At 39.2% G+C, this 72089-nt stretch overlaps 1 protein-coding gene across 1 annotated transcript; it reads left to right on the forward strand.

Moving 5' to 3' along the window:
* Window positions 1-9992: 9992 nt before the first annotated feature.
* Window positions 9993-43402, forward strand: ALKAL1 (ALK and LTK ligand 1; the record flags this gene model as incomplete). Its single annotated transcript, XM_082320507.1, has 4 exons — window positions 9993-10329; window positions 37243-37296; window positions 40893-40973; window positions 43338-43402. 4 exons carry the CDS (start codon window positions 9993-9995, stop codon window positions 43400-43402), a joined length of 537 nt encoding a protein of 178 aa, XP_082176633.1.
* Between the last annotated feature and the right edge of the window lie 28687 nt (window positions 43403-72089).

Here is a 72089-nt window from a genome sequence, read left to right on the forward strand (position 1 = left end):
TCATCTGTGAATCAGATGCCCTGGCCACTTGCCAGCACCCGCATTTTCCTGTCTGTCAGAGCAGGGTCAGCAGCTTCTCTTAGTCTGGGCAGGGGCCATACGCATTGTGACAGACAACCCTTCTTCCAAGCAGCTGAGCGAGCATCTTCAGGGCTGTCTTAACAATCTCTAATGCAGCATCATGGTGTGCCTTGTAGTAATCCTGCCAGTGACTGGGAAAGGTTGATATGTCTTCATTTTTTTCTTTTTTCCTGCTCCATTTGGCCCTTTCTATGCCACCAGAGTTCTCTTTTTGTTACAGAATTCCCAGTTTTAGCAGAGAGATGATGCTGATATAAAGTAGGTTACCTGAATTGAGGAGCCTCTTCAGCGGGGCACAGAAAGGGATCCAGTGGAAGCTATTAGATAGATAGGCACAGCTTAGCTCCCATAGGGTCACAGTGTCAGGATTTGTAGCAAAAGATGTAATAATTCAGAATAAGGAATGCACAACCTCAGCACAACTTCTAGTTTTAATATTGGTTTCAACTAAACTGAAAATAATCTCCAACAACAATACAGCATGGAATTAACACAGCTTGATTTTCTGTCAGTCAATCTTTATTCCCTTAAAAATGTCCAAGTCAATTTGAAAAAAGAACCCCACAGAAAAAAAGAAAAAGTACCACCAACAACAATAAAAACAACCATTATTAAAACTGAAACATAAACAAATATAAAAATTGTTACTTACCTCGTTTATTAAATTGTCACAGTTCAGGTTCCAAGAAACAAATGTTTAGCAGAAATTTTGTGTGTGTTTAGTATGGTTTCTTCTTCTTTTCCCTGGTAACAAAAACATTAGTATATGGCTTTCTGTTTGTTAAAAAATACAAAGGATGAGCAAAAAACTGCATGAGTTAACATGTTTGGTATTTCAGCTGTAGTGTCATGTGTCATTGTAATTGAAAAGAGAAAGAACAGCATGGGGGATGGATGGCTGAAAAGAGGAAGGCAGGATAAACCAATGTGTACCAAGGAGAAACTGAGGCAGTTGAAGGAATAGGTAAGGTGAATATTTCAGATTTCGGAGTGTCATGGTCGAAAGGGAATAAGAAAAGGGGACAAAAAGAGACACAATTGCAAAGAGTTTGGAAGACCTAGTTCTTTTTTTTTGTATGATTTTGGAGCTGGGTTCTGTAACGATCCAATCCTGCAATACGGGAGAAGGGAAAACAAAATGAAATGCTTATTCTTTTCATACTTATCAGAAAAAAAACATTTACACAATGTGTAATTTATTAGTGCCACTCATGATCATGAAAAGCTTCAGTTGGGACCAAGGGTATAGCAAGGTCTTTAAGAGGATTTCAAACCTGATGTTAACAAATTAAACAGTTTATTTCTTTTGTTTATAAGGCATTGATATAATTCATTATAAGGTGATTTTGTCTGTCACAGGATTGATATCTTAAAAAATAGGCAAAATCTACTATCACACATTCCTTCAAATTGTTATTTAATTTTGGAGAATTGATAAGAAAGCTGGGAGGAAAAAAGATAAAGCCATTGATCCCACTGCCTCTATTAACAGAACCATGCCGCACCTAGAACTAGTCTGTTAGAAATAACCAACAGCTGTATCCAAGTGAATTTGGAAGCTATAGGATCACTGCTCACCTATTCCATTTCCATTGCTTTAACCCTATGTTTTCACTAGTCACCTGATGAAAATAGAGACCATTTGTTAGGCATCCCTTCGATGCCTTGTTTGCTTCAGGAGGGGGAGAAGAGGAAAGGATTTTTTCCCTTCCTTTGAGTCACTGGAGACTTTCACAGCTGGAGACAGTATGTCAAAAAGAACCATTAGTAATCCATAAAATTCTCAGCTGCTTGGCTAGTGTATCATAATCACAGGCTCAGATATAAATCAGTCACCAAAGCAGGAGTCATCATGAAAGTTTTCCTCTAGGTCAGGTAGACAGAAGCATTCTGACATTCATAGCAAGGGGATGACCTGCTTCCTTGGGTCGTTTTATTTAAAAAATTCCCTACTCCTGCAAGGCCTTAAGGCTTTGGCATTGCTATTGATTTTTTCCTTGATGTTCCTTCAGACATTATAGATTTGTCTTTTGGCCTGTTGCAGGCATTTAAAATTTGCTCTAGACTATTTAAAAATACTGCGTCATCCAAAGCCTGTAAGGGCATATGGAGTGCATGTTTTATACTCTGTTTGAAGGAGGTCTCTATTGCACTCTTAGTGGTAATTTCAGGTTCATAGACTGAATAACCACGATAGTCTTTTCCAAATATGTTCTTAAATTAAAGAGTTCCCTAACATCAAATTTCTGTTTTCTGAGTAGAATTTTTTAGGCTAAACTCAAGGTTCTCTCTGATAAGCTTGGGTCTTTTTCTTTAACATATTTTTCCAAACTTAAAAGCATATTCCTTATTTGTCTCCAGTTATTGTTATTCTTCCTGAGGTGTGAATTGGTGATTCAACTACAAGATTTGAGCAGCAGTCTCATCAGTGAGAAATAGTATTAGTTGGGATTCTTCTTTCTGGACATCAACAGCATTGTTTTGACCAATTACGACCTTTTTTTCCCACAGTTTTTCAGGTAGGAATCCACACTTAGATGGCTTCACTCTCTGTATCTGGCTGCATTCTGATTGATTGTGCCCTCTTGGTCCCAGCATCCATATTGGCCTGCAACAGAGACCAGTTTTCTTTATCACTTGTCAGTCTAAAAATTGATTCCTGCTGAAAATCTCTTCCCAAATCAACACTGATGTGCATGCTATTCAACTAAATGAGGATACCTCACTAACACTTTTATTATGAAGCTCCTCAGTGAACCAGTTGTTAATCCACTGAATTCAGGCCATGTTAACTTTCGAAGTTCTTGACTAAACTGTCATGTGGTGCAAAGACAAATGGTTCTTAGAAATCTCTTGCATTGACACCATCAGTGTGCAGCAGGTTTGGAAACTTTGCCAGCCTACTGAGAAATCAGACAAGAAATCACTGGTTATCCAGAAGAAACCACTGTGGAAATCTATCCTTGATGTATATACATCATCCGGAAATGTCTTTGCTGTAGGGAATGACATCTAATGTCTGAACTTGTGTGCTGGAAGTGGCATGAACCTGAGCTGGCTGACTTTCTCATTTGGAGTGGTCCCTACAGTTCATTTTTTTCTAAAACTTTTCAAGCCTCCTCTTTCATCACTAACAGGACATTTCCATCAAAATTTTCTTTCTTTTAAAAATCATTACCTCTGCAGAAGGGGTGAGTGAGCTCTAGACTCAGGCTGCTCTAAAGCAGCACCCCTGCAGTGACTCTCCATCTGCAGTGAAGGCTGCCATTGAACCTTTCCCTCCAAAAATCCCTAGGTCCAGGTTCCCCTGATTGAAGGCTCTCACTGTGAGAGGAAATTAAACATTTTTTTCTGAATCAGATGCTCCAGGATTTCAATATAAGGTCTTCTGCTTGATATTGCCCTAGCTGCCAAGCCCTGAAAATGCCACTCAGTTTTTGGTTTTGTTGAAAGGAAATGGATCTGTCTGCTTAGATGATGGTCCTCATGCTGGCCAGACAGAGCTCTTCAAGGAACCCATGTCATACGCACAGTTATTCTGGTCACCAGTCAGCTTTTTGGTGGTGTCAGGTCCTGTCTGCTGTCATGAAGGGCACATGGTGAAGATGTCTTCTGTGTCAGGCAAGAGACTTATTTTTGACCCACTGCATCTGTAAATTAATTCTTTTAACAGCTATAATGACAGGTGTAATAAGCTGTCATTACCTTAGAAACAGGACTTTGTCTTTCGCGATACATCCGACACAGCTGAGAATCCAGGACTGGGTTCAAAAGAGAAAGACTCAAACCAGTGGGAATATGGGGTACTATCGTGGTTTAAACCCAGCTAGCAATCCCAGGTGAAACCAGGACAGGTACCTATTTTTCATTTGATGATGGGGTAAGATAACAGCAGGTGCCTGCTGCAGGACTCTTGGGGGGGTCTGCTACTTCCTTCTTAAATGCAATTCTGGTCAAAATCAGAAGCTGACAATAAACCAAGCAACTATTGGAGATTTTTTAAGAAACTTTCAGTCTTCACAGTCATGGTAATACAAATAATTGCTTTCAAACCATCCATGGCACAAAGTTTGTGAAAGACTGCAAGTAGTTCAAAAGGGTCCTTTGGTCAGACTGGTTATTGCTTGGCCCTCGAGACCTGTTCTCCTCAGTACACCACTCTTGGATCCTGCAAAATCTGTCGAGGTCTTAAAGTCTTTCCATTTTTCTTTTTTGGAAACTTTGCAGAAGATCTTGTCCAGGGAACAATTTAAAAGGCAAGCAATGTTCATTTCTTGCTCTTAAGTTCCCAATACCAATTGGTCTAAGAGACAAACTATGTAGATTAGATTGTTGTGAAATAACATCTATAGACCCAGGCTCTACTCTTGAAATCAGTAGTTTCTCCTGTATGCCTCCTTCAGCTGAATAGCCCCAGCTGCAGACAGTCATTCAGGTGGTGCAGGAACAAAACCTCCACTACTGAAACTGTTTCAGGAAAAATAGAAGGAGGAAGAAGGACTTATTGCACACTTCTACCAGACTCTCCTTCCCCCAACTTTCTCCTCTATCCCCTCTTTGCTTCCTGCTGAACAATGTGTAGGTTAGTTTTCGGGTTTTTGCTTGAAATATCTCAGTCAGAAGCTGCTTCATGCTTCCAGCTGAGCCTTCCAGAGCACGGTGAGCCAAAGGTCCTCCAAAAATGGCTCCTTATGTCTTAACTGCAGGTGCAAAATGCCCCCCCAAACCCAAATGGTTGTGATTTCAGGGTAGAATTTCTTAATGATAAAGCCAGTAAAGATCATTATTGCTCTGTAGTAAAAAATATTTACATATATTTGTAATAATAAAACTTATCTTCTGTTTTTTAATTGGAAAGACAATGATCTTTATTTCATGGAATAAATATTTGAAGCTGCTACCTAAAATTCAGTTAAGAACATCCCACAATTCTCTGCTGTGCTATTTCTACAAAAAAAATGCAGAAAAAAATAGCATCAAGTTATGAGATGGACTAAGTTTTAAGTTATGATATATAAGCACACTGATTCTCATATCATTTTTAGTAATACTGGTTTACTTCTTTAACTGTATGGCCTTTCACTGTCATTAGCATGTTCTGTACCTTAAAAGCTGCTTGCAAAAAAATCTCTAGAATCATAGAAATAAAGGACTGCAAAAGATATTCAAGAGATCATCTGATCAAGTCCTCGGCACTGAGGCAGGATCCAGTATATTTATATCAGCCTCAACAGGCATATATATATATGGCTGTTTAAAAAGTCTGATTTTAAGGAAATAGTGTGATCTGAAAACCAGCTGGAATCCTCTGTTACTTATCAGAAATTACAGCAGCCATCTATAAATTACTGCCTTGGCTAATACATTAATATTTTTGAGGTAATTTTTCACTTCCTCAGCTCTCCTTTAGTAACAAACCTGCATTAAATCCCAGCTCAACAAAGTCAACAGGAAAATTCCCATGGACTTCAACAGAACCAGGTTTTCTCTCTGTTTTTCTTCTTGATTTAGCTGAGTGGCCACAGAAATCTTTGGCTGACAGATTTATTTAAAAACAGTGAGACACTTAAATTTTAAATCTGCTTTAGCCTGTCTTATTTGACTGTGTGCTTTGGGAATACATTTAGATAATTTTTATATTTCAGTGTAAATCCCGACGTAAAATGTCACTACTAAACCAACATTTACCAATTGTTCATTTAACGGATTTGGGTTGAAGTGTTGAGCTTGACGGGAAAAATTAAAGTTAGGTTTCTTACTGAGCCCTGATGACATAGGTAGAGTTGGCTCTGCCTTGGGCAATGGAAAGCACTAGATCATCTCTCCAAGTCCCTGTCAGCCCTATGATACTTTGATTTAACTAGTTTGCTTTTAACTTCAATCAGACATAGACCTGTGGCTAAGACAGATCAGAAAATAAAAAGAACATGCCACAGGAAACAAATGTGATGTACTTGTTTAAATCCATTGCCTACAACAAGCAAATAACCAGACTTATTTAGGCTCACTACGAACAGGTTTTCAGTTCCTAAATAAGATACTGAGTGCAGACTTAAGATGTTCTCTTTGATGTAAATCTCATGCTGAGGTTCTTTCTCCATATAATGATGAGGAGGCACATTAGAGCTGCAAACAAAAGGGCCAATGTAACTGTGGCCTGAGAATGGGTTTTCAACCTGCCAGAATTGCCTGGGATTAGTAAAGCAGTCATCTTCCTCTGGTTGTACTCTGGCTGCCATTCTTTCAAGTGCTCTCTGAAGAATTCAAATATCAAAACAATTTAAAAAGAGACAAGGCTTTGTGCAATAATAGAAAACAAATTTTTTGTTTTGTTTTGTTTTGTTTTGTTTTTAAATAAGTCTTTAAGATTCTTGGGCATAGAAAGAATCTGAAAAAGCTACTTAAAACTTGTGATTTAGATGTGCTGTGACTCTAATTGGTCTTTTTCATTTTAAGGCTTGCTCCAACTCCTGCAGCAGTGAATGGGAATCATTGCAGTAACTTCAGAGCCTTATAGATCTGCCTCTCAAGCTGCTCTGCAGGGACACCCGCTTTCTTGTTTCCTTGACTTCTTGTTTATTCTTTCGAAAATACACAAAGGATAACATTAAAAAAAAAAGTAAAAAAAAAAAAAAGTACTGATAACAAATGAAGCAAGCAACTTGTCAGTTTGGTTTAATTTAAAACAGTAATTAAAAAGCAGTTTATTGCCCTTTGGATGGGTATAAAGTCAATTGAAGGAGAGAAGGATGCAGCTCTTCCAAAGGAGAGAAACAAGTGACATCAGAGGTAAAGGAGAAGGGTAAAACTGTGTGGCTCATAATGGTAAAGGGCCTAGTTGGGTTCTGATACAAAGCTTTAAAACTCTAAATCCTCAACATGTAAGTTAAAGAACAAAATTTAATGGCCTTAGTATTTGTAATGGTATTTGTATCTTAGAAACTCACTGAATGTGAGTGACATATTTGATAATCGTTGCTCAAGGAGTCACAAACTTTCCCAAACTAGCAGCTCCAGGATGTTGCTCATCAAGATTTCATAGACAGCTTTAGCAGTTTGCAGAACTCTTAGATCTTTCTTGGGGATGTGGGGGAGAGAAGAGGGGCTATTCGCTTGCCTTTTGCAATATTGCTTTTAATTCTTATGAGTATACTGCTGTTGGCCTTGAACAGACACCCAAAAAAGACTTTGTTTTTTTTTATGAGCAGAAAAATTATTTCGTCTTAACAGTGCCACATAGATTTCCTTCTCGTGTGACCTGGTCCCAGGGCTAGAAGAAGATGTAAATCTAATCTATGACTAGTTATGAAGGTGGGCAGAGGAGCTTGAGTCAAGGCAATACTTTGGTCATTTCTAGAGGAGAATTCAGTCCCATTCTGTTGTGGCAATATGTGTCTCTGTGGGCAAAATAAAAGCAAACAAGCAAAAAGCAAATGGAGAGAAGCTTTGGGATTTGTTTTGGACCTGGTAAACTAATATGCTGCTTTATTTCTCAGCTTATCACTGCTCTCCCTTTTCCTCTTCACTCAACCTAACTGTCAGCTTGACCAAAGAAAACTCCTTATATGGCCCCAATAAAGAGGTAAAAGCAGGAAATCATGTAGTGAGAAAGAGATTGACAGTTCCCTTCTGTTACCCTGGGAACCCACAGGTCAGACCAGTTTATCTCCTGCAGTACACTGACCTCTCAAAAAATTGTGTGACAAAACCTTTGCAGCCCTTCATTAGTTAAATTTGGTTTGATCCCTGATCTCTATGGCATCAGCCCCCCAAAGGTGAGTGAGGATGGCACAAGAGTAGGAGGATGTGGGGAAGAAGGTGGCTTCTCATCGCCAGCGATGACGCAGCCCCTGTGAGATACAGCCCTGAGTGTGCTCTGCCTGAGATAACCAGAGAAGGGTATGAATGGCAGAGTTTTGGGAAAGAGACAGATTTTGTAGCAAAATGTCGTATGTCAGACAGATGCAGAATAGTTTAAATCTCTTTCAAATCTAAATTCCCCATTTTCACATATTTAAGGATATCTCAAATCCTTTTTCTTTTTGTCCTACTCTTATTAAGTAAATATCTCAGTGGTACCTTCTGACAAAGAGTTATACTTGCAAATTCTGTCATAATGTGAACTACTGTCTGGTATAATTTTAAAAATTTGCATTGCTTTTCAATCTACACCCAGACCACCGGTATGCACTACTCTCTAAAAGTTGAGATCTCATTCACTAATTATTTGCTTACATATTTACGGCTCTAGGAGGCAAGTTTTTTAACCTGTGGGATTAATGGTGTCATTAGGTCAGGACATTTTTTGCTAGCTTTTAATTAAGTCTCATTGTCAAAAATTAAAAAAACTATTTTGGAGAAACAAACTTTTACAAAGTCTCTAGTTTGTGAATTCACGCGCTAAAGACAGTCTACCATTTTCCTTGCCATCAACACAGAACCAAATTTATACACACTTCAGACTTCGCTCACGACTTCTTTGTTCAGCAAGAAAAAGGGAAAAAAATAGTTCTCTTGCTGTATTCCTAAGGGAATCCCGCTAAGTTAAAGCACATTTTAATCTCTTGAGCCGGCAGCTTTATTAGTAAGCGTTTCCCAATCTTCAGGGAAATCTGATTTCGCAAATAGATCAGAGCCACTTCAAATGCAGCTTTCAGTTGCCATCCACCGGGGGACAAACGGGGAGGAGGAAGTTTGTCAGAAAAGACCTTCTCTGAGCCCAAGAGTGATTACCAGAGGTGTCTCCATCGACTGCCACCCACCTAAAGTCGATACTACTCAAATGAGTACGCCGGTGCGGACTATATAAGAGAAGCGCATGGCCCTGGAGGGCGCATCCCCCCTCTCCGGGCGCAGCACCGACCGCCCCGCTCCGCGCCCGGCGGAGCCTCCGCGGGGACCCGGGCTCTCCGGCGGCGGCAGAGGACGGCTCTGCCCAGCCCGCTCGCAAGCAGCCAGATTTGCCTCCGCTTGAAGGTAAGCAGCCGCCCGCCGGCTCTCCGGAGGGGACCTTTGGCATGGAGCGAGGGAGTGTCCCTGCCCCTGCAGCGAAGCCCGAGTCCTTCCCCGGTTACTCCCCGGGTTTGCCGTGCGCCCCGGCGGCGACGGCGGAGGGAGGGAGAGCCCGGAGCCGTCGGGCAGAGCCGGCTCCTTTGCGGCTCCGATTAACTCTTTCGCCCAAGAGGATTTGCAAGGGAGGCCAAGTACAAAACAGTTTGTAAATAACAGAGTTTTGCTCCCTCCCCCTTAATCCTAACAGTTTGCTATAATTAGAATAGCTTACTTAGGGGCATTAAGCACTGCTCTCGAAGCATCAGCCTGTTGTAATTGTTTTTGCCTGTTACACCCTGATTTGCAGCAGCTCCCGGTGTAACTCGCCCCTAACTGAACTCCGTCCAGTTGCCCGTCCGTACGCTCTGGCCCGAAAAGCGCCGGGCAGCACTGCCCGGGCGGGCTGGCCCGCGGGGCTCCCCCGCCGTCCCGCTCCGCCGCCGGAGGAAGGAGGCAGCCGCAGGTGCGGGAAGGCCGGGGGCGAGGGGAGCCGAGCAAATCCCCCGCAAAGCCCTGGACCGCAAATATGTGCGGCGGGGTTAATACCCTTCCCCTAATCCGCATCTATAAATGCGCCCTCCGGGGAGCCGGGCGAGCGCGGCGGGGCTGCTCGGGGGCTGGTGGGGAGGCGCGGCGGGGCGAGCCGGTGGCGGCCCGTCGGGTCCCCGCGCTGCGCCGCCTCCGCCGCCGCTCCGCGGGGCTGCGCCCGGCCCGGGCGTGCGGGAGCGGCGTGCGGGCGCGCACCGCCTCCGCGGCCGCGGGGGTGCCCCCGGGCGCGGCATGGGGGGCGGGCGGGCGGGGTGCGGGCCGGGGCTGGCGCTGACCGCCTTCGCTCTCTGCCTCCTCCCAGCGCCGCAGAGATGCGAGGGGCGAAGAAACGCCAGGCGCTGCCCGCCATCGTGCTCCTGCTGCTGGCCTCGGCCCCGCCGCCGCCGGGCGCCGAGGGCAGGGACGTGCCCGCCGCCGGAGCCGAGCGGGGGGCGCTCCTCGACCTCCTCCTCCAAGCCCTGGGCGACGGCGGCCGCCCGCTGCCGCCCCGCCCGCCGCGGCGGGACCGGGTGATCTCCTGGCGGTACAGCGGCGGCGGAGACCCGCCGCCCGACCCCCGCGCCATCGCCGCCGACGACCCCCGGGCGCCCCCGGCCGTCGCCGCCGCCCCGCCGCCGCCCCGGCTCTTCGCCGCTGCCCGCCACGGAGGTAAGAGCCACCGCGCTACCCCGCGCAGAGAGCCTGGGGATGCAGCCCCCTCCAGGTCCCGTCCCTGCCGCCTCCTCCAGCGGCCGAGCCCGACGGCGTCTCCGCCGGGGCAGCCCGCTCCCCGCGGGAGGGGGCGAGCGGGTTTGCTCTCCCCATCTCTGAGGCGGCAGCCCCCGGGGAGGTTTCTGCCTTTGCTGTGGTCGAGCCCCGCTGAGGGCAGCGCAGCCCAGCACCGCTCCCGTGCGGGACCCGACCTCGCAGGGGATGTGGAGGGTGGGGATGCAGCGTGGTGCCCCAGCCCTGCTCCCCGGCGGGAGTTCAGCTGTGGGGATATCCGGGACACAAGGGACGAGAGGGTCACTCGGGCTTCAGCACCTTCTGCTCGGAGGTCAGTTGTGGCCACAGTTGGTCTACAGCCCCTCTGAGCAAGCCTCCCAACTTCCCTGTGTTACAGTGCAGCCAGCTCTGAGGAAGCCCCGTTTCTCCCCAAACTTAGGACTGCTCCTCTGATTTGCAGAAAGAGGACAAATGTCTGATCTGAGAGACAGATGCCTGGACTTACTCCTTTAAACTTCCTCTTCCACTTGACTAGTTCCCGCGTGATGGATTTTTCTAGGCTTGTTGGGGCAGGTGCGGGAGATCCGGGCTGTGCTGGGCATGGGGGCTTGGTTCACCTTCTGGAGGATGCTGAGGCTGGGGCAGGGAGCTGTTTCTCCAGTGCTGGCACAGGTCAAGCCTGGCCGTGACAAGCAGGGGCAGTTCAGGGCCAAGCACAGCTGCGTGGTGATGTTCACAGACTTTGCTTGGCCAGGAGACCGGGCAGCAGGTCACCTCTGCTGCAGTTATTTTGATGCAGAGCCATGCAAAACATTTCCTACTGGAGCGGAGCTGTGTGAGGGGTTTGTGTAGGTTAGTTAGGATGGTGCAGTTCAACAAGAAGGAGATTATAGTGACTGTCTCTTGGCTGTAGCCCACTAACATTTTTCTCCTGTTGCCTGCCAGAGACCCTACTGGAGAGAAACCAAGATGCGGGAAAATAGGGAAGTTTGGTTTCTTAGGGATTTGTGTCCCTGGAGAGCGCCCTTGTGGCTGATGGCTGGTAATAGGTGAAGTCGAGATGTAGCCCTCCCCAGGTCACACTGGTAGAATTGCTTTTCTCTGTCCAGTGGCCTATTTTAAAGGAAATTAAACCCCATTTTGGAAAAACTTGAAGTTAGGTGACAAGTTCAGAAGCTAGTAGGTGAGTAACTGATTGGTAGGGCAGGTGCTTGCACAGTGAGATCGCTGCACAGTCTAAGGAAATTGGACTAAAAAAAGACAAATCAAGCAAGAAGTAATTAATGTTCAGTCCTTGGAAGCTTCTGCTGAGTGTGATCTGCCCCAAGTACTGAGCAGTCCATCAGTAAGGGGTTGTAGTGTCCCAGTGAACTTCCAGATACTCTTGCTTTTTCAGAGCACTAAGCCTCTGGTAGTAAAGGGAAAGCCAGCCCAAACCAGATTGGCACAGATTTGTTTGCTGACTGGAAAAGATGCTGCTGGTTATCAACATGACTGGTCATGAGTGATTACTTACTGTGACTTGAATTCTTTATGTGCTGTGAGCAAACCCTCAGTGTACACTTTTCCAGGAAAAAAGTGTAAAAAGATCTTCTCAACGCAGAATGCATGAAGCCTTACATGTGTCTTCTGTTCAAGAGAATGAAAGAGTGAAAAGTGTAAACCTGGGAGCAATAGTCACTAGTATCAGGTGGCTTGAGGAAAAAGTATGTTGTGGACAACATTCTCTCTCATTTGAGATGTTTGCTCCTAACTAAATAATCATATTGATCTATAAAATAGAAAGCATAAATATTTCATAATATTTATACAACTTTGAAGGGGAATTTTCTTTAATTCATCAGTATTATGCATAATAAGGCTTTGTTTTCTATTAATTGTTAGTTTTAGTAACTATATTGGATACAAGAGGAGTGGAACTGCTAAATGTCCATAGAGAAGTTCTCCAGTGTTCCCTGGTGTAGGTGCAGTGTCCTATGGGCAGCCACAAAGGCAGCTTTCTCGCCAGCCTAGAAAGGGCAGATCTACAGTTTAAATAATAATCAAGTTTTCATATTAATTCCATTTTTTTTATAAGAAACAGCAAGGATACAAATCAGTACCTCTTGTGATGGTGTGTGTTTGTTTTTTGAGGTAGAGAACTGTGACAAAGCTTTTGTTACAAATCATCAACCCTTTTTGTGTAACTCCTGTCACTGACACATGAACAGCAGCTATTTACTCCAGCTGGTAGTACCTGAGTGTCAGCTGAAGGGAATGGCTCATCTTCCCATCAGTCAGGAAAGGTGTTGTGTTCGGCTGAGTACTCAGCCAAGCGTTCAAAACTGGAGTTATATATTTGGATTGTCTGTTATTGCCGAAAATCAAACCCAAGTGTCTGATTTAAAAGAAAATTGAGCAGCCCAATTGCTTCGTTTGAAACAGAAAGCATCCAGAACAGTGCCGTATACAGAACAGATCGTGCAAGAAGCATCATCTCTGTGTGTTTTCTGTTTTTTCTTTTCTTTTCTGAGGATGCTACTCCGTATTATCAATGAACTGAATAGCAGGACGGCTGAAATGTGCTCCCCCTTCTTCTCTCTTTCCCTCACTGTCAAGACTGGTTCTAGCTTTAGTCTAACCACACAATGAGCTAATTCAACTCACTAAGCAGCACCTCCACACACACCATTCTTTTATTTTATTTCATTCTGGGGGCTTGGTTAGCTGTTTGCATAGTAAAGAGAGCTGACCTGGAGTGCCACCAGGTGAATTTTAGGAGCAGCACAAGGAAAGTGGTTGGAGCACATGACCAGGGGCGAGGGCTGAGAGGGGATGGGACCTCCTCCTTACTGCCGTGGGGACCTCATTTAGCTCAGGCCATAATGGAAAAAGCACAGCATCATAAGGTGTCTTCAATGAAGCTGGAAAAAGAAAGGTGAGACACTAACTGGCAGACATTCTATATGTACTGCTCATTCATAGATACATAAATAAGATGTAAAAGCAAGAGTGGTTGATCTGTGATGCCCCATCTGGATGTGGCTTGCAGGCAATTCAAGGGCAGGTTCTGGACTAGAGCTACGTCATGGGAATAAGAGCTGTGCTCTACTTCATGTGGGTTTGTTGTGGGGCAAAGGGACATGGCAGCACTGAAATAGAGTGGACACTCAAACCTGCTCTGCCGTGTTGGGGCAGTGAGCTGCTCTGACCTGCCTGGAAATGACTCTAGGTCTTTTTCCCCCCTTAATAATCAGGGATATATTTGGTGTTGTGTGCTTCTTGGCCATATGAAGACTTGTATCCTGTATCTTGTAGGACCCAGAAGGACACTTCCATATACAATAAAGATACGAGTTTCACCATCACTTCAACTGTCTTAACTTCTTATCTCTTTTATCCCTGCATGTTCAAAAGTCTTATCTCACACAGATCTGTCCCTGTTTTTATTGGTGACCTGATTAATGAGAGTGAGCACTTACTCTGAAGAGTATATTCAGAAGAAATAATGTATTCCAACTAACCAAAAAGCAGTCTTCATCTTTTGCTAGGATTTCTGATAGGATGCCACTAAAAATACAAGTTGTTCCTTTGAATTATTATACCTAGTGGGATTAAATTTTCTGTCACAACATCCTTTACTTGCCTGATTTCTATGAAGTTTCTATGCTTGAGTTTGTTTGTTTGTTTTTTTTTTTTTCACTAAGAAGTGTCTCATAAAGTTTTTAAGCTTAGTTATGAAAGCTCCTCAATGGGCAATCTTTTTCATAACTAACCCCTGTTTCTGATGTGTAACTGTGGTCAATTTCTTTTTTGAAGAACCCAAATATGTATTTTCACAGGGAGGATTCAGCATCAGATTATTTTTGAATGTCACCTTGGGGGAACTAGAATAGTTTGTCATTCTTCTCAGATATTCTTTGTTACCTTTATCGAAATACTTTCAGCAGAACCAAAATAACTTCCATGTAATTAGATTTAAAGAAGTCTTGGGAAATAAAAAAGTCTACATTAACTGTTCTTTTCTTACATATTCTCCACAACAGTGGAGAAATGAGCTATCTATCTGAACTTACCAGGGGTAGGGGGCTGAAATTTGTCTTTGTACTCGGAGACCAGCAAGACATTTTAAAACATTTTGATTAGTTATTTTTCAAGCATGAAGGAATGAAGATAAATATTGCTCTCAATTTGCCAGTATGTTCAAATTAGCCTCCTGAGCATATCTACTTCAGATTTAGAATAACATCAGAGAATAGAATTTGGCCCTCAAACTATTTAAACTTTGAGGTTAAACTTAAGAGTTCAGTTTTATGCCAAAATTTCTTGTACATCAGCAGAAGAAAACTGTAAGTTGTCCCATGACGTGGTGCTAATTTAACCATTATTCATAATGAGTTAGATTTGAAAGATATGTTTGAGGTTTATTTTTGTTTACGGTTGAATCAAAAACATGTAACCTTATGTAAGGCATAAGAAAAGTTTTGTTCTTTTTGCTCGCTTAAAAAATCTCCTCTAAGTGTAGTGATAGTTACAGCTGGAAGTCCCTAATTCTGCAAGACCTGCTGTGCCTAAAACTAAACTACTTCAGTGAATGTAATTACAGGTCTGGAATAAAAAAGGAGACCATTGAGGAATATAAACCTTGTCTCTAGAAAATTAAAATGTATGGTATGGTGTAACACAGAGTTCTTTGTAATACTTATGTGTTGTCCAATTATTATTCCTATTAATGAAATAGCTTTTTTTTTTTTTTTTTTTTTTTTTTTTTAGTATGTTGTGTTAACAGGAATTGCTGGGCATTCAGGAGGCTTAAAAGAAGATGAAAGTTAATAAAAATTGCATTCTCCAAAATTACATGTGCACCAAAACAGACATTACCTCAGAAATTAGCAAAATAGTGGATGAAATTGATTTAAAAGAAGAAGAACTGTTACATTCAAAAATCAAAATAAGTTTTCTTGGCTTATAGTAATTATTCCTGATTCCACATCTGAAATTTTTAAATAAATTATTTTTACAGTGAAGTTGGTAGGCAGGCCTTTCTGGAACAGAACCAGGCAAATATATTCTGCTTTCAGAGGCTTAATATAATCCATATTCCAAATAGTTAAGGGACTTATTTTTCTTTATTTTTATTGAGACAGACGTGATAGGCAAATAAATTATAACTCTGCATATTCGAGATCTAGTAGTTAAAAGAAAATATATTCTCATAAATTAACAAACTGAATGAATTGTCAGATATTATTCCTCTTGGCAGAACATCTGTGTGGCAGTCTTCATGTGAGAGTGTAACTAGCTTGGGTCCTGGAAGCAGTATAGATGCCATAGGACAATATGCGGCCTAGGCCAATGCTTATTGAGGCAGGATCACAGGGGCTGCGAGGATCTCACCACACCATGATGCAGAAATACGGACAGTCCCAATGAGTTCAGTGGAAATAACCATTATCTCTGCTTGATCCAAGACTAGGTGTCAGCTCTACCCCAAAAATTAGTAGTAGGCAGGATACGGTTTTGTTACATAGTATTTCATTTGAGTGAGGAGAAAGAATTACTTTTCATTAAATATATTGATAGTATTTTGATCTCAAAGCCATCCTCGAATTTTTCTTGATAAATTCTCCTAAACAAGTTGATATTGGCCACTTTTTAATGACCCGTTACTTACTGTTTCCTCTAATAAATATACAGTTCCACACACTGATAGGTTCAGTTCTGATGAGTGCATGTTTGTAACTGTATTTGTATTCATAAGCATATTTTGCTTTTTCCACCATTTTTGCTGTTTTTAATGGAATGAGCCTTGACTTTACTGCCTTTCATTCAGGTCAACTGTTATTTATCACCAGAATTTCATTTCAGAAAGTGTTATCTTTGTATTAGTTCCCCAAACTGTAAGATGTCTGTGATCTCAGTGCCTCTAGTTTGCATGTCAGCTTTCTTAGTTTCTAATTCAAGTAAGTTCCAAATGCTGGAAAGAATGCATATTCCTTCAACCTTCAGTTCCATCCAAGTGCTCAGCTCTATCATTGTGTGCAGTTCCTTTATGGATACGATGCCTTTATGACCTGTAACCCTGCTGCTACATTTCTTTCCTTGACTGCTTGGGTTTTTAGGTGTATCGTGCCTTGGAATAGCAATATTGTGTGTTTGGCAAACATGACTGTCAGGCAATAGAGCTAGGCCACAGAAGGCATCTGAAATCCAGGATAAGCCAGAAATCTTCCTTATCATGGTGGAGAATGTCAAGTCCATGGACCAACCCTGAGAGCTGATGAGTGAGTGAGCAAAGACAAAACACAGTTGTTACGTACATGGCGGTTTGAAATGTAAAGTCCATCAGAGTAGTCCTCCAAATGAAATGATGACACTGGCTCTCCAAGGGGCTCTGCTCTTTCTTACTTCATTAATAACAGCGCAGACCAAGGGTGCTCGATACCTTACAGTATCGACCCAATGTTGGATGCTCTCCTGGCACGTGAAGGGAGAAACCTTGTGGAACTGCCGTACGTGGGGCAGCAAACATTTTGGATGGCAGTATGCTGTGCCAGGAGCAAGACAGGATGTCAGCATATGGAAAAGCTTTTTTTTTTTTGTGTTGAGCTATTGTGTACAAAAAGTCAGTGACTTTTTCTTTACTCAATATGAGGAGATCTTCTGGTTTTTGTTTTAGTTCTATTTCATATTTTTATAAAAATTGTATTTAGCATGACAAGAGACACAATTACTAATGTGTACAGTTCTAGCCCCAGAAGAATGAATGTCAGAATTTTCACTGAATTACACCAGGATTGGGCCTGAAGTATACCAAGACTCCTCCCATATGCAGGGAAGTGAATAACAAATAAAACAGAAGTTTCACTTCGAGGTAGATCCAAGTGCATAACTGTCTAACTCAGGAACTATAGCATGCATTTTTAATTAGTCTAGCTTGGCCTTGAGCCTGTGAAAACTGAAGAGTTGATATATTTTGTATTTTTTTTCTTTACTGTAGACGTGATTTGATTTTTCAATCAAGAAAGAATGGCAGGTCTCTTGTGTTTTACTGGTTTGTTATTTCAGGTGTTAATCTGCTAGGGAAACCCTCTGAGAGGTGGGAGAATAGTAGTGCAAAGGTGTAAGGCTTTGCAGTACATTTATTGTTTGGTAGATAGGCTTTGGCTTTGAAAATACAGTGCTTCATGTCTGGAGATAATTTTGATTTTTAAATAGGTATGTATACAGGGAGAAAGATTTAAAAAGATGAGAAGTGTAAGTATACATACATACATACATATATATACACACTCATCTTTTAATTAATGGGTTTTGGGGGTAATTTGAGAGAGAACGATGCAGTGTTTTGGACCTACATGTGACTGGAAAATCACAAAGGTGGCTTATAAATGTAGACTGTATTTTCCAAAGTGCTTAAAACAATGTAAAAATCATTGCATAGTAACAGTCACTGTGCAAAGCTATAAGCAAATCCTCATAATCAATGAGAGACCCGAGGAAGATGCACCATCTAGGAAAATAGCCACTGGAAGGCTGCAGAGAGAAAGGGGAGGCTGGCTCCATGTCTAAAGTATATGTCTGCTTTGGGATTGTTTTATTCTTAAAGAGGATCTCTCCAAGCGACCTGAAAGTAGATTGTAGAAGGGGAGAAATATCCCCCTTATTAATACTTACCTGTTTCCTAGACAATTAATTTTTTATCTAGTAACAGTAACTTTCCACTAAAGTAAAAAAAAAAATACTTAAAGGTGAGCAAATCTTATTTTGTGAGACTTGTTTTAAAACATACCAAATTAGTGCACTTTAATACCCGTAGTAAATGTCTTTTTCAGTAAAAGCATTCAGCTGATGTTGTAGTGAAAAATAATATTTTTTGACAATTTATTGCTTACATTTGGTTTTGATGATGAGGGAGAATATTAAAGCAGACTGTTAGAAAAGAATATAATGGTTTGTGAATGTATGTGCACATGAGCAGTGTTACACAGAAAGAGATATATTTTTTTAGTTGGAAAGTGTTCTCTGGGACATTTGTTTGCTTGTTTTGACACTTAAGCAATTGCATATTCTCCCTGCCCATGAGACCACAACCAAAACTTAACTCTGTTGAAGAAAATATGTCAAAACGAAACTCGCAAAATGACTAGAAATCAGAAGACAATGCATGGTGGAAAGCATTTTGCTAGAAAAAGTGTGTCTGATTTCCTGTGTTAGCCTCAGTTGATCAGGCTTTTCTATTCAATTTAAGGATGAATGCTTCATTTTGTCACTTGCGAATTAGAGGCTACTAGTTTAGTGGAAGTCCTATGGGCTATTTTTTCATGTTTTGGGCATTTTTAATGTCAGTCAATTGGAAAACAGTTGCTCCAGTGAGGGAATTGATTGAATATTGATTACATACTGAGGGTGCAACTCTTTATCTCTAGGGTATAAACAAGATTTAACACATGAAGGATCCAAGCATTTGATTGGTTAGTGGCCATTTTTATATTAGCCTGTGTTTTATTATGTCTGCTGGGCCAAAAAACATTGATGTGCAATGCTCCACTGATTTTACTAAAATGGTGCATAAAAATGTGTTTCTTTAATACAGGCTTTAAGACCAATGGCAAATACTGTTTGGAGTTACAAATTGTGGCTACTTTTTAATTCTAACATTTTGTTTTTAAAAAGGCAATTAAAATGGTTATCTAATCAAATAAAACCCACTTATGGTAAAGGCACAACTTTGCATACTAAGAATATCTAATTTTTTAAAAAAATTTTTTTTTAAAAGTCTATTAGATCTTTCTTTGTCAATTCAAGTAAATTGGTTAGATGATTGAATTTTGGTACATCTTCTCTTACTACATGTTTTGAAATCTGTGTCTTTAGCTTGAAGAAAAACATTTAAAGTTGCATCAGTAAAGCATCTACTGTCATGCTCCTTGCAGATTTAGGACAACTTCAGGAGTAACATGGCACAAATCCAACTAAGGCTTTGCTACTTAAATTATGTTCTCTTTTTTACTTGAGCCTGTAAAATAAAGATGAAAAGCAAAATAAAACCCTACTGGAAAACATTCAGACACCTTTTTTTCCTTAACCCTTACTGCTTATGATATCAAGCTGTATGTGATGTGTTTCAGTAGAAGGAACCTTCGAAATGAAATGTTGTGAAATGCATCCTCATCAGTATATGTGACAGTACTGGATATATGCACTAAATTAGTAAAACCCTTAAATCCCATTGGATTAAAATAGCTGAGGAGATAGCTGTGATGTTGTTACTGTAATTGTGGTGATAGAGTAATTACTTCTTCCTTGTCTGTTACTGGCATAGCATACCTAACACGAGAGACTTCTATTTTGTCACTGAAATTTTAATTCAGGAAATTTAGGAAAAATATTTTCAGGACTCATCTTTTACACAGTGGACAAAGACTTACATCCAAAACATACCAATAAGAGGATTTCTTGTGGTCTCCAGCGAAATCTTCTGGATCAGAAGACAATCTAGAGCAGGCTAATTACTTTCATTTTATGCTGTGAACCTAAAGTTTGAATGGTCCTGTTGGTCAATACTAATTTAGCAAGATGTTCCATACAATTTGTGCTTCCCATTACTATATGATCAAATCCCAAGTTTGCATGTAAGAAAGATTAACATACACAGATTTCCTCCCTTTGTTCAGTAATGAGCTGCTTTTCCAGATGTCAGGTAATTTTCAGACTTTCAGAAAAGGGATTACTACAAAGTAAATAATTTGTGTGGATAAGACCTGCACAGGTACAACAAATTTAACACCCAGATGTACTGCCCATGAACAGGGTAGCTCTACATTGCCTGCATGGTGGAGTCTCTCTGTGTGTATGTATGTGATTCAGCTGCATGGGAATATAGAGGATCCCTTGTCTAAGCAGCAGTCAGGGCTTTCAAAATCCTTAAAACGGATCCAAGCTGCCCATTTATACTGAAGTCCACTGACCCAGAACTGAGCAGCACCTCCAGAAAAGCCTTGCTTCTCCTTCTTTACTTTTGTCTGGGATAGCTTTTCCTTTCCTGTCAGAGCAAGGAGTGAAACAAGGAGTAAATCTGGAGATTAAATAATACTAACAAGGTAAGCGTTATCTTAGAATAAATAGAAAACCTCTTGAATATTGCAGGTAACAGTTTCTTTTCTCTGCAGTTACACTCTCCATCACAGAGTACCAGAATATTATGACAGTGAGAGCAGTATTAAAAAGCAGAGAAATATTAAACTAGCTCAGTCCCAGGATATGGAAAGTGTTTTCTGTTTTTTATTTAAGGCCAGCAATTTCTTTGCAGCACAGTTTGGTCCACTGAAATGTATGGTTTACATGTATTTTACACCTGCTCATGATCCTCAAAGATAAGGCCTCCAATATCAGTATGTCTAAATAGCTCAGTATGTTTGATGCATTTATATGTAACACTCAAAATATTTTGATCCCAGTTATCATTTATAAGATGTCTCCTTATGTAACTGTGATAGGGTAAAATGACCTTAGCCTGAGTATAAACATGGTATATGTTCACTGGGAACACCTTTAAGATAGCAGTTTAGAATAAAGTACTTATAAGGGAGAAACTGTGGCTTATTAATGTTATGATAGTTCTGAACCTGTTCTAATTCAGAAAGAAATAGAAACATTTCTAAAATAAGCACAGGAAATGTAAAGTACAGTTAAACATTACCATTTGCACAGCAATCAACCTGGAGCCTTTTCATATTTCAAAAAGAGCAGGGTCTAATTAAGCTCTGGCAAACTCAATTCTATTTCCTTTCATTCCGATAGAGTTTGCCTGTTTGTCACTGCTGAGGTTGGCTTGTATGCAGTTGAGCATATGTCATCAGCTTTCATTCAGATGATTCAACTAGTTCATATATTGCTTTTGATGTACTGCAGCTGTTCTTGTGTTTAATTTATGCAAATATTCTAGAATCTACATTTATTAGCAGCCATGATAGCTAAAACAGAATACTTGCATAGAGTGCTGCAGAATTTCAAGAAGTGAATTTCCTCTTCATATTTATCAATGTGTAGGCTCTATATCTCATTCTAAGAGTGGTTCTGCCTTCAGTCAAGAGCTATCCAATAACTTTCCAGGCATAATTTGGAATCTCTGGATTCAGCTGAAATGTCTGCCTTGATAGTTTAGTTATTTCAAATAGCTGATAGATGAATGGAAATTGTTATCTGTTACACAAAAAAATTACGAATAGGAAAAGATAGCTTCAGTAAATTAATGCGTTGAATAGTTTGACCAGTCTTACCTATCTGTCTCATTATTTTCAGTGGATTATCCTTTTATAGTTTAATGAACAATTAGTATTGTAATATATCTTTCCTCCTGGAAAGAGTGAAGTACATATTCACAGCTTAGTATTCAAAATAGCAAGGGTTTCATAATGCCGTACATTTTCCCATTTGAATTGCTCATTCTAACCTGCTTATTAGAATATCTTAGAAAAAAAGAGAGCTCTTTTGCATAAACTCATATATCAGGTCTGTAATCGTTTTGAGATTTTTTCTTTCACTTTTCAAAATAGATATGTATTTCAGTGTTTTCCATGTTCACATCTCTGACAGAGGAGAAAAGAAGAAAAAGGGTGCTTTTGAATTATTCGCATAGTGCTCATCTGTATGTGTGTAGTGCTGTTCATGAGGCTCACAATGCAAAGTATAGTTGCTAAATTCTTTTTTATGTTTCTTTTTCAACTGTAAAACTTGTCAGAATATGTTCATCTAGATCTATATCCATTCCAGTTCTAACTATTTTCTAGAGTGATCACTAATAGTAATAGCAGAAAAGTAATCATCTACACTACGTTTGGCTCATTACTTGATCCCACAGCATTTTCTGATGGAAACAGGGATTTACAGAGAGGGAAAAAATCCATGCTTCTTAATGTTCTTTTGCCAAACAAATATAAAGGTCTCCACGGGCAAGGATTAACTAATACAAATATGCTTTCTGAGCAGCTATGGAAGAATTACTAATAAACATCATTATAGCTGAGCTCAAGATATTCAACCTTGTAAATATATCCTGTTGTAATTTCATTACAGTTGGCTGAAGCCCTAGGAGAAGCCAATGTTTCAACCTCTTTGTTCAAGTCTTAATGAATTACTGGAAAGTGGCTGATTAGAAAGCATTGAATCAGAAGGGGCTGCTGCATTCTGAATGTTACTCTCTTTGATGTTGTTTACCTCCCAAGTTGACTGATTTCCTTGGCCAAAAATCTTGGTACATGAAGCTGTGAACCTACTTTGCTGGGCCATTATATCGTAGCACAGGTCTGGAAGTCAAATGTGGTAGATAGCTATTTAGTGAATGTTGTAAGTGTTCACTGAAGCTCACACCTTAGAATAGGATTCTGCCCAGAAGTGGGACACAACTGTATTGTAGCTAAAGGGGATGCAATGAAAGAATTGGAGTGCCCAAGTAGAAGTTTAGTTTCTCCTTAGACTAGACACACTTTCCATACTTACTCCCTTACTTTTTTTCTGTTTGGTGGATCTGCTTGTTTCCTGCTTCTAGTTGCTTCTGAACTCAATGCCTCTTCAGCTGTCCAAGGCAGAGTCTTCCCTGTAATGTGTAATACCTGTTTGTGACACTCAGGCCACTGCATGCTGCTGGGTAAGAGCTTGGGCCTACACTATGTATCAGCATACACTTGAGCTTTCTCTTCCAGAGAGCTCCAGATTTTAGGTCATGAAACACGAGCCCAGGCATAACGGTTTAGGATGTGAGTGCATCTTATCTTGAGACTGGAGTCAGATCCTTGACTAATTCCTTGACAATGTAAACATATTCAAAGAAGTGGATGAAGTTTGAGTTATTGGTACTGTCTTCACAGTGGTTTAGCGTTGTTCCACTGCTTCCCAGAGCATACTTATGGGGCAGTCCCTCTGTGAGGATTCACATTTCCCAGCGGATCAGTTCCACACTGGGACGTTGCCTAAAGTAAACTCAAATAAGAGCAGTGATAAACTACATCCTGATTTTTTTCATCTCCATTAAACTAGTCTCATTTAACAATCTTTTCATTTGGTACATCACCTAAAATAACATAAAAGGAGCAGCCATTAACCACAAGGTTCCCCACTCAGGCAGTGGCAGATGAACACTAATCAAACTGTGTGGTTTTTTCAGTTGAACCTGTCTTCAGAGTACCCTTAACACAGCCTCTGCTCTCTTGTGGTGGAGAGGGGGGTTTAAAAAGTTGGCTTGCTTTGATTGAGGGTCTTTTCTTTAAGGATAACCTTGCAATATGATTAAATTCTTAAGCATGGCCTACACAGATAGGAGTGACCTATAGTTTAACGGTTGAGAGCTTTTGAGATGTCTCATTGGTAACGTGCCTTAGACAGATCCTCAATTGTATGTCTTCTGAAATACCGCGGAAGGAGAATCACAGCAGACTATGTTTTTACTTTAGTTACAATAGCCTCTGGATTATTTAAAATTAACCGGATAGGTTTAATTTGAAGAGGCAAGTATGCAGGCTAAGAATATTTGAAGCATGGTAATGAGGGCTGTAGCCAGGCCTCTTACGCTTTTGCAGAAGAAGATGGCGAAGGTTCAGAGGGTGCAAAGGAGGAGGAAATAACATGAAAGCTCGTTTTGCCAGACAGGTGAAGACTTATTCATGCTGGGAGAACCTCCAGCTGGGAAAATCCACGGTAGTTATAGCCGTTGTGCCACCAGAATAGAAAAAAGGGTTGGCTCAGAGAAGAGAATCTGGCTCAAAGAACTTAAAATAAATATCAGATGTCAGAGCTGTGACTTAATTGTTTAGCTAAGTAGATCATGTGAATTACACACAGATTGAGGACCTGTTTTTGCTTCTGTTGAAATCAAGGAGAACAGAATCAGGACATACTCTCCTTCCAGTGTCTTTCAGCCCTCAAAACTGTGTTACTTGAGAGTACGGCAGCTCCTAGAATAATTTCTTGTACCAGTCGGGAATCCAGAGAGCTGCTAGTACACAACTGCTTTGTGTTTTATTACTGTAGACATAAGCTAAGACTCTTAAGCAGAATGCATTTCTTTAGTTGCTGTTGGTTTTTATTTCAAAATTTGACATTCAAACAATGACTTCTGATACTCTAACCATGGAAACTGGAACTCCAGATTCAGACAATTTCAAAGAGATCCATTGGGACGTACATGTGTTTTCCTCTTTTTAATGCAGTCTCAGATCACAGCTCTGACAGTCTCAGAATTAGACCTATGCCCCAACTCAAAGACATTAGCTTATAAATATCGCCTTGAGAAACTGTAGTTCTGAAAGCATTGTAACATTATACCGAAATTTTTTTTTCTTAATGAACATGAGATGTTTGTTACCTTTATGAATAAAAGGAAATATTTTTTTCTCTTTTCATTACACTATTGCATGTTTCCTTTAGCGTTTTAAAATTCTCTATTAAATAAAAAAACCCCCATGTTTAATCATGAAGGCTTTGCAGGAGTGAAGAAACTATCAGAAAAAAGACAGTGGTAGCTGAAAACTTGAAAGAATTATTTAGTTATAAGCAAAATTAAATTACCTGGGCTGACTGACAATCTTACATTCAGGAAGAAGGGAAAGATTTTGGGAGAAGGCTTCACATGTGCAATTGAAAGTACATTTCCATTACCTGGCTAAGAACCTTCACATAGTTCTACTGACAGAGTGAAATATTGGTAGACAGGTGACAGAAAGAAAAATGTTTGGAAAGATCTACAGCCAATTTGCAGACTGATAGGTATTCCTACAAATTCTGGCTGGGTGATGAATGATTGTTAGTGCAGCTTGTAACTGATGACATTATAAATGAATGGAGCACAGAGAAATTACTTAGTATCATATTTCTGGACATACTCTGAAGATACCATGGGAAATATTCTCATTTATATAGGGTGATGTTTAGGTGCTGGTTTCCGCATTTACACTGCAAAGGGCATCAGAGGGTGGCAAGCACCAGTGTCCCCTGGCCAGCCAAGGTTCAGCCTCTCCAGGCTCATGATGACGATAATACCATTACTGCAGTCTTTCAACCAGCAACAAGGTGTGATTTATTTTTCTGAGAAATGAAAGTACAGTGTCTGAGCACTTAGTGAGCAATTATTTTCCCTTCACAAATGATGAGTTAAGCAAAGAATAATCAAATTTGGGGGTGTGAGGAGGAACATGATATTACCAGTGTTGAAGACTCTGAACAGTTCACAGCAGGCAACTACCCTCCCCATCCCCTGTCCACCTATCCTGACACTTCAGACGTGATTAAATGCTTCTTCTGTAGCTCAAGTGAGTTAGTTCCCTCCAGCCTCAGGTTATGTCCTTCCCACAGTTCAGTGCCCAGGCTTGGAGGAGCCAACTCTAGGGATAATCCCTTGCCCTTAAGAGAGTGTTGAACTGGAGGCTGGCAACTCCTTTCAGGCTGTAAATAGTCATTGCTCTGCTGAGGTGGCAAGGCCTCACTGGAATTACTGTTCATGCTGTTAGTTGTCTTCATAGCAACGATTGCTGCTAACTATTCCTGTCACTCCCTGTTCCCACTTGCAGCTTGGCAGAGACCAGTCAAGGCGAGGAGGCCGAGGGGAGCACAGGGAGGGGAGAAGGCAAAGTGCAGTGGCTGGGCAAGAGTAGGGCGTGGGCAGGGAAGAGTGGGGGCAGTGGCTGGCTGGGTCTTTTCTGTGGATGTGAACAGGTCTTTATCATCCTCCCACGACTACAAGTCAACCTTTTCTGCTGCTGAGACTCCTGGAGGGACGTAGTTAAAAATAGTTTTCCTCCATAGCTTCTGAAGAATTGACCTAGGTATGGGTGAAGGTAGGAATGATAAGTAGGTGTCCTTCTCCTGTGCCTTGTATCCTGTGTAGGTGCTGCAAGTGACACAAGATGAACACCAAATGCTTCTATGCCTGTTTGTCCTGCTTTTGTTCTCTTACTTCTGCACGTGTTTTCCAGCCTCCTCCCTTGTACTGTCACAGGTGCTTTCACTTTTCTATGGTATGGTGATGTGTATCAGAGGGAGTCGGAAACTGAGACAACATAAGCAACTGTGGTGTAACAAAGATGGTCCTGTAAGTTCAAGTTTGAAAGTTGGGTTACAGTGGAAAGAATTTCTGTATCCTTTCCAAGTAGCAGCATAGTAAAATGAAAAAGAGCAAACTCAAGTAAAGTTTGTATGTATTTGCTTTTTTTCTCTTACGTTTTGATTTTCTGAAAGTTTCAGTTGAAGAACTGATTTCACCTGAAACACAAAAAAACTAGAGACAAAAGTTTGTCTTAGAGGACTTTGTGTCGCTTCACTTCCCGTCATGCATGAAAGAAGGCAGTTCTCCCACAGGCTGTGATTGGGAGGGACTGTGTTGGCAAGAGTGCCATGATACTAGCTGTAATAGCACAGGAGCTTTGACCTGGGCACTCTGCTTTCATTATGTCCTGTGAGATCCTGTAGGGAGGTACAAGGATTATGGGACTAAAGTTCTTGCTTTCTTAAAAAAGAGGACAACCTTCACTTTCATTAACTTTCTACCACAGATGAATGGAGAGGAAACCGCAGCAGGGAAGAAAATAGAGAATTTTTAGTTTCCTTTGTAGAATGGAGTATGAGGTGCAGTTTCTCATACAAATGAGCACATAACGCCTTCTGAGGCAGCATCACAGTTGTGCTCCTGGCATTTTGGAAAGAGAAACTTGAAAAAAGTGAGCTGTTTTTAAAGTAATCTGTCTAATGATGTACACCGAAGTTTAATTACTTTTCATGGAAACAGCAGTGTTTTGCAATCTGAAACATCCAAAAAGGAGCTAGATAATGGCCATTCTTTTCATGAAAACCAGCTGAATCATTAGGATGGTACTTATGGATTTATTCTGTGCTAGAAATGTGGCAAGGAGTTTGAGATATTTAATTTGTAATCCCATGTACTCCTTTGTATTGTAGTAATAAATAAATTTATTTAATTCAGTAACTCTATTTAACAATTTGCAGGAAACAAAGAATGAGGGAGTTAGCAATAAAACACTATAGCAAAAAAAATATATTTCTTCTCATGGTTAAAGAGTGTGTTTTACCTGGCTTATCATCATATATTTACAAACTTGCATAGTTTTTATGTAAGACTTAGAATTTAATCAAAAGAACTCTGTGGGAGTGGGAGTAGTAGGGATTCTAGGAGACATTCCTCCCTCTTAGGTGTTCATAGGCCATGACCTAATGGGGCTAATAGCACATAGAACATAAATGAGATAGTTATTTGTTGAATTAAAGCTAGTATTTCAGACTTAGAATTGTATGGCTAGAACCTATTGGATTTATGAAATCCAGCCATCTGCTATTTCAAGCAACACATCCTAGAATCTTGTTCATAACGTTTTCAAAGAACTGGAATGTGCCTAGCTAATGTAAGACTTGTCTTTCCCATTTGTCACTTGGCAGAGATAAATAAATATCCCTTTCTTCTTGAAGAAAGTTCCAAGTCAACCTAGCCTTGCTTTTTTGAGTTACTATTTATATTATATTGTAATATGTACAGAATCTTCCATACTATTCATAACAGAGTGTTGCTAAAGCTTACTGCCCCATTGCTCAAATAAAGGCTATGCATCCAAGTGAAGTCAAGTGTCTAAAGTTAGTCATCTATTTTCTTGGTACCTACCTGAAGGTCTCTGTAATAATAATACAGCTGAAAATATTTGAGTCCAAAACCCTTTCCATAATTCCCTTGCTATTATATTAATGTGGTGTTGATGAGTGAGGGGGACTATGCAGCTGTCAGTGAGAGTGGAATTTGACCCTGGACACTGTACAAAGGCAGCACTTTGAACTATTTCAAGACTATTTTTAGAAATCTTAAAAATTTTTTTAAAAATATTCCATTCCCAAGGGGGAAAAACAAGAAATTTGAAATATTTCAAATCTACACCAAACTGTAGTGCACAGGTGTCAATTCATCAAACATGTTACAAGGACATATAAACATATAGTTCTGCAGACAAAACCAAGGCATTCTGAATTAGGAAAGCAGTATGCCTTTACTCTTTATATGTTTTTTAATATGTTCATTTTCTCACTTTACTACAGTTTGTAGAAGGTGTCCTTATCTGTTTTTATTGCCAGTTTTAGGAACTCCTTTGTACAATACTTTGTATATTTTTTAAAATGTTCAGTATTTGCAATATTGCAATTTTGGCAGAACCAAATAGATTGCAGTTACTCCCTTGTGAATGCCCTGTGAATATTAATCTCCCTGGGTTTAAGGGAGCATATGTATATAAGGCTTACAAGGGTGAGTAAGAGAGATATGACATAGGTGAGTAGAGCCTCTGGGATAAGAATGAATGGTTGGCACTACCTGTGAGGGATTGGCAGAGGGAAGAGAGGAAAAAAATAGAAATTGTGACTAAATGCCAGACTGAGATTTTAGAAGTTGGTGCTTCCTTTTATGCCCATCTTTAGCACGTTTAAGAATTACACTGATTTTTTTAATGTAGTGCTCTTGCCAGTGGTGACTGACATGATAAACTTTATTAGCTGTAATGAAAGCAGACCTTGTCAGGCTTTCTCTTTGGGGTCATACCATTGTAATTCTAAACAGACTGATGTCACAGCCCACTTTATTGCACAAGTTCCTGTTGAATGCTACAGAATAAAGACTTTTAATTTTATATGTGTAACACCAGATACTGTATTCATAACTGAAGTTGGGAGAATTTGAGGATATATCAATTACTCAGTGTTTAAAAGGAGTCTTATTTGCCGTGCTCACATCAGAAATAAATATATTACTGAAATGAATATCAGGAAGAGTAAATGTTCAGTCACTAGTTTAAGTATCCTTAGAAGCATCATTTCAAACCTGGTCAAGTAAATAAGCATGGAAGCATTTATTTGACATGGGAGCAGAACTAGCATTTTAGGACTTACTTGACTAATGAGGTACAATCATATATCACAATGTGTATTTTGAATATTCTCTATAAATAAAGTTGAAATACTGAACAAAGGTTTTATGGACAGCAAATAAATCCAAAGAGATTAGAATACTGTTTATGTCTGCTCTTGGAGGAGCAGAAGATAAATTGACAAAGTCATTCATTATGAATTCTTAATTGCACTCTACCTGTAACCCTTAAGCTCTAGAGTACACTTTGTATTGTGAGAACTGAAAGGGCTCCCGTTAGATAGAGTAAATGTGGAGACCAGTAAACTCTGCTGTTAGAGCAGAAAGGTATGCATGAGAACATTCAGCATATTCTACATTCAGTAGATGGCAGTGGTATGCAGTTGTAGATTAATTCAGGATTTTCTCTTGAGCAGACATTCTCATCTCTGTGAATCCAAGCAGCATTGATTTAGGGGTTTATTTGAGGCTTTTTTTTTTTTTTTTCCAGAAAATACTAAGACACCAGATAATTTTTCACCTGCTAGAGCAGACAGTGATAGAAATTGCAAAAAAAATTACTAATTTATTGTAATCTTCAGCACTTGGAAGAATCTCGTAAGTTTTTAATTTCAAACAGTGGTATTGCATACAGAAAGGAAGGAATGCATCTGTCTGGACCATTGACTCATTTTCCATCTATGGCCTGTGGAACTTAGTATGTACACATCAAAGTCTCAAAATAAAAGTATTCAGTAAGTGGGAACTGTGTGTGTTACTTAATAGAAGTAGTAACACAATGACGTCTTGGAGTACTGTGCACAGAAATAGATATTTTCCCTTGTCCAAAGGAATGAATTGCAGATCAGTTGGGGAGAAGCAGTGTGTGTGTGTCTAAGCAAACAAATTACTAAGACAATTAGAAATTATTATAAAGCTTTTAATTATGGAAAACTGGAAGAGGAAGAACAAAACAAAAGCAAAAATACAGTTTATGTGGTAGAAACCACAGATGAGGAGGCTAAGAGAATTAAATTACATCATTTAAGTAGATATTTTCTCATATGGCAGTTATTTCTAACACAAATAATAGAAAATGTTTAATGATTTATGATTGTTAATGATGGAAGGAGTTGCTCTCTGTTGCACAAAGCAATGTTTTTTCTTGCCTCCCTGTGGGAAACTGCAATAGAAAATGCATTAAATATATCAGTCTGTGAACTGAGTTGTAAGACAACCACAAATTTGTCCTAAGGATTTTGAGCACTCTTGGACAGACCCCAGAATCAATTGGTGGTCCCTGAGTAGGGAATACAAATGTCACACATTTTCAACAAAGAAAGAACTACATACTCTTTCTCTGCTGCATCAGACACCGCATGAGGATCCAAAGAAACATTTCCATCTATATTAATATGGCTATTGTTTGCAGAACAAAAAGTAATACCATTCTGGTAGCAATGGAATATGAGCATTAAAAAAATAGCATTTCCAGCATAGCCAAAGTTGCTGGAAATCCTCAGTTTTGCAGGTAAGAACTTTGTCCAGCCATGGGCCCAGAAGTAAGACTTTTGTGCAATCTGGTCACAGCCAAAGTATAATAATAAAAGTAGGAAATTAACACCTTTTAATTGGTCAGGGTACTGAAGAAGGCAGTATATGTTAACTGATTCAACTCGGCTTAACGTCATCTGCTGCTGAGGGCTGTGTTAGGAGCCATTCTCTTGAGCACCATGAAACCACGGTGTGGCAAATGCCCTAGCCAGGGAGTGGGATTGACTCCTTGTGACAGCTGCCCAAATATTTCTGTCTACATCTATCAGGAGTATCTGGATCAGGTTTCTAGGTGCATGCTTCAAGCTCCACTTATTCGCAGGGTATTTTACCATGTGATTCCCATGTATGACACAGTAGTCAAACACCTATGCTTTACTCAACATCACACCATACTCTTACCAAAACGAGTGTTAACAGTTTTTTCTCCACTAGGATGCCTTATTGTTGCACTGTTTTCTATTTTAATTGTTGATTTTGAGCAAAACTTGTTTGCCTTTTTTTTAACTGGGGCTGTACATCTCTTCCTAACATTTGTAGAAATCACTACATATGTAAATTAAGGCATACAGGGGAAGGATGGTTTGAGTCATTAAGGTTCTGAATATCTTTTGCGTGTTTTTTTTAAAGCACTGCTTTTGTAAAGATTTCATGTATTTTTAAGACAATTATGCTGAAGATACTTTCATCCTGGCATTGCAATGTCATTCCATTCACTCATGTTTCTAGTATATCACTTTACTTGGGTATTTTTCTCTTCTTTCTGTCTATTTTCATCTCTGTTGCTCAAGTTCTTCTGACACCTTATCAATTTCTTTATGAATTTACATTTGAAAGATTTTACTATCACTTTTATCACCATACATTTTATTTTTCTGTAAACTAAATTCCTCTTGACATTGCTGAATGTATGCAAACCTATTACTATTGGTGTTTCACCTTGTAGTATTGTCACAGTAGACAAGGGTTGCCATCTTTAGGCACTGTGGGGGGTTTCTAGTAAAGAAAAGCTCCATCCAAATAAATGGGACTTGTCTATTTTAACAAGTACTCAAGACAGTTTTGCTGACAGTGTTCCAATATTTGCAGAAGCATGATATTTCAACCACTGCAAGATTTATTCCTGTACTATGAAAAAATACAGCCTTTGTTTAAGTTGAAGCTTTGGAGAGGCTTGTCCTCCTAAATGTCACCTTTAATTAAAACTTTATTAACACATACTGTGTTGTAAGCAGGTTCATAACATGAAATGATCTTTGAAAAAAGATAAAATAATCACATGCTATTTTCCTGTTAAAACAACATTTTTGGAAGCCTGCATCTGGATTTATAATAGAAGACTCAGCCGCATCTCATTGCTGACAGTTTTCTTCTGCCATTTTACAGACAGAAAGAAGAAAATACACAATAAAACATTGGTTTTCTAAATGCAATAGTTATAAAATAACTTTAAATGAAACAGTGGGAATTAAGTTTTTCCTAAGATTGTATCTATGACAGTTGTGCAAAATCTGGATTAATCTATATTAGACTAGGAAAAATTGATTATAAAGTTGGTAATGCAAGGTCTTCTGAAATGTATTGCTTTGCATTAAAATAAATTTAGCTTGAAAAGGATTATAAAGTAAAAGAAAATATGACTAGGAAAGAAGAATAGAAAGCAAAGAAAGAAGGGTAATTCTAAAGCATTGCCCTTTCTGAAGAACAGACAATTACATTAACTCAAAATGGCTTTACTACAATGAATAAAAAACAGATCAGGATCATATAACCATTATATGATATAATCAGATGCATTACCATTGCTATTGACTATATTTTGGACTATGTATCATATTGTAAAATAATTTCTGTGAGGTTATAATCATTTGAACTACCTAACTCTGTTAAGTAACTTCTTGAAGTGCAGAACATAAAAATGAGAAAAGCCTGTTATTCCATCATGTGACATATCATTTCAAGGAATGTTGTACAAAATAACAGTGGATATTCTGAATTAACAATGGATATTCTGGAATATTGATAATTATTAAACCTGGCTAAAGATGCCAGGCTTTAAATACTGTAGTTGAAGTGTGTTGTGGAGAGCACTTTAGCATCTGCTGAATCTGACAAATATCATTTAGGTGGCAGACAAAGGTGTAGTGATAACTAACATAATTTCTGGTTTTATATTCTGTAGGATATGCTTACGTTTTCCTGAAACATTTACCTGCCATGGAGAAGTTTTCCCTGAATGGTTTAAGAGTTGATTTTTTTCCTTATTTTTTTTAGTAATTGAGGAAAAATTGCTTTGTATTTTATTGGTTTTTTTTTTTTTTTTAGATGCAGGAATATTCTTACAAAAGAGAAGATTATGATTCTTCGCAAAGACCTTTTTTTTCTTACATAGAAAGATTAAGGCGCTTGGCCAAGGAAGCAGAGTCTGAGCTCTGCTACTTCACATTTTCTGTGCTTGCCTACAGTATAGCCTGCTATGAGACATTGTGGATCGCCCTAGTGTAGACCCGGACTAGGCCAAGATTATGGAGTAATTTTTGCTGTCTGATTTACACTGCTTCTCTGAATAAGCTAAAAATAAGCAAAGGCTGCCTGTTGGGAGCATAAACAAATTGAGATCTTGATTTTTTCTGCCAAGGTGCTACCACCTGAGGATATGGAGTTTTCATGCTCCAAGCCAACAAACTGTTGTATGGATTTGGCTTATTTCAGTGCTGCGAGCACAGCTCTTCTTGTTATTTATACTACAGCAGGACATGAATTTTCCAGGCACAATTATGGTGACATGCTGCTGGAGACAGTGCAAACACAAGGTAAAAATCAGCACCTGCTGTCACAGCTTTGCAGTCTGAACAGACAAAACACAGAGAGACCGAAGGCACAGAAAGGTGAAAAGCCTGATCCAAGGTGAAGAAATGATGCCTTATATTGCAGGTTAAGCATATGCCTGAGCCCAGGACTGTGCCTTATTTAGTCTTCTACCTCTCTGTAATTGTGTCCAAATTAGTGAAAAATTAAACATTCGTGTCAGCTACTAGGTGCTGAATAACAACTGAAAAGTGCACAGAATAATTTCTGGGGAATTAGCTTAACAACAGTGATTTAAATCAACTTTGGAAAGTTTACAACAAAAAGAAAGAGTGGGGAGCTGGAGCAGCTGTTGCTCACTGCTTTTTAGCTCAGACCTTGCTAGCTCTCCCCATCATCCCATTTATCCCAGCATGGGATAAAACTCAGGTAGGTCCAATCATCTTTTACCTGAAGCCTTGAGACCTTCTGTGAAGTGTCACAACTTGAGAAAATTAACAGTATGGATGGTTTAGAACCAAATTTGTGGTATAAACTTAACCATTCTGTCCATGCAGCAGAGCTGGAAAACCCTCGAAATTTGTCTTGTCCCTAGATTTTTGCCATAAATATTCATAGTATTTTAGACAGCAGATCTAGTAGCAGATCTGTCCTAGCACCATTTAATAGTTGTCCATGGCCATTGCTGTCTGTGGAAGGAGCATAGGATGGACAGCATTTTGCCCCAGATGAGTAATTATCTAAGGACACACACAGAGGTCCTAATGTAAGTAAGAAAGAAATCCTTGGATTAAGATTATTTTTGATTATAAATTGAGATTATACCCAGGATGAAGCCAGGGTCAATAGCACAAGTGCCTTCTGGCTCAGAGGTACTCTCTCTGGTGAGCAGTGCAGGTTTGGTAAGCCTGGGCACAAGAATGCCACAGTCCGAATGTTCTCCCAGCAGATTAAAAACAGTTACTCTATGCCATGGGATATATACTGGCTGTATTTTACTAGATTGTGTATCACGGTCTTGAGGCAAGAATGGATTGAATAAACTCTCCCCACTCAATATTTCCTGTTCATGTGGGTTTCACACTTAAAGCATTTTATTCTTTCATTTTCCTGTGTCTTTTGTATTTTTGCCCAGTGTGACTTTCAAGTGTTTTTATTTTAGTAGTGCTTTGCCAATCTGTCTTATTATATTCATGTTTCTGCTTTTCCTTTGTGAAATTAATATGTCAAAGGAATTTAACTTTGCCTTGTGAGGATGTGAGCATACATTGTGAGAATGGATGTTAATGTCTCCATCTTAATAGGTGATAGCTGCCATGTGAAATATGACTGGAGCAACTAAGAGCTTGTTAGAAGCCAGGAAAAGCTAGCATAAAGGTTTTGTCATGAGGATTTTTCACTGCCTTATAAAAGCATCCTGTGTGGACTTGGAATCCTGCTTCTGGCTGCAGTGTGATCTGATTGGGAGTCAGTGATACATATTCTATTCAAAAAAGATGTTCGTCAGTTTGATTGAAATACTACAAGTCCTCAGCCTCGCAGTGGTATACAGATAGGAGGGCTTGGCTATTCAGGCAGAGTTGCCAGTGGACAGAAGTGTTCCAGTAACCTGTGCTGCCTGTGATTTTTATACAAATGAGCCTAGGTTGTCATTGTGGAGGGGTAGGGGCTCACTGATTGTGTTTTACCAAGCAAATATACTGTACTATTAAGAAAACGCACGCTTGAAGAAAGCTGAAACGCGGGCACATGTTGAAAAGCTGATTGCTGCCTGGAGGGATGGCAGCCGCAGCAGGGGAGGGAGCAGGCATGCAGTCAGTATCATTCAGTCACTTTCCAACACACAACTGACCTAGTTTTCCCTATTGGGACGGACATAGCGGGGCTGGTGTGAATCTTGGGCTGATGTAGGTTACTCGTGGGAAGTAGGCCCTGCAGCGTTCCTTCTCAGGCTTACTGACAGGGCTACAGCTGCAATTTTATACTGGCAATGCCTAGCTCCTTGCCTGAGCATCAAATCCTTTATCCTGTTTTACCTTCTGTGCATTTCGGGGTGGGGTTTTGGCTGTATACTGTATTAAAGACTTTTCCTAAAGAACCGTATGGGGCAAAAGGTGGTTACTGTTCCCTTAGCAAATACTATAGACTTCAAAAGGAACTGGGTCTAAATGTTCTCTGTCAGAGCAAGAATGCCTGTTCCTAGCCCAGCCTTCACCAGGCATTGGTTATTTGTCAGTACTGGTCCACTTGAGGCGTCCCATTCAAAACTCACCCGGATTGTTTCACTGTTTTGGCTTTTCATATGCTTCATTCTGTGTAATTTTAAACTACTTAACATTTCATGTCAGTGAAATTTTAAGTTTAATGTAGAAGGGGTGATAGTTCATTTGCAATAAGGAAACAAATTAAGTTTATGTCAGTTAAAACTGAGATTTTTGAGGAATGTTAAGTAAATTAGGTCCCCTAATCTTGCTGCATTGCAGTAAGACTTGGGCATTTTAGCTTAAAATCCCAGCCTAAAAATACACTCATGTGACCTCTGAGAAACTGCCTAAAGCCAGTGGTGAGAATTTATCTTGGTAGATAACCAACATCTTCCTATAGTATGAGAGGAAATTTGCTCATTTCTGAGCTAAATGTTAATTCAGACTGGGAATTGAAAAAAAAATGTAGGAGAATACAAAGATTTAAAATGACATAAGTTGTAAGGAAATATTTTTAGTGAATAAGTATGTTTAGCTGCAGGTCCTAATGCTGAGAATTAATCAAGTTCCTTGTATTATTGCTAAGAAAGGTATTTCTTTTGAATTTAACATTACATGCAGCTGTTATGTACAGTTACTGTCTGCAGTAATAACTGCAGTTACCCAAGAATTTTTTAATACAGCTTTTCAGTGGAAAATTTATGAGACTGAAGGGAAATGTACTAGTTCAGATAATATTTACTTGCATCAAAAGTTTCTGCTGTAAGCCAGAGGCAGCTTCCCATTGCAAAAAAAAATAGTATAGTTTTTGTGTTAGCTCCAATTTCTCTTCTGCCTGATTCCTTTGGCTGTTCTGACTTCTACTTTCTCTGCTACTTTTTGGAAAAAATACCATATATGGAAAGGGACTATTTTAAAATTCACAGCAGTTTTCACAGGAGAGGAGTACTATTTTTTGACTAATAGTGCAATAAAAATATGCGTGGCCCATATCTATCTTAGGCAATCTATAGGAGACTTTTCAGGTACTTGTTATTTCAAAACCCAAAATACGGTATTTGGTTTGTATTTATCTAGGTATTTTACATAATTTATTCATGTACTCAAATAGATGATAATGTATTTATGTTATTTATGGTCTTTCTAAAATTATAGCCGAACTCAGACCTAAGATGTGCAGAAGTGATTCTCAGAAAATCTGATAGTGTGTGTTGTAGGATGACCATTTGATATTAATCTGTGAATTACCTGAAACATTTCACAATGTTGTTTACACACACACACACAACTATGAAAATTAATTTCAGAGTTAATTTGGGAAGCTATTTGGTCTCTTTACAGTAGACATCTTGGCATATTATGCTTTCAGGGCTTTTATTGTAATTCCTGTACTACATAGATACATTTTTTTTCTTCTCTCCTCAGAAATTTTCCCAAGAGATTCCAGTCTAAAAGACAAGTTCATAAAACATTTTACAGGTAAGGCAGCTACTTGTTCCTACATATGCATATTCTATGTAGCTTTTTTTGAGGTTCTGCACCAAGCTTAACAATTGTGAAGTTAAATTTGCATATTTTAGGACTAGAAACTTTTAAAAAACTCTGATTACGTTGAGGTTTGAGTCTCTCTTTGAATAATCTAGCCTAAAATAACTTTCAAAACATGGTAAGTTATAACATCATTTAAAACTTATTGTTTCATTTTTATCATCCTATTGTTGCTTACCATATTTATTTTCAAGTTCACTAATTTTAAAACTTCTCATTGGACTGCACATACTTTTCAGAAACAGACCTATGTGGCCATGTAAGTTTGCACTGTATCAGGGAAATACTTTTTGTTTTCTGTCTCATGATGTATACATGTGGATGCTTATTTTAACATGCAAAACAAATAGAACAAGGGAAGATTAAATCAGTGTAAATGAAACAGAAAAATAATTTGCTATTTCAAATATGAAAGTTTATTATGATTACAGTCAAGTACTTACTTGGAAACTCAGGTGGAGTTGTATAATACACTTACCTTTGGGACCCTGTTTTGTAACTACTGGGAAAAATACTGTACCCTCTGAATATGTGCAAAAACAGTTGCCAACAGCAAGATTCTTGCATTGATTCTTTACTCTCCAGTTCCAAATGTTCTGTAATTCAGAAAAGTGAAGGTCTCAGACTACGACACTGCAAATGTGTTGGTGATTTTCAACGTTATTTGGATTAGTGAAACTAAAAACTAGAGAAATAGTTGGCAGTTGGAGCATGAAAAAAGAATTGGAAATAATAATGCATTTCCTCTTTGCTGGAAAATTCAGACAGTCCTTGGCAAGAAAGGAAGGAATTCGTTGTCTCTTTTGCATGGGGGTGATGTCCTCAAACCTTTAGGATAAGCATAGCTTGAAGGATTTTTTACCAACTGCTAACTGCAGCCTAACAGCATCTACAGGAAACGTGCCACGCCCAGCTGGCCCTTCACTCTTCTAGTAAACAAGAGTAGTTATGAACCTTACTATTTTTAGTCCATATGAGAAAGAAATGAAAGGAACGTATAGATTCCAACTATGCTATCCTGTGTAGCACAGGAATACTGAAAATTCCTCTCCTGGGGAGGACAGACAAGAAAGGCTTGCTTATATTAATATTTAATCCATTTCCTTTTCATTTTTAACTTTGGAAAATGCTCAGCTACCATAAAAAGCTCAACATAAGAATCTGGGGAAGCTAAATAATGAATACAGAACAAGTTTTGTTACTCAAAAACAACAGTGGAAAACAACCATGCGTTTTACAGAAGGTATTTTGAGGAAACTAAATCATAGGAAAGAAAAAGAGTAAAAAATACCTGAAGGCCTGTTTCTGGAGCCATTCATTAAATTAATAGTCCTTTTCTGTGTGAGTAGTTGCCATCAAAATTGCTGAAATTATTTGACTAACATTACCTGGAATGAATAAGAAAAGCAACTTCATTCCGAAATTCTTGAAGTTTATTTGTTGGCTCAGAATTTCTGCCTACATCTTTTTTTTTTTTTTTTAAATTATGTCCTTAAGATCTTCAGTGATAGGTTTTTCTGCCTGTTTGTTTTTTTTTTTTTTTTTTTTTTTCTTTTCCACAGCTCTATTAGGTCCTGTAATCCTCAGGCGTTTTCTTAAAATACAGCCTAACTATGTTTTTCTTGATTCTGTTCAAATCATAATCCTTTTTCTATCAACCTTAGTTAAGTAAACTGTTCAGATATAGTCCTTACCCGTTCAAGAGTTAGAACATCCTAAACTAATGAAGTTGTGAAAAAGAGAAGGGGAAATCAACATTATCTTTACAGTCCATTATCTTTACAGTTTCAGGGTTAAGAAAATTATTATACACTTCTAGTATGCCAAGAATAGTAGACACATTTTAAAGCCAAATATGAACCATATGTAACAGTCTTTGACTATAGCAAAAATCATAAATAATCTTGTGAATCATAAAGCTATCTATCAATTCAGCTTGAAAAGCCAGCTGACACAGAGTGCTCTGTAAGGCACAAATAAAATTAACAGCCTATTTTTGATGGCAAGGAAAAGTACTAGAAAACCATATATTAACTGAAAGGGCATGGAATTTGTTTAGTGACAAAAACTGATCTTATCTCCATATACCTTGGATAATTTCAAATTATGTATTTTCTCTTGAGCCTAATGACTCACTCATAAAAAATGGCAACAATCTTCCAGTTCAAAGTTGCAAAGGCTGCTTTGTCAGTTTGTTGAAAAGCTTATTTGTGGCTGACAAATCTCATGAAATCCACATATTATTGTAAAATATACCTAATGTTCAAGTGTGTGCGCTGTCACAGAGAGGAATCTTCTCTCAAGCTTTTGGTAGTTTGGCTCTACTATCCATAGAGAATTGGCTTGGTATGTTTTACCAGGGTGATAAACCACCTTTCAAATTGTGAAATAAGTAATTTTTGCCTTGGAATGCTTGCTGCCTTCCTCTGACAGGAAAGTTAGTCAACACAGCGTGCTTCATATGGATTCTTCTGTAGCATTGCTTGAAACAAGCTGTTCTTATTCAGGCTTCCTATTTGTGCTGAATTTAGAGAATGCAAGTTAAATTTAGTCTTGTTCAGTTAGTGTCAATTTATGTCAGTGTTTTCTGTCCAAATCACAGGAAACATCCCCAGCTGTCAGTGGTAGTATTGCTAAGCAGGTTACATGATGCAAATATTACATTTTTGCTCTCCATTTCAACTTGGATGCCATCAATAATACCTTCCCAGGGCCATCAGCGGTTACGGAAGGGCTCTTTGGCAACTTGTTACCTTTGAGCCATGTTTTGGAGACCAGTAGCTATATATTCTTATCAAATATTTATGTGGGCAGATGACTGTATATCCAGAGAAGGGAGCACAGGCTGGAAGAACAAAGACACAGCACCGCTACACCATGGGCACACAGGGATTTGCCTCGCCCAAATGTTGAAACACATGCTGCCCTCTGCACATCTGCACCCTTTCTTGCTAGGACTACTTTAACAGGAGATCATGTTCCTAGATGTTATTCAGCTGTCATTTTTTTTTCCTGAACACCCACACTGTATATTAAGAACTTCATAAACCATCTATGTGCAAATTAGAAGCATTAGTACATGAAACCACTTCATCTTTCCAGGGCTTAGAAACTCATATTTGCTTAAAATGTTGCTTTTATTTATCTTTAGAAATAATATGCACATTCCATCTACATTATTCCTTCTACATTAGACTACTGAGGACTACTGACAAGCAAACTAAATTCTGTTGTAGTTGCACTATTCTATTTTTCACCATATAAGAAATTTTACTGTTAATTTTGAATTACTGGAATTTTGAGGCTAAGCCAGTCCATCATTTCCAAGGGCCATTTTCCCATTAATCAGATCATGAGCGTAATAGCATAGCAAGAGTGCATCATAAGTGTTTAAGGTGTAGTAAAGGACTAAATGTAATTCTAGCCAAAAAAACCTGAACTTAATTTTATGTGTTTCTGTCATTCATTGAAGCTGCAAAGCAGTGACATTGAAAGCATGTGGTTAACTCCTGCTTACTTTCAAACAGGACCAGTCACATTTTCATCAGAGTGTAGCAAGCACTTTCATCGACTGTATCACAACACAAGGGACTGCTCAACGCCAGCCTGTAAGTAGTAATTAAAGTGCTTTGTAATGCTAGCTGTGATACTCGTTTAAAAGCAACCTACTTTTTCTACTCAGTGTTTGATGTGCTGGTCCTTTTGTAACTGTTGCTCTTTACTTTAGCACTATACTACAAAATATACCCAAGTTGTTCTAATATACAAAGATTTTCTATTAATGCACTTGCAATCAGTTGCATGTAATGGAGTTCCTTCAAAGTGAGACTAACATAAATGAAATGAAAACTACACTCTGAAAAACCAGTCAGGCAGAGGGCAGATATGAAGCCCTATGCAGAGGGCAGATATGAAGCCATATTCTCCTTCCTGCTCCTTTTACCTCTACTTATTAACTTGTACAATAAGATAAAATCTGAACTATTCTCTACCTTCTCTTAACGCTCAATAGTATGGTTATATCTTGGTTTTTTAGTGTATTTCAGTTTGTGATGATAATTTTCTATTATATGTGTATTGTTAAAGAACATTAGATCACTTAATTCGTCATTTCTGTTATAGATACATGGAGTTCTTATCAAACAATATTCCAGTATGACATCCACAGAAGTTTTGCTTTAACACAGCCTGAATGTAATTTTGTCAGAGAGATTGAAAAATAAAACTGTCCTAAGATGTTATTAAACAGATAAAACAAACAAACCAACCAACCAAACAAAAAACCCAAACAAAATGGAAATCCCTTAAAAAGAAGTTACTTCAGCATTCTCTAGTGCAAGGGACAATTAAAATAAAGTGAGTGGAAAATAAGCAATACCATTTAGTTAGAAAAGGTGAATCTCGTTAGTGATGTGTGAGCACAAACTGTGGACCAAGGTGCTTTGGAAATTTTTCAGGATTTAACATGAAAAAACAATGACACTTCTTGTCTGCATCACTTGGAAAGTTGGTAAGCACTTTTTGTGAGCAGCTGAGATACTCTCTTACCAAAGCTCAGCACCTCAGAGGATCTGACTTTTGAAAGGGACTGGAGCGGCCCTCGTCTCCATCCACCCTTACACTGATCAGAAGTTGGAATGTAGAAATCCATGGCTGATCCTCAAAAGATATACATATAGCTTTGTAAGTACACATATGAGTAGGCTAGACATATATCTATTACATGCTGCATAACAAAAATACCATGCATGTTGCACATTGCATGTTTTGATACATGGATCCAGATAATATGAGTATTATTTGGACTCCCCTGTATTGCCTGAGTGCTTCACTTTATTTATGAAGAAACACAATCATAATATTTCTCTTCTAATTCAATAGCTTTTCTCTAAATTTAAAAACAAGATTGTGGTTAGGACTCTGTGAAGAACTGATTTTTATGTTCAACTATGAAAATAAAATGTAAAATAAAAAATGCAATTAAAACAAAACCACGGGTTTTTTTCTCCTTTATGTCAATGAAACCCAAAGCAGACAATGAGTTTCAGTCAGCCTGAAATGTTCTGTTCATCTAAAAAGGAGAGCTATATCCTCAGAACTGTCTCTACCTTATCCAGCACTCAGGGTTTAGAATAGCTATCAAGGCTGATCATAGCCAGGCTGTCTTTCTGTCTCTTTAGAGGGGTTTGATATTTTCTTTCAGGGACACCTTAGCCACTATAGGATGTCTGAGGATGAGTTACTTCCTCTCTTGCTGACATGGTTATATTCTGTACAAACATTCCCTGAAGAACTGAACCCAGGTTAGCAATCAGTCTCTTGCTGTTTGGCACAATTTCTATTAAGTTTTATTAAAACACCTATTAAGCAAGAGAAGAAAATTGCACCTAAGTATTTCTTGTTACCAAATAGTTAGATCTTTCCATCAGAAAGGATGGCAGTGGCTCAGGGGCCACTTGAACCAAGTGGTTGTTTGAACCAAGGGCACCAGAGAGAGAGACAGGAAGTGGAGCACTAGTATTTCTAGTCTAATGATTAGGAGATGTACTTAGACACGGAAAATATGGATTTCCATCCATGTTAATACTAAGTGGAACAATTAAAAGTTTAAAAGAGCCTGAACTCAAACTACCTCATAGTCTGCTGGTTAGAATAGCCTCCCAGTTAATGAGTTAAATTTCTTCAAGTAAAGTTGGGAGTTGAACCTGGACTTCTACATCCTAGGAGGAAACTACCTGGTAGAAAATTAATTTCTACCATCACTCACATTTCCTCTAGAGTCCTGGCTAGGATAAGGTACAATCTAATTTTGCATCTTGCACACATAATTTCATGATTTTCCATCAGAGAATGGTTTCACTGTGTAGAGTGTCTGAAATTCTAGTACAAACTCTGCATTTAATTTTATGCAGTTTTTTGAGGGTATCTGGCAACTGAGATTCATTATTGCTGTGGGTAATTTTGTTTTATAGATTATAAAAGGTGTGCAAGGTTGCTAACGAGATTAGCAATGAGCCCTTTGTGTACACAGTCCTAGGATGTTTGCTATGTAAGTATCATTTTTCCCACTCATTTTCTTATTTGTTGAATGGTCTAGTGATTTACTTCACACTTGTACCTTGTTATCAGGCGTGGCGTACAGAAATGTGGTATTAACAGAGTGCATCAATGTGCAGCTCTGGCATTGCTGTAAGGACTGACCAGCTCCTCATGGAAATACATAGAAGCACAGATACCTCTGATAGGCCCCACTGTAATTTCCTACAAGTCACTTGTGGCACGGTAGTCCAAAATTGTGCACTGGGTGACCTCTTACTGTCCAAAATTTTAAGAAGGAGTCTGGTTGGTGAAAGAAAAAATGCATGAGGACTTCGTTAACCCATTGCCTTTCAGAAGAGGGCTTTGTTGTTTATCCATGGAAGAAGCAGAATGTCTTAGTCTCAGGTCTGCCAATAGAATCTTCACAGATACCTTGTCACTTTATTAATCTTTGGGACTACTTTTCATTTCGGGATTGTCTCCTGAAAATTTCTCTAATGTTAATACCACTTCATGGTGATGGAAATAAACTGAACATAAAGATGTGACAAAGCTAAAGGCTTTAAGTAACAGGCTGTGGAAGGAACCAGTCCATTCTTGTTTATGAATAGCATCTTAAATGTGTTAATTAAACAGCATTGTCATTGATAAAAGGAACATCTTCAACTGTTTTCTCCAGTTGTTTGAATATCAATAAGATGGTTACACTTCCAACAGTAATTTGAAAAATTGCACTGGTTATTATTGACCAATAAAATATAGAAAATCAGTGAATTTAATTTATTTAAATTTCTTCAAAGATGGTTTCCTTTCACCACCTCCTCCTGACAAATACTGCAAGCTTGGAGTTTGGGGGAGTATGTCACTTCTTCCTGCATCAAGACTTCAATTCATACTAATCAAGAATAAGAAAGGAAGAGTAGGATATGAGTCAGTGTTAGCTGATTTGATTTCCAAGTGGAGGTGGGATTCATTTTGGTGTCTGTGAGAAAATGCTTTCTCTTCTTATTTTCTTTTCTTAACTATTTTCAGTCTGTTTGGCCTCTTGCCTTCCAGGTCTTGCAGATGGTTTTGAATATATGAGAGACACTCAACCAGAGACTGACTAGGGATCACATTACTTTTCCAGGATCTCCTTTTCATGACTAAGGGCAGGAATCCTTTTCTGAATGCCCTTTTTTAAATAATTTTTTTTGAGGTGCTTAAATTCCTGTTTGTTAGTATTCTCTTTCAAATATCAGCTTTCTAAAACATGCCAGCACTCTCTCATTTTCTGCACTTTGACCTATTTAGTCTGTGTTTTTTCCCTCATCTGTATCCCTTTACACCTCTGGGTTCATGGCTTAGGGCTTCCAGAAAGATTTCTGGGTGTTTCAATACTTTTTTTCCTTTTCTTTCAAGAAGATGAGTCAAAGATCTGCCTCCAAATCCACAGTACAGAAGCATCTATCTCATCCTATTACCATCTTTAAAATACAAAAGAATCAAAAGTTGCTATGATTTGCAAATCCAGGTGCTCTAATTTGCCTGCCAAAAATACACTCAAGGAGTTGACATGTGGGGAAGGGACGGTCTAAATGGTAAGCAATGTTAGCAGCTCGTGTACATTGTGTTCACTTAAAGTTGTATCTAGGCTGACTTTCTCTCTACTTTGTTAAAGATGGAGAAAACATTATAGGAGAAAGTAGAGCTATGATCTGAGTGTTTCCCGGCTGCCTCTGTGCTCCCTCACCATGTTCCTCCACCAAACAGACAGTGGCTAGTTTCCGCTAGAGATAAGACAGGCTCAGGTCTTCATGTCTACTCATATCCAATACCTTCTTGGAATGGAAACGTTTTCCTGAGAAGGATGAAGGGTGGTAGGAGTTGCTCTCTCTTCCTTCCAAATAGACAGGGCATCACAGGAGTTATGTATGTTCATCCCTCAATAACACTGCATTTCTAGCATGATTCTGTGATTGCTTCTACTCCATCTTTTGGCACAGAGGATCTGTTTTCTTCACCACCCTCACACTAGCTTAGAGAGGACAGGGTCATAGTTCCTGTTTACTGTAAGGGAATTTGCCTTTGCTTTAACATCTGAGAGAGTCTTGGAGATTCTCAGTTGCCTTGAAGAAGGAGGCTCTCCCACTCGAAGGACTGGCAACTATTTTTAAGCATTTCTCCTGCATGTACTAAAATAGGCTGCATTTTCCTCATTAAAAAGAACTGCAGTGCTATTATGGGAATATTTTCCTGTTAGAAATGAAGTTTTGCCTGGGAAAAGCCAACCTTCCCACGGGAGTTGGCAGCGCAAGTGTTATCGGGAGCTGGAGGGGAGCGGCCGCGGGCCGTTTCAGCACCCTGGAGAGGGCCTCGGGGGGGCTCGGCGCCGCGCCCCGGGGAGCTGCCGGGACGCTGGCAGGGGCGGCGGCGGCGGGGCTCCGGAGCTGGTGGTCACAGCACACACCTCCTTGCCGTTACTAGCTGTTACGGCTTTTAGCGTTTTGGTTTTGGTTTCTTTTTTTTTTTTTTTTTTTCTTTTTTTTTTCCCTAATTCAAATCCTTGCAAATGGAAGTAAAGCATTTCACGAAACACAGAATCTAGAAATACACATAACTCTATGCATGGGAAACTTCTTTGTAAGATGCAGCAGCGTGGACCACTATGTGTTAAACCTCTTAGCCTTGATGCTGAGGATTTGCCACGGCAAAACTCATTAGTGTTCACAGGAGGGCAAGACCCACTGGCATTCTGGAGTTAAGATTTATGCAATCCACAGGAAACTGTGATTTATAAACAGAATTATACTAAGCAGTCTGCCTCTGTTTTTTGAAACTAGTTATAAAATGGCATGTCCTTTTTTCTTGCAGACTTTCTACTAAGGAGAGAATTCTGATTTTCCAAGAAAGTGCCTTGAAATCTTCCAAGACAGAGAAGACATCTTTTACCTTTTTGATTTACAACGTTTTGTTACTAGATGCATTTTATTTTCCTATATTTGTCGGACATTCCATATTTGTGTGAAACATTATTTTATTTTAATTTGTAAATTTGTTGCCTATAGTTCAGACAAGCCAATTATTTAAATACATTGTATATAAAGAATACTAATGATATACTGATTAAATGTTATAACCATATGCAGGGAGTTGGTAAAATTTTGCTGTTTCTCTTGTTCCATTGTATTTACATCATTCTGCTCAGGCTCTTACTTTCATTATTTGCACTAACTTGAAATGCAGAAGTCTATGTAACTGAAATCTGAATAAGCTGTAAGTGGGGAAGTTTTACTTGCCATGGAAGATATTTTATATTATGAAGCTTTGTTAATATATACATATATATTATTGCGCATCAGAAAAAAACTGCTCAGAAATGCACCTTGCTTTCAGAAACATTTGTATGACTATTCTGGATTTTCATCAGTTACATTTGTACTGGCACTTACGGAAAGAGTTGCAAATAATGTAAATATAAAGACTGGAAAACTGCAATGCAGTTTTGGTGGAATAAAGAACATAAAGATAAACTATTTTCCAGGAGGAGTTATTTAAATTTATTAAGAGGTTACTTATTTAATATATAAACTTAATTTATCTGGTGAACTTGCAATAATTTTCCATGGAGACTCCATCAAACTTGTGGGTTTAGTTTTTTACAGCATTTCATTTTCAAGCGGTAAATTTTATTCAGATATTTATTTATTCTTCAGCTGAATGAGGTGCAAATAAAAATGCATCATGCATCCACTGCGAACAACAGAAACCTTCTGTGAAGATGAAGAGAGGGTAATAAAATAAGCCAGTAGAAGAGAAAATACTTTAAAGTATAATATCATAAAACGAAGGGGTATAATGAATGAATTTGGCTGGTGACACATCAAGCTTAACTATTTGGGAAGAATCCAAAGCACAATTGCTGCATCTTTCTTATTTAAAATCAAATTGTGATAACATTTGCTACCCATTTGTCCCAGCTCTTTTATTGCAAGCTTATACGATTACTTTATGAAGAATGTAGTATGAAGTGAGGTTTTTATGGTCAGGCCCAGAGTAATTGACAACACACATTGATTACTGTGCCCAAATTGCAATTCTTGTGATTAACTGACCATTTAAAGTAATCCCCTCAGATTAGATGTTGTTTCTATCCTTTCCCTCAGTGTGGCCTTCATGAGCCCCTTAACTTCTATGGCCAGCACTTCTCCCTCTGCAGAATAGCAGGGAAGCTCTGCCCTGGGATTCCTTGTCAAATAGCAAACAGCTGTTCATTCTACATTGTTCAGTGTGTTTCAGCACCAAAGTTGTGCAGTGTCCTATGATGCACCAGGCAGTCCAACCCACAACTTCTGCAGGTACTATCATGTTCTGTCTGAGCAACAATACAGCAGCTGTTTCTAACCAGCTCCTTAGTCACAGCTGTTGAAGTAGTTACTCCCTCTGTAGTCCTGGCTAGAAGGTTGTCCTGTGCTGTTTGCATTTATGCTTAATGTGGTTGTTTTTCAAAGTTTTTGCCATCATGTTCTTTAGGTAAGAGCAAAGTTTTGAAGCCTCATTCTAATCCATGTTGGAGGCAGTATTCGTACTGAAGATACAGTAGCATATGGGAAATCTTGGTGACTGAATGGTGAGGTGGATAACCTTGTTTCTCTCTGAGCAACATATTTCATAGGAGGACTATTGACCAAAACAGAAGTACTGCAGCCAGGGAAGAAAGGATGAGGCCCAGAATAGAGATCAGAGGCTCCGAGAAAAGCTTCTGTCTTTAGTCCTGCTTTTGTATTTCCACTCTGATTTGTTTTCTTCTCAATTTTTTAAAAAAGTCCCTCCTTTCTCTCCTCAAGAGACTGAACACAGTGAAAGGAGAAGCAAAGAAAAAAAGTTTTTCTGACAATGACTTTTTTTGAAATGTAAATTCCAATGAAAAAAAAAATTGGCTTATTTAATGTAATTTTGGGGCTCAAATCTAATGTGTGAAATGAAGAGCTACACCTTACTTTATAAGAATAAAGGCATCCTCTTCTTACTGAGTAGATAAGTGGTCAACTCCCCATCTTTGGGAAGATTCACAGATGTTATGAAGATACTAAGCAGAGATAAATATGGCAAGTTAAAATGTTGGTAAAGAAAAAAAAAAAGCATGTGAAATGAGTAAGAGGCTAAAAACCCCCAGTTCGTCTAATTTCCCAGAAGTCATATGGCTTAGGTTTTTTTTTCTGGAGGCATGTTATTCTTTGAGACAGCTGTGGTATCGATTCCTTCTTTCTATTTGACCCTAGAGACTTTTTGAAGCTCAGTGTGCTCTGATTGGCTGGAATTAAACCCAGCTTTTCTGTACTCTCCCTCTATATGTTCATGTGTCACCATTCTTCATAGTTTTTAGATGCAGAGCTACTAAAGTTAGTGGTAAAAAACCCACAAAGTGGCATACCATAGTCACTTTACTATTTAACCTGAAACATACCATGTATTCCTTCTGTTCTAAAATTTGTTAATGGGCCTACATTTTAGGAATCAAATCTAGAGGGTAGTTATTTGGAAACACAGTAAATAACCAAGTGCCATAGAAGCTGAGAGGAAATGATACACTTTTAAGTAAGCTCTGTTTTTTTCTGAGTTAAAATATTTCACATGATTGTTTTCTCTTCCAGCTTTCCTTTAATTTTTTCCATATGATTAAATCTAAATAATATTTTGGCTTCAGAAGTAAGGTCTGCTTACGGCTTTTCCCATAACCATGTTGTCCTTGCATGTTCAAAAGGTTCTGTCTAATTTCTGTTCTGATGGAGAATATTGGGTAGGGACAGGGCCAGCAGCTACAGTGGTGCCTCATCCCGATCTTTCACTCCAGTTAACTGATCACCTTTATCAAACAACCTCATTGCTCCAGATTTCTGCATTTGTAAAGAAAACCACTGTAGGCAAATAATATCGATCCTCCAGCATATTCACAAGGCCACCAGCAATTTAACCTGGATCTGGGTGAATGGAGACTTAAAGCAAAGTTCAGTTTTCTCTCTTTATTGCTGAGACCATCTTATTTTTTTATCACGACACTGTAGAAAGGGTCCTAGTCTGTGTTTTGGGTGCTATGCAAATACAGGACAAAGACCCTATTCTCATCTCAGAGAGGTTAAAACCATAGAGTAAAACAGTGTGAGGAAAGTGTATATGGAGACAATGACCTTGTGATGATCAGTGAGGTGGATAATGGCTTCATTGTGAGCTGTCTAAAGGCATCACTCAAAGAGAGATTTGACAGCAGACAGCACGATAGACAGCCAAGCAACATTTTAGAGGGAAGTCTTCCCATGATAAGGGCTCTGATCAGAGAGGGGATTCTTGGAAGCTTTTCTAAAAAGAAAAAAAAAACAACTCTAAACCCACATAGGCAATAAGTGATGGTAAAAAAACTTGTAAGGGTCAGAAACTGAACTTTCAACGTGGATTGAGGCATTAGTTTTGAAAATAAAATTATAAACATGAAAGAACTTGAAAATGAGGACAAAAAAAATACGGAAAGCAAAACCTTGCAGAATCACCTTGGACAGGAGACCCCTTATGTGGAGACCCCTTATGTAGAGACTCTAATTATTTCAACCTGGCCAAAGAAACCAGCACGTCACAGACATCATTTTGGGTCCCACCTGGTCCTTTTGCCCTGCCATGGGATCCCTAACTCACCTGGGTCAGAAACTTGCGTTGGTCAGCAAAAATAAAGACATTGTTCCCAGGCATGTCAGAACAACCCAGCACAGGGTGGTTTAGCATGAGAGACTGTGAGCTGTGACATCTAGTTGGTGCAGAAGGCTAGGATGAGTGGCTGCCATGCTGGGAAAGCAAGTATCTGCCTGACATATGCCCCACCGCTCTCACCATCCCATGGCCAGGTGCTACCTGCACTGGACCTGATCTGGGAAAGATTGCTAAATTAAGGGGGAATAAAGGAGAGATGCAAATAGAAGGAATAAGGATAGGCAGCACTTTTTACACTGAAGTATGATTGAACTCCCTATGCTAATATTTGGTGCTGGCTTACATTTCATCTCTTTCCTCCTTCATTAACTGTATTAACAGCTGAGCTAACCACCCAGTCTTGGACATTATCTCTTCATTGTCCCCATGAATATGAAAGCCTTATCATCTGCTCAGAGACAAGTGCTCAAAAATCAGATATAAGTTATCATTATTAAAAATCTACAAGGTCAAGATTTACAAGGGCATAAAACAGATGAGTTCAGAGGAAAAACAGGGTACAAAAAATTTGCAAAGCTTTCCTGTAGCTTCACTGTAAGAAAATAATGCTTAAATACTTTGACAGACAAGTTTATACCATTTGATAGCATGCATTTTGCTTTTTGACCCAAGGCGGTGTATTATTTTCAACCATCACTCTACCATCCATGTAGCGTGTTATTACATAATGTAATGAGTATAATAAATTTAGCCTTGGTGCTCATTTGTCCTTATCAGTCCCATAATTCTAGGGAAGTGCCGTAATTCTGCCCTTTGTTTTAGTATCTGATTTACTTGCTTACTTGCAGTATCAGAAAATTTCTGTGCCCTTTTATTAAAGACATTTCTGCTAAGAAGAATACTCGTCATTGAAATTGCTGTCCAGTTTTACACTGAATGTGGTAATTTTCGCATTTTGTATATGAAGCAACAAGTTCAAGGAATGATTACTACCTCAGTTATTACAAACAAAACTGGTGTCTTTTCTTTGAAATGTTCCTTGATGGTCATACACTCTTCTCTATGAAGCACACTTTGCAGTAGTCTTCTGTCCTTTGCAATATGAACTCCATTTATCCCATTTGCCTCCCTTAGAACACACTGTCTAAATAGTACATATATTAAATGTTTCCAGTTTATGTAACTGATATTGCTTTCCTAGCAACATTCACTTTGGTTACTGCTGAGCAATGAACTTATGTTTTCATGGAAATATTTCACTTCCAGATCTCACCCTTTGGTAGAAAATGCCCATCATTGTATGTGTGCATAAGTATGTAATATGACTTTTCTCATATGCATTGCTTTATGATTATCCACACTGAACTGGATTTTCTAGTCATTGCCCTCTCACTCAGTATCTTAAGGTCTGTAAGCAACCCTTTACAGGTCAACTTTCATCTTTGATACCCAGAGTGACTTCTTATCATCAGCAACAAAAATATTTAGGATTGATTGGGTTTTGATCTTGCTTCATAAGAGGGTGTATATTTTGCATTTGGTCGTAAGAGAGGGCTAAGAGAGAGAACAAACTTCAGTCTTTCCTTTATTCTCCATTTTGAAGCCTACTTCTCCCAGCAAATATGCCTCTGCCTTAGTCCCTGCTCCAACTAGAAGGTACGAAGAGTCATATAACTAACTCATGCATTTTCTACATGGCACCTTCAATGCTTAGGTAGAAATATGGGTGAACCTACCCTCCATAGTTCCTTTGGAGATTGCTCAGATGAAGGGATAGGGATATAAATATTGATTTTTTCCAAGCATGCTTTTGGTTACATAAAACAAGCTGATGTTAGCCAACCCAAATTTTCGAACTAAGTCCGGCACCCAAGCTGCCACATTTGCCATTTGCCTGCATTCTGTGCACAGATAGGACTGTAGCAATGTCTAAAAACTGGAGTATGAAGATAAGCTGTGACAGCTGCTTGCAGCTGACTGCATAGGGAACTGAATAGGACATACACCAGCTCTGTCTACACTGCTGATAGTGCTCCTTTGTGCCAGCTGCCTCAGTGCTACAGCATGCCCTCTGTCAGGGGGTCTGGACCTCAGTATTTCTTGCTGTAGTTCTAATTTCCTGGGAATGTTTTATAGCTGGTACTCAGTGCTCTTTGGTAATGTTCCTGATACCTGGAGTCAGACAGTGCAAAAACAAAAGTGACAATGCACTGAAATGGAAGCTGTCTCTCTGATCCTTTAGGACGTATGGAAATCAGGAACTGGCAAGGTTTACTGTGAATACTGGTTTGCAGAAAATAGCTTACATGGGAAATTCCTGTGGGAAGATCAAAGCTGCTACTGAAAATGGCATGACAACATATAGCATGTGCAGGGGGGATAGCTATAGAGCACAGGATGAGAAGCAGGGTGATAAAAGAGACACAGACACTGAGCATTTTGATTCCTGAGAGCTACAGCATCCCTGCTTAGGCAATCATACTCTTCTGAGCTGTAAAGAGACAGGAAATTTGCATCTCATACAGAAACACTAGTGTAGGGCAGAAGTAGAATCACAGGTGGTCTTTCCTTGACCATGGTGGGAACTACACAGAGGACAGTCTTTATTCCCTGCGGGGAGCAGTGCGCAATTCAGTTCTTCTCTTCAGTCTTTTTTTCCTACTATCTTTGCCTTTTGGAGGTCAAGACACCCATAAAGCCGTAGGTGTTCTGCCAGTTTTTGGCTAGAAAGGGAAGGGCTCAGACTGAGAATCTCAGCAGATGGTAATGATAGAGGATGTTCAAAAATCTTTGTAGCATATTCTCATTAAAAAGCTCAAAAAAGAAGACGGAGAATCATCACTTTGAGATGCCTGGATTTTTATCCTGAAGGTTGTCATGCAGGAATTCAGACAAAGTATAGAATAGGTACTTTTTCTGGACACTATATAATTTCAATTGTTTTAAATTATTTAAGTCTGTAAGTGAATGACTTTGAAACAGTCTGTCATACTCTGTTATACAAAGGTGCATTAATTTATGTACTAACGAGGTCAGCTTGGCCCTTATGAAATGAAGAGTATCTGAACTAACCTAAATAATGTACTGTGGTAAGGATAAAACTGAAATATCTCTCATTAGTAATTCTGCCATATCACTCTAACAGTAGGCTCTTGTGTCTGTCCATTGCATGGCATACTGTAAAGAGAATACTCAGTCCAGCAGAAGAATGTACATCTTCATTATGCTTTACTGGGTTCCTACTGTGATCCTTTTTTCATGACTCATCTTTCTTCATTTAAATTATCAACTGCTATTTGCACAATTAAGAGTTTGTGTTCCTATGGGTTTAAATATTTAAAGCTGCAAGTTCTCAAGATCTGACCCTGGAGACTCATAAGCAAGCTGATACATTTGTCCAGTGGAACTTTCTACCACGGCAGTGCATAATACCAAAGTTTAATTTACTTTGATTTTTTTTTAATTGGAGGTTTGAAACATTTTATTGAACACTTGTGATGCAAAAGAAACAGAAGATTTGAAGCAGACAAATGTAGGGGTAAAACTTTTACTGCACCTCATAAGGCTGGGCTGGCTGCCATTTTGTGGCTCTGTCAGTTATATATAATCATCGCAAACCTAAAGCTGCAAAAATTTTCTGGAAGTTAACCCTCTCTCAGAGCTTCTGTATGTCTGATATACAGAGATAGACACAGCTATCTCTCTGTCTGTATCCATCAACATTACTTCACAGTCAAGAATGTTTCCAGTCATAGTAAAACAAAAGCTGTCCCCATCCCTATATTTTATCATTTCCATCTAAACTGTGTTTTGGCAGCAAAATTGGCAATATCTGTTTTATAACACTTTAATTGAAAAATGAGACATCTTATTTCAGGGATTTTTTTTTAATCTGCTAGCTGTCTGCTTTTCCCAAATAGCTCTGCTACATACAGCTGAATACCTTGTTTCCAAATACTGAGAGGAAATACTTTCAGAAGTGCATAGGAGAGCTTTCTCAGGGAGAGAATTTCTACGTACTTCAAAGTAAAATCCCCACTGAGCAAATAAGGCTATATGAGCTGACTCAGTCTTAAGGGTAGTGTATACTTAGGAATATTTTCAAATCAAAGTGTCTTTAAGCTTCCTTCCATCTGCTACACATATAAACACTTACCAAACAACCTACTGGCTTATGTATGTGTACCTTTTATCTTATTCTGTTGATCTACTTGATCTATAACTTTTACCTTTATATTTTTTATCAATGTACTGATGTAATTACCGTCTCTTAGTTTGTAAGTTCATTCTAAGGTTTTATTAGATATTGTTTTTCAACCAGTAGCCAGTATTGCTTTGTCTTTAATGATTTCCTTATCTTTCATGGGACACAATAAACTTATGTTATAGTGCTGTCATGAAAGCACTTTGAGCAGATTTTTTTTGTCTCTCCTTATGTTAGTGGATGATGCAAGTCAATGTGCTATATGAAAATGCTGCTGGTTTTGTATCTCTGAAATTCTGTGAACTTGAGCTATTTAGCACCTTGTATGGGAATGATAATTTGTCCTACTTCTCAACAAATCAATTCATAGTGAAGGGCAGGGAGAATGGGTATTTCTTATACCCAAATATTTCACGTAAGAATGCATTTGGAATTAAGCATACACAATTGTACAGTGACATCTGACTACTCAATTTTGAAAATGTGATATTTGAACATGAGTTATGCAGGTAAATGTGCCAGACTGGCATAGAAAGATGTGACCCATTCAAAGATCTTTTTCCAGGCAAAACCAGTCTGCATTAAGAGGTTCAAATCCTTTTCCGTGATTGTCAGTCATCTTGCTTTCTATCCTAGCCTGTGAAACACAAAATGCTTGAACTCGCTGGGATATGCAAGTATGTCTCAAGTATTCTTTTACCAGGTTCTGGGAGTGAGAGGTTGGAGCCAAATATATTAGATAGCTAGAGTAAATCACAGTTTGCTTCCCGAGGTTTTCACCAGGACTCATGGATGTGTCGTAGGAAGTTATAAGAAAATACATCATGAACATCATGAACTAATCTATTCAGAACTGAAACTTCCTAACTTGGATCAATTATATCTAATTTATTGGAAGTTTTGGGTTTTATATCTCTTTTTAGTAAATCCAGAGCAAAACCGACCCTTTCCATTCAGTGTAACTGGGAAGAAAATAGTCTATTCTACTAAAATGAATGCATCTTCTCTGGAGTGCTTTGGACTGCGCTCCTTATTAATCTTGTGTTCATACTAGTCATTTGAGAGCATTGAAAATTTTGAAGTATTGAGTTTGTCTGTTTTCTTAGAAAGATGCAGAACAGCAGCTAAATCAGTCCTGTAAAAATGAGGAAGATCTTCAGTAATCACTCTCTTAAACAGTTTTTTTTTTTTTTTACAGAGGTTGTAGTGAGGTGGGAGTTGGTCTCTTCTCCCAAGTAACAAGTGATAGGATGAGAGGAAACAGCCTCAAGCTGCACCAGGGGAAGTTTAGGTTGGATATTAGGAAAAACTTCTTCACTGAAAGGGCAGTCAGGCATTGGAACAGGCTGCCCAGGGAAGTGGTTGAGTCTCCATCCCTGGAGGTATTTAAAAGACGGGTAGACGTGGTGCTTGAGGACATGGTTTAGTGGTGGACTTGGCAGTGCTAGGTTAACGGTTGGACTCGATGCTCTTAAGGGTCTTTTCCAACCTTAACGATTCTATGATTCTATGATTCTAATACTCCAAAGTTCTTATTTTTCTTTCCTAGCTATGGTTCTATATAGTAGTCTGTCTTTCAGCCACACAGAAGTTCTTCACACTGTGAGCACCTTTTCTTCAACAGACAGTAGAATTTAATTTTAGCATTAATGTTTTAAAATGTGCAGTCGAAAATGCACTTTAATTCTACAGTCCTTCAGGGCTTATTTAACTTATGGATAGCATTGTACAGTAGAACCTGCAGGTCCAAGAGCTTGTATTAACTGTTGAGATTTTCTGGACCGAGTAGGTGAAGAAATTTTAAAGACAGAGCAATGAGTTTAGTAGACTAGACTTTCACTTTTGAAAACATACCTCACAATTGTCATTATATCACACATGATCCCAACATCTTTACTGCAGTTCCCATACAATGTAAATCACTAACTCCCTGGCATAATTCACTGTCTGAAAAGTCTATATGGTGATGTACTCTATAGGAGTTGGCTATGGACAAACCTCAGGATGATGTTTAGAAAGTCTAAGACCCTAATTAATTTAACTGTAAGATTCTGAAACAGCCTTCTAATGGCAATTTTTAACAATTTTATGATGGGACTCACTATGTTTATGAATGAAAATATTATAAGATGCCTTCCTATAGTAGCTAAATTCTGTGTCTCAAGAGGTCTCTCTCATTCCTATGCCACAAAGAAAGGCAATAAATGAAAGTACTGACATCAGAGACTGAGGTTTGCAAGATGGAGGGAAAAGGGTCTTAAATTTCACCTGCTCTTGAAGAGTTCCTTCATCTTTTCAGACCTTGAGATTAACTTGCACCTCTCTTACATTAACTGTGCAGCTGCCAGTGCACATTAAGCAGGTGCATGGTGTATTTACAGGTGATAACCAGGCACAAAGCATAAAAACACTGCTTCTGAAGACTAGAGGTTTGAACACGTCCAAACACGCACAGACCCAGGGTACATAGCAGACTCGCATAGCACGTATGTCACTGGCTTATATTTACTTGCCACCTGAATAACAGGCATGTGTTTTTAAGTTTATATGGGGCTGAACTGTTCTTGGTGAGACTGGATTTTGTCAGTTTAGGAGTTACATTGTATTTTCCCAAACAAAATAAGTAAGTGCAACCATGATATTTCTTGAATTCTTGCAGTTGATCCATACACAGGCTCACGGCTGAAGGGTGACGCCAAACTGAGTGCGAGACTTCTGAGGGAACTAGCTTATTCTCCACTGCCTGATATCCTTGGGCCAGGATGGATAGCAGTTCTTCAGGCCCAATGCAAATTTTGGAAAAAATAGAGATGAATTCCAGACTGTTTGAAAGGAAAGAACGATGCTTAGAACTCCCAAAACTGAATTATATGCATTTAAATTTGTAAGCAGAAATAAAATGCAGATGCCAATGGAAAAACCTCTCTGAATAAGTCAGGGATGAGAAAAGAAACCTATATCCTTGACAGAACAAGTGACCATGGAAATGACAAGAACTCCTTTTACTAAAATGTAAAATCTAAACAGAAGCCATCCTAGAGCTCTGGAGGGAGAAATATAGGGCAAATTATATTAAACTGGAAGGAGGGGAGTCCAAGATGGCATGAATGAGTGACAAAATGTATCATGAAATATGCAGATACAAAATGTAGAGCATACTTATCTCTTTCCTAATTAAAAAAAGGGAAATAAAGAGGACTGTAAAAGCTTTTCCAGTTACTCAAGGCAAGTCCACATGGAAGCTGTCAGAAACCTGCTGTCTCAGGTGTAAGCTCAGTAACATGCACCCTCTTTCAGTGAATAAAACACAGTCTTTTGATTTGTTTTAATTTTAACTTTTACAGCAGAAAATAGTGAACTACGTTATTATTTAACATTGGTAATTCATGCAGTGGGGGGACAGGGAAGAGCAGAGGAAAAGGTATGTGATGTTTTCAGTAGACTCTGTAGTGGACTAGGGAGTGCATATTCCAAGGCATCTTTCCAGTTGGTGCTCTGCCCAGAATTGAAAACCGTAAACCACAACCACAATATGTGAAGCTGCTTCAATAAATCTGGCTTACACAAGTGTTTAAGTTTATTAAGACTTCACTGCCTGAGAGCTACACAGAATTATTGCTACAGCTGGGTTATAACACTCTCTCACTGGTCCAGTATTCTTTCCTCCATGGAAATCTCATAACTTATGTCTACTCCATCATTATGATTGCTAGCTTTGAGCCAGAGGAGACACATGTACGATAATATTTTTGTCATGTGGACTTTTAATTTTTAAATCAACATCAGGTCTAATAATAGCTTGCATCATGATATTTGCAAAATATCTCAAGGAAGATGGATCTAGTCAAAACTTCCACTAGAAGAAGCTGTCTGTACATTAAATCTGTCATTCCTAAATAGAATTCCTGTCACTTGTTAACTAAAAATGCAATGGTAACAAAAAGACTTGGAGGTAACCTGGAGACTTGACTCACTCCCTACAAGATTTAGCACTGTCCATCACTGATAAAAGTTAGATTGATTTATTTTACCTTCTGGCATCTAATCATAGGAAAGAAGGGACCTGGAGAATGGGGAGAAAATTATGAGACTTGCCTAGGCACAGCAAAGTCAGTAACATCACATCTTTTAACCAAGATATTCCAATTCCACCACGTCTTAGAAAGTGCATTCTAGTATCAGGCTGCACTGTGTTTCTGTGGCTGTAGTCTTTGCTAAAAAATATATGCTCTCTATCTTTTTACCATCTCCCAGTGCAAACTCAGATATGTGAATAAGAAGAGAAGTGCAGTTTGTTTTAACAGGCTGCCAGCCTGGAAAAATAGAAGATTAAAAGTGGGAGGAGAGCATGTCTATTCACTTCATTGCCTCACAGTCTATGAGATCCTAACTGACAATGACTATATTAGGGGCACAACATGAAGTAAGGACTCTTATTGTGTTTTTTTCTCCAAATTCTAGACACATTTGTGTGAATTTTATGTGCTAGATTGGGTCAATTCAAGCAGCTGTTCTTGAAGAAGGCAGTATGTGCTCATTTCTCATTTTAATAAACTTTCTCATTTCCACGATCTCACTTATATTTTGTCTTCGATATTCTATATATATTCTATATTTTGTCTGTGTAGAATCCAAAGGCACATTTAGACAGATTACAAATAGCCAACAGACTGATCTTAAAGAAATTATCAATGACAACTCATTATTAATTGGGAGAGTTGTTGAAACGGGGCTACGTAGAAATTAATGCTTTTAAAGCCTATTAAATATTTTTGTTTTATGATTTGGAAGTATGAAGTTATTGCTGGTAATAGTCATGTTAAGTAACCACAAAAATGTGGTAATCATATGGATTATTTGATGACCAGACTGGTTTATAAGACAGGCCTGCTTTAATATTGCTTTAATATTAGCAAAACTAAGGCTACACATGGAATACAGACAATGTATACAGAATGAAGGCTTACATCCTGAAAACTCTGGGAAGAGTTCTAGGTTCATATTAGGTGTGCTAAGAAGCTTTTTACTGAGAGACAAAACTGGAGCTACTTTTGTAATATGTTGCATTACAGTGTTTATCTTATCTTTATAGCTCCATAGCTGTATCTTATCTGTACATCTCCAAGGTAGGTAGATTTGTTGCATAAGTGGTGAGAGAGCAGGGAAGGAATACAAACGTCTCGGAGTTGGAAAGTATATGTTAGAATGACAGAATTAAAGGGCTCAGTCTGCCTAGTTGATTTTTAAAGGCTACCAAGTAATGAATAGATTTCCATGTTTAATTACTTTCCCAAGGGAAAGGCACAAAGGGACTTCATAAATTTGTATGGAGAGGTACAGTAAAGACCAAAAGCTGGAAGCTGATGTTATGCAGATTCAAATTTGGAATGGCCCTAAATCACTAATCATCTGTTCAAAAAATTAATCTATTGAGGTATGTAGGATTCTCTGGAAATATCAGGAAAGAATTGAAGATGGAGGTTTTTCTGAAAAATGTACTAGATTAATTAATAAATTATTAAGCTTAGTAAGTAGCTAAGCATATTAAGATGTCTTGGCCTGCAACACATAAAAAGTTGGGTAATCTAATGATCCTTTCTGGCCTTAAACCCTATGCTTTTCACTCTGCCTGTTTCTTTCTAAATAGGACTTCAGGAGGAGCCTGGCAATGGCTATACTCTATAATTAGGTAGTCTGTAAAACATGATAGGCCTGCCCTTTTCTACAAGAAAATGCAGTTTTATTGATACTGTACTTATACCATACAAATAACCTCGATGTATCTGAAATTTCAGATGCAAAGGCACTTCTATCGGAAACCACTTTGTTATTCCAGGGTAAAGAATAAAAGCTATTTTGATCGACACTTCTCCTCCCCTATTCCCTAAACTTCTAAAATTAAGTCTCTTTCTTGGCAGCTTTGTTCTAGGCGCAGAACAGACACGAACAAGCCAAATATCCCTGTTATATGACTGAGTTAATAGGTAATGACACATCATATAGTTTTGGCTTTCCCTCCTAGTGGCTGTGTATGTGACGGGAGATCAGATAGAGGAAACAACTGTTCTGTGTAACTTAACTTTTTCTGAAGTTGACAGAACACAGTGAATGTTTCTTTTTTATTTTAAAAATATTTAAAACACTTCCATGCTTTCCCAACATTATTCTAATACTATACTTGATGTGTGTGTTTTGTGACAGACTATGAGCAGCTATGTGAGCCCTGTACAATTGCTATGGAGAGAGAAATGGATAAGGCTATGTCTCTCCAGCATGATCCAAACTGCAAAACACCCAGGAATTCTTGCTGTACTGTGACATTAAATTGCCTGAGGATGAAAACCAGGCTATGATTAAAAATGCCAACCCAATAATTTTGTAAAAAATAAAGTCTTCTAGTATTATAAAAGGGTTTTCTGATGTCGTGGTTTAACCCCAGCCAGCAACTAAGCACCACACAGCCGCTCACTCACTCCCCCCGCCCCAGTGGGATGGGGGAGAGAATTGGAAGGGTGAAAGTCAGAAAACTCATGAATTGAAATAAGAACAGTTTAATAATCGAAGTAAAATGAAATAAAATAGTAGTAATAGTAATAAGAATATAATAATACAATAATAATATACAAAGCAAGTGATACGCTATACAATTGCTCACCACCTGCTGACCGATGCCCAGCCCGTCCCCGAGCAGCGATCGCTGCCCCCTGGCCAACTCCCCCCAGTTTATATACTGAGCATGATGGCATATGGTATGGCATAGCCCTTTGGCCAGTCTGGGTCAGCTGTCCTGGCTGTGCCCCCTCCCAGCTTCTTGTGTACTGGGCAGAGCATGGGAAGCTAAAAAGTCCTTGACTAGCATAAGCACTACTTAGCACCAACTAAAACATCAGCGCGTTATCAACATTATTCTCATCCTAAATCCAAAACACAGCACTATACCAGCTACTAGGAAGAAAAAATCAACTCTATCCCAGCTGAAACCAGGACATCTGATTTTTTTTTTTTCTCTGCCTACCTTCCCTTAATATGACATACGTAAAAAAGAAATATATAACAGTCTTTGGCCTAACTGATCACTACAGGAGAGGATCACTGACAACATTAAAGTATTTCCAATGAATAGCAAGGTGGTATTTTATGCACTGAATTTATATATGTCACCATCACATGGACAGATGTTTCTGATGTCTAGTACAAAATAGAGAAATAAGGGAGTCCTGCTAGCACTGTTTACTTTGGCTGTCATGTAATAGGCTATGCATCTTCTTCCATGCTGAACTTCTTCTACATAAAGGTCTGCTAATGTCTAGAACAGTTCCCACAGTCTTGGCTTGTGATGAAAGTGACCTTCTCTCTGTGTCCTGCATGGTCTGCTTCCCATTTGGCCAAATCTGAGCCCCTGCATGCCAGAGATCTGCGCCATATATCCTTTGTATATCTGAATCACGACAAGGATCAGCTGATATAAAACATGAGGAGAGACATGAAGGCCGTGTTTGCAAGAGCCTTGTGACTGCAGGGGGCAGATTTGCACTAATTCACATCAGTGGTGTGTGTCTTCAAAGAATATGAAGCTACGGTTATGTGCAGAAGAAGAATATCACATTAGCATTATGTTTATACCATCTGGCACTCAGCAGCACTTGTCCACAACATTCACTGTGCCAGGCCTATTCTGTAATAGCAACACATATATCTTCACCCTTTGATCTTAAGGATAATTATATAGATCATCACTTAGGAAAATGCTCTATTCTGTAGATGTGATTTGAAAACCAATTACTCGAGTTACACAGATTACTCCAGTGTTCTGGATCATCAGGGTTAACTGCATTGCCTTATGAAGGGTATTCTGACATATTAGAAAACTGCAAGAACAGGTAGACAGTCTGAAAACAATAGCATAGTGTGGATTTTAGCGTATCATTAAACAACCTTGTGTGTCATATATGAGTAGTTCCATACACCTCTTTTGGTAAGCTATGCAGAACTCGTGCTTTTCTGTTGTCCTTGTGTCTTGTTGTGTGCTATTGTCAACCAGAACTATCTGAGTACACTGCGCAGTGATACTCTCATGTAAGGATCACCACTGGCCTTTTGCTACTGACAGTTCATGTAATGTAAATTGCTTACTTGCTCAGAATAGATCAATGAAATGCTAGTGAGCTGCTAGAAAGAATATATAGCACATAAATGGAATTCTTGTGTTTGCTGAGCTATTCCCCCTTGTTTTTATGGGAAGGATTTTCTTCTTCTGCTGTGACCAGGCAATGCTAAGTGTTTTAACTGCTATTTCCAAATAAAATTCCGTTGTCAGGCACCACTTGTCTTTCAAAGTAGGCTGGATTTATCTTGTCAGCTCAGAGTACTTTCCTGCTGTATCTTAGCAGAGATAGAAAGATTAGAGTTGACTTTGAAAATGGTAAGGAAGTTTAGGAAATTAACTTGTACAGTAGACAGAACTTAATATCCTGAGACTTTGTCTCTAGATATCTTTAAGTATAGGAGAGCTGAGTCCTGTATCTGTGTAGGAGAGTTACTGCTCAGTATCAAAAATGTACCTGAACATGGTCCGAAACTTTCTTTAATCTGCCAGTGTGCCTAGAAATTATTGCCAGTGTAATCCATGCTGTGGGTGCTCAAAAGGAATCCAATTCTTTTAAAACTGATTTTCTGGAAAATCCTTTGTATTCTCATGAAAAAGAAGTGGTAGCATTTCTTTCTTGTATTTGTACTACTCTGTATCCTTTATTTTTTCTGTTTGATATTTCTCTAGTTATGGACAATCTTTGAAATCGTAACTTATTTTTTCTGTGCTCTGGGCTACAGAAGTAAAAAGATTATGTAATTTGAGTGCTTTTTTGTGTTCTCTTACTTGTTACTTGTTAAATAATTCATAATGATTTGTAAGACAGTAAAATTACTGTTTCCAAAGTCCTTAGATGGTCTAGGTTAAACTTTCAGTAGTGTCACCTAACTTGTTGCCCATCTCAAGAAAGCTGTAAATTCTGACAGCACTTAGTTACTTTTGTCACTGGCTGCTTTGCCCAAAATCCATTAGCAAGGCTGGAAAAATAATTTGAGCAGTGTTTCTTTTGTTTGTATTTCTATCCTCAAAAGCAATGCTTCAAATTCTATAAACCAAGATCCTCAAACATTCTCTAAGTAGCATCATTGCTGGAGTTGTTGAGTTTACTCCTGGGATTTGGTCATGTGTTTAGGGCTGAATACATCCCATCTAAATTAAGAGTAAATTTATCTAATTTCCCTGCATAGTAAAAGAAAGGAGAGAGGTGGAGACATTCCGTGAGTCCACATAAAGCCGAAATCGACAATCTAACTCTAACTAGAGGAGCTTATTCTTTCCATTGATATGTGGGGAGTTTACAATGAAAACACTATTCTCTCAAACTGATGAAGTTAGATAGATGAATCCTGGTGTTGATGTGTAAAAGGAGATGACAAGTTACTGATATCACGAAGAAGATAAAAAAGGAGGAGGAGGGGCGATAGAGGATTTTGTGGGTTGCTTCCTCCTAAGTGAAGGAAATAAGGGACAATATCAAATGTAAAATATGGAGCAATGGAGCAAATTGTTTCCATTTGTAAGGAGAAGGTTATTTTAATGTTGCCATTTGATACAGTAGCTGTATGTGTAAGGCATGTTCCACTTCAGTATTCATGGGGTTTCTTTGGTTTTGTTTTCTTTTTTTCCTGAGTAGAACAGTAGCTTTCAAGCAGGTGAGGAAGGGATGAATGTGTCAAAAGAGCACATTGCCAGTGGGAAGGGATACGGGACAAGCAGAAACTGTTTGGGACAGGAATGAAACTAGGGCATAGCCCAATGAGGGGGAAAGAGGAGTAGAGGACCATGGCCATGGAACTTGCTGAACCCACCTGGGAGGCCAGCCTGTAAGACAAGACATACTTTCACTATTTATGGTAAAGAGGCACTCTCAATGTATACTTTTGGGTGAACAACTCGGAAAAGGAATCACTAGCTGTGCCCAGGCAATACTCTTAACTGCTAAGAGAAAAAATCATGGCTGACACATAATGATATTGACAAAATATGACACAGCTAAATTCGAATTGGCACTGTCGTGGTTTAACCCCAGCTGGCAACTAAGCGCCACACAGCCGCTCGCTCACTCCCCCCGCAGTGGGATGGGGGAGAGAATTGGAAGGGTAAAATTGAGAAAACTCGTGGGTTGAGATAAAGTCAGTTTAATAGGTAACGCAAAAGCCATGCATGCAAGCAAAGCAAAACGAGGAATTCATTCACTACTTCCCATCAGCAGGCAGGTGTTCAGCCATCCCCAGGAAAGCAGGGCTCCATCACGTGTAGCTTGGGAGGACAAGCACCATCACTCCAAACGTCTCCCCCTTCCTTCTTGTTCCCCCTGCTTTATATACTGAGTGTGACATCATATGGTATGGAATAGCCCTTGGGCCAGTCTGGGGCAGCTGTCCTGGCTGTGCTCCCTCCCAGCTTCTTGTGTACTGGGCAGAGCATGGGAAGCTGAAAAGTCCTTGACTTAGTGCAAGCACTACTTAGCACCAACTAAAACATCAGTGTGTTATCAACACCATTCTCATACTAAATCCAAAGCACAGCACTATACCAGCTACTATAGAGAAAATTAACTCTATCCCAGCTGAAACCAGGACAGGCACTAATAGAATCAATGTGTTCTAGGTCAATTGGTAAAATGGAAATAAATGATAGTGGATGGCTACTTGGGCTAAGTGGGTAAGTAAAGCTTACAGAATTACACAGAATTTGATGTTTCTAGCAGCCGAGCAAAGTTGCATGGTGTGTCTTGATGCCATTTTAGCCTGGAATCTCCAAGCCTGGCTGGTCTGGGTAAGTCTGTCCTAGCCAGAAGGTTAATTATTCCTTAAGGAAGAAGCAGCTTAAAAATAAAGACTGTTTGTGGGTTTTATTCCTATTTTTAGCACCAGAAGATATAAATGTCATTCTTGTGGCTGTCTGAAATTTAGTATTTCTTTCTGTCATAATATTCATTAGTCTCCATCTTTTTTTTATATAACAATTTAAAAAAAATATAAAATGAGAAGTCAACCAAACAATTAACTTTACTGTCTCCTGAAGGCAAGCACCTGGGTCTTCCAGATTTCATGAGTATGAAGTGAGGACACTGTAGACAACCTCGGTCACATTTCATCTTACTGAAATTGTGACAATATCTGCTGTGGTTCATTCGTGTAAAAGTTTCTGGGATCACTTCCGACTATCAGAACATCACTACAGCCTCGTTCAAACTGCTGTATCAGGTCTGCAGGGCAGTGGCTAGGTTGCTAGAAGCAAAGCCAACTGAACAGGACATGAGAAACTACTGGCTGTGGCAGACAAGGTGAGAAGCCAGGAAAAGCTGCTGATGGTGCCATGAGGGAGGGCTGGTTTTCACAGGTGGTGAGGGGAGTGAAGTGAGAGCCATCTGAACCTACAGACAAAGCAGGGGGAGCACTGGGGATGTGCTAGTGACAGCAGCTGGCAAAGCCACCAGCAGTCCATCCTGTCTCACCGCCCCAGCCCATCTCATCTTATGATGAGGATGCAGAAACGTCCCTCCACAGCACTGAGGGATGTTCCCCCCTCACTGGGCCAGTACATTGTCCACATGGGAACTGCATGGGAAATAGTTGAAAAACCAGTCACACCATCTCACTGCAGCAACAGCCTTCCAGAATACCTGGGCCTACAGGTTCACTTTGTATCCTTAGGATCCCACATATCCTACTCCTTTCTCCTCTACTTGTTTTCTGCATACTTATCCATCAGTAATCTTGCAGATATATGTACAAATATATATGCACATGTATACACATCTCTATGGTCTAGATCTGACCTCTATATTTACAGACCTGATTTAGTGTTGGCAATAGCCCAGCTCTGAGAGATTGGACTAGACCTACAAAAGTTCCTTCCAGTTAATATTTCTGTGATTTTTTACATTGTCATATGTACATCACTATACTCAGTTTTCATCTAGCATGTATCACTTTGTACAGTATTTCCTGGCAGAAAGTCCAGCTGCTCACACAGAAATGCAGTTAATATTTTTCATGTGAACAATCCAGCTTTCTTACTGAAGGTGCTTATTCATTACAAATCAAGTTAAATGAAAAAGACAAAACTGAATCTATTTGCAGTACATTGAAACTTTTTTTTTTTTTTACTGTGGCATCTGAGTACTTCTCAGTTTTTCATTTATTCATTCTCACAATTAAATTTTGGAGGTAGACAATCCGTGTTAACTGTATTATACTTTGAAGAAATGGAAATGCAGAGATAATGAGGACTTAGGGGTCTGTATTTGATCCTTAGATCCTCAAAGTCACTTTTTAGCTGCTGCCAGCCCTGAAAATGAGTATACTTCTGAGGTGCATAAAATCTCACCTCACAGCACTTCCATAGCCACCAAGACCTTATAGCATCTGTCCCGTGAACTAAACCTCATAGTATTTATAATGAGTCTGCTAAGCCTGGAAAAGGCCAAAATCCTAATGTAATACTTGCAGCAAGCAATGATACTACTGTTCCATTAATGCTGCATGCCCATAGTTCAAACATGGAGCTGATCTGGAAAACAGACCTGAAGCAACCTCTCCCATCTCCCTGGACCATGCTTTTGTCTCTAGGCTCTGCTGTACCTTGTATATGAAATTATCATTAATGGGAGGACTAATCTCTGTTGTCTACCCAATGTAAGTGTCTGGACTATTGCTTATTCTCACAGTTGCCTTTCTGTATCCTGAGGAACTATTTCAGTTTATTGTGTAGTGAAATAACTTCAAATAGAGAGACAAATCTACCCATACTGAAGGATCCCTCTGAGCAGTAGGTATGGATTCAAATCTAGTAAGAAAAATTGAAGCAGTAATACAGGTTTTTTGGGTAATTGTGTGTAAGATAAAGCATTTTTATCTACTGGAGCTTGGTAAAATTGCATCCTTTTCTTACCACCTTGTGCTTTGTAATGGAAAGGAATAGGCTGGTGACAAAATCTGACTCCAGGAAAGGGCTTGTGTTTTTGAGTTGCAGTTGCAGGGTAGTGCCTAAGTCACCGTCCTCAGTGTGTATGTGGTCACTGTTTGTTTGCTTTTGCTTGTTTTTTAATGAAAACCAGTTCTTCAGCCCTTACCTTTACTGCTGTTTGGTAAGAAGTTTGTGGGGAGTTTTTCTACTTCCTAACCTTTGATACCTACCTTAGGTTCTCTGAGTGGTAAAGGGAGAAAGGTAAGTTCCACTGAATGTTGTTTTAGAGTGCAGTTTCTTTCCATTTGCTCTAAAGGAAGTGTGAGGAGACTGGCTTATTACATTCTGTGCCTAAAGTTATGAAGTAAATCACTTGTGCGTCTCAGTGACTTCACTTGAGAGGCATCAGAAAATTTGCTACAGAGCAGCGATGACTCATATTACTTGAATTTTTACTCAGCTAACATTTTGAAAAAATATATATTGGGGAGAGTTTAGAAATTCCTATTGTAAAAATATGTTTTAAAAAATATGTAAATTAAATAGTTCAAGGATAAAACCAACACATTTATTTAAACTTTGCACATCTGGCTTTCTATGATGAATTTCAGTTGGTCAATGAAGAGGAAAAGCATGATGTTCCACAGGAAATGGGGATTGAACCCTGCTCAGGTAGAGATATGAAACACATGAACTCCAGCTCCCAGGATCGAGACTGTCTGAAGCTCCCATTTTCCACAGAACTGGGTGCTGCTGTATGGATGTGTGTCCACGGAGCCATGCAATTGCTCCTCTTACATGACTGAGCCATCCCCCATGTCACACAGCACAAGGGAGGAGAGGGAAGAAGGAGAGAGAACATAGCTGTCATTGGTAAACACTGCCCTTAACAGCACTTCTTCACTTCGGGTTTTTGACATGTTCGGTTTTGGACACATACTACCTTTTGTTTCATGAGGAAAACCCATTTTTCTTCTGACTTTTCTGATTTTTTTCCTTGGCTGTGATTTTATTATCTCTAGACTGAACTAAAAATCCCTATTCCTATCTAAAAAGGTTGGTTTGCCACTCCAGGTACTTGAGCTTTATTTGAGCTCCTGGTATCTGAGCTTTGTTTCAATTACTAGACAGAAGCAGAAATCACATAACTTTAACCTTTCAGTTTACATTATATTTTACAACTGACACAGAATTTGTTTTCAATGCTGTTGACAATATGGTAAATCTCAAGAGATATCTGTATGGGCCAACAATTCAACATGCATTATACAGGAGGAAAAACCATCCGTGCTATTGTCATAACTACTTTATGTGATGGAAAGACATTTGCAGAGCTAGTAATGCCAGCTTTATTTGTAAAGTACTCTTGTCTTCCGTGATGTTTTTCAAGAAGATTATTATTTGGTGGAAGGACCATTTTCTCTGACAAATTTCAAAAGTGTAGACCTGAATCTCAAATATCAAGTTTGGAATAGTCTCTGGTGAGGGAAGACGTTTGTGTTGGGTCAGCACATTCTCAGGCCTTGTGTAGGACTCTGTCAAATCAGACCTTTTCTGAAAGCCATGAGAAAGTCTGTTCTGGCCGGGTCAGGGAGGCCCAGATCATCCAGGCCCTAATTAGCTGTAGAGAACAGGAAAAACTGAAACTGAAAAGCAATTTAGTTCTGTGAAACAGCAGTTAAAATTTCAGTACTGAAAGGATGTTTGAAAATTGGAGTTTTTTAACTTTGAGGATAAATAGTTTTGAATCCAGTTCCATAGCTTTCAGAATGAAAGTGAAGCATAAGAAAATAATATATCAATACACAATTTTAAATTTTGTACAAAGGAAACCAATATAGACTTTGATGCAAAATATAGTATGTATATCTCAAGACTGATTTGAACCACAAGTCAGTGGTTGTCTTCTCTTATAATTCGGGCCTGGAGACCAGGCTTTGAATTAATATTGTTATAATTACTTTGGCAAGTATATAAATCTGAAATCTGCCTAAAAGTGCTGTATGCTTTACTTATTTCTCAGGGGATTAATTATACCACAATAAACATTTGAGCATGGAATAAGCTAATAAAATGAAAATAGGATAAAAATAATTTTTCAAATATAATAAACCCAAGCTTTTTCATTTTCTTTCAGGGAAAATAAATAAATAAAATATCATTCAAAACAAATATGGTAAATCTGAGCAAACTATCATACATACAAGGCAATGGTCTATCTTTCATTTTCCATTTCTTCTATGGATGTTTACCCATCGGTGTTTTTCTTCATTTGTTGTCTTTAATGTTGTGTCATCAGTTCATATAACAGGATCTTTTAAATAGGCTTTTTGTATGTGGTCGATATGGGATTTTGCTTATGAAAATTTCTAAAACAATTTGAAAATACTAACTGTAAAGAACAGTAGAAGAACACATGCCAGCAGCTTTGGTAGTGCTCTTTGCAGAATAAGCTATGTTTGCCACCAAAAGCAAGCTTAGGGACTGGGAAAGACAGCTGAAATTGCAGCCTTACTAGGTGAAAGGAGTATTGCTTGAAAAGTAGGGAGAGAATAACGCTGAGTTTACTCTTCCTTTTCTGTTTTTATGTAGCTATCTTTTTGCTTAGACTATCAAGGAGATGATATTCTGGCAACAGACGGGGTACACCTGTCACAAAGGGGGAAAAGGATCTTTGCACAGGAGTCAGCAGGGCTCACTGAAAGAGATTTGAAGCAGGAAACGGGTAAAACCAGGCTCGCTAGAAATAAGCCTGGGGGTGGCACGCCAGTGTTTGAGGGACAGTGTGCTAGGGAGGTCCTTTGTTCTGCCATCTCAATGGAGGTAGGGGAAGGAGATCCATGTGGTAGCAAAGACGCAAGAGTTATGGATGTGTTAGAAACCATGGAAGCACCTGAGAATGGTCATGTAGGAATAGAGCTTCTCCCTGCAAAAAGGTGGTGGGATCAATAGCCCAACTGAAGTGCATCTACACCAATGCATGCAGCATGGGCAACAAAGAGGACAAGCTGGAAGTCATTGTGGAGCAGGAAAACTACGACATAGTTGCCATCACGGAAACAGGGTGGGATGACTCACACAACTGGAGTGCTGTAATGGATAGCTATAAACTTTTCAGAAGGGATAGACAAGGAAGGAGAGGCGGCGGGGTAACCCTGTATGTTAGGGAGTGTTTTGACTGTCTAGAGCTTAATGATGGTGACGATAAGGTTGAGTGTTTATGGGTAAGAATCAGGAGGAAGGCCAACAAGGCAGATATCATGGTGAGCTTCTGTTACAGGCCACCCAACCAGGATGAAGAGGCAGACAATATATTCTATAAGCAGCTGGGACAAGTTTCACAATCGCTAGCCCTTGTTTTCGTGGGAGACTTCAACTTACCAGATGTCTGCTGCAAATAGAATACAGTGAATAGGAAACAGTTTAGGAGATTCCTGGGATGTGTGGAAGGTAACTTCCTGACACAGCTGGTGAGTGAGCCAACTAGGGAAGACGCCCCGCTGGACCAGTTGTTTGTGAAGAGAAGGACTTCTGGGTGATGTGATGGTTGGAGGCTATCTTGGGCATAGTGATCACAAAATCATAGAGTTTTTGATTCTTGGAGAAGTAAGGAGCGGGGTCAGCGGAACTGCTACCTTGAACTTTTGGAGGGCAGACTTTGGCCTGTTTAGGAGCCTGGTTGACAGAGTCCTTTGAGAGGCAGTCCTGAAGGGCAACGGAGTCCAGGAAGGCTGGACATTCTTCAAGAAGGAAACCTTAAAGGTGCAGGAGCAGGCACTCCCCGCATGCTGAAAGATGAGCTGGCAGGGCAGAAGACCAACCTGGCTGCACAGAGAGCTTTGGCTGGAACTCAGGGAAAAAAGGAGAGTTTATGACCTTTGGAAGAAGGGGCAGGCAACTCAGGAGGACTACAAGGATGTCGTGAAGTTATGCAGGGAGAAGATTAGAAGGGCCAAAGCCCAGCTGGAACTTAATCTGGCTACTGCTGTAAAAGACAATAAAAAATGTTTCTATAAATACATTAACAACAAAAGGAGAGCTAAGGAGAATCTCCATCCTTTATTGGATGCGGGGAGAAACATAGTGACAAAGGATGAGGAAAAGGCTGAGGTACTAAATGCCTTCTTTGCCTCAGTCTTTAATAATCAGACCAGTTGTTCTCTGGGTACTCAACCCCCTGCCCTGGAAGACAGGGATGGGGAGCAGAATGAAGCCCCCATAATCCAAGGGGAAATGGTTAGCAACCTGCTACACCAGGTAGACACACACAAGTCTATGGGGCCAGATGGGATCCACCCAAGGGTACTGAGGGAGCTGGTGGAGGTGCTCACCAAGCCACTTTCCATCATTTATCAGTAGCCCTGACTAACTAGGGAGGTCTCAGTTGACTGGAGGTTAGGAAACATGACACCCATTTACAAGAAGGGCCGGAAGGAGGATCCAGGGAATTACAGGTCTGTCAGTCTGACCTCGGTGCCGGGGAAGGTTATGGAGCAGATCATCTCAAGTGCCATCACACGGCACGTACGGGACAACCAGGGGATCAGACCCAGGCAGCAAGGGTTTATGAAAGGCAGGTCCTGCTTGACTAACCTGATCTCCTTCTATGGAAAGGTGACCTGCTTAGTGGATGAGGGAAAGGCTGTGGATGTTGTCTACCTGGACTTTAGTAAAGCCTTTGACACAGTCTCCCACAGCATTCTCCTGGAGAAACTGGCTGCTCATGGCTTCAATGGGCATACTCTTTTATGGGTAAAAAACTGGCTGGATGTCTGGGCCCAAAGAGTTGTGGTGAATGGG

This window comes from Platalea leucorodia, assembly GCF_965183815.1.
Source record: "Platalea leucorodia genome assembly, chromosome: 1".
Classification (NCBI taxonomy): Eukaryota; Metazoa; Chordata; class Aves; order Pelecaniformes; family Threskiornithidae; genus Platalea; species Platalea leucorodia.